This window comes from Gouania willdenowi, chromosome 9, assembly GCF_900634775.1.
Source record: "Gouania willdenowi chromosome 9, fGouWil2.1, whole genome shotgun sequence".
In the NCBI taxonomy this organism is placed as follows: Eukaryota; Metazoa; Chordata; class Actinopteri; order Blenniiformes; family Gobiesocidae; genus Gouania; species Gouania willdenowi.
The window spans coordinates 19,123,559-19,184,527 of record NC_041052.1 but is presented as its reverse complement, the minus strand read 5'-3'; the positions used below and the strand labels follow the sequence as shown (position 1 = coordinate 19,184,527).

At 38.5% G+C, this 60,969-nt stretch overlaps 1 protein-coding gene across 9 annotated transcripts; it reads left to right on the top strand.

The window, feature by feature from the left end:
- Positions 1-5,383: 5,383 nt before the first annotated feature.
- On the top strand, positions 5,384-59,205 carry rhobtb4 (Rho related BTB domain containing 4). Of its 9 annotated transcripts, none has more exons than XM_028456784.1 (12): positions 5,384-5,617; positions 6,190-6,287; positions 38,217-38,418; positions 38,661-38,764; positions 41,587-41,772; positions 45,226-46,045; positions 46,125-46,344; positions 48,605-48,723; positions 53,694-53,844; positions 53,932-54,020; positions 54,580-54,685; positions 55,898-56,076. In XM_028456784.1, exons 3-12 carry the CDS (start codon positions 38,227-38,229, stop codon positions 56,074-56,076), a joined length of 2,166 nt encoding a protein of 721 aa, XP_028312585.1. In that variant the 5' UTR covers positions 5,384-5,617; positions 6,190-6,287; positions 38,217-38,226. The 9 variants fall into 9 exon arrangements, 8 of the variants coding, with proteins under 8 accessions (XP_028312585.1, XP_028312581.1, XP_028312583.1 ...); XM_028456782.1 differs by lacking the exons at positions 5,384-5,617; positions 6,190-6,287 and adding exons at positions 27,277-27,598; positions 37,838-38,079; XM_028456781.1 differs by lacking the exons at positions 5,384-5,617; positions 6,190-6,287 and adding exons at positions 27,277-27,690; positions 37,838-38,079.
- The last annotated feature ends 1,764 nt before the right edge of the window (positions 59,206-60,969 follow it).

Here is a 60,969-nt window from a genome sequence, read left to right as displayed (position 1 = left end):
GCAACTGTGAATATTTAGATATGCCAATAGTGCCCAACAGTGGTATTTGGTGGACAACAAAGCTTAGGTTGGCCTTTCACACCTGAGCTTGTCAGCAGTTTGCCCCATAGTAAAGAAACTGACAGCTAAGAGTGAACACTCTGGGTCATCTATTATGGCACCGATGGGTCCATGTGGTGCTGTCAATAGCCCAACAGCAGAGGCCACCAGCAATGAAAAAGTGCTGCCCAAGACACTTTGAAATAAAGGCAACATACTCGTGTGTAAAGCGTAGAAGAGAGTAGAAACAACTGAAACAAAAACTATAGATAAAACAGCCTGAATACACGCATCAGGTGACCTGAGGTAATGGTGCATGGCAGCATGAACTCAGTTAAACTCTAGGACTCTTTGGTGTTATTTTCCCTAGATTTCACGTTCATTTTTTAATAGAATTCCAACAAATTATCAGACAAATAATAATGATCAAACAAATCCTAAATATATATATATATATATTTTTTTTTTTTTTTTTTTTTTGTTTAATTTCTGTAATATTACTTTTGGAGCATCAAACAAAGTGGTTCATATTTATTTTCGTATGCACAGTTTTTATCCAATTTCCTAAAAAAAAAAAGGGAAAAAATGCATATTTTAATATCAATACTCGCACAATAACAAAAAATACTTCCTTCCTTTTCTTTATGTAGGGTTGTGTCGATTGCTGCCTATTCCAGGTCCAGTATTTATTGCTTTTTGATTATCCTATTTCTACTCCAACTATTGTAAAGCAGAATTCACCATGTGCTAAATAAATCACTTACTAATAAGGATCGTGAACTGGGGTCACACCACTCTGCTGTAAGTTTACATAAAGACACCTACATTGACACACTCTTTCACCCTCATTGGCCATTTTAAGAACTCAAGTCACCGAACATATATTTACATTAGATGTTACAAAAGATCTTGTACTAATTAATTGCAAATATGACCGTAACAATGATAATTAATCACATTTCGTGAACTTGTAAAGGACACACTGAATCATCAAGTTATTTCACAGAAATTGTATGTGTAATTAATAAAAAAAAATACATAAATAATTAAGATGTGTGTGTGAACCAAGCAGATGTCAAAGGTTTTGGCTTTTGTAAAAGCCAGTCTGTTATTACCAAAAATATTGCTTATTAAAAATAATTAACAAAAATAACCAACAGTCCATTTCAAATAAACCTTACACATTCAAATCTGTTCAAACTGTCACTCTTTTACATTCAGCCGGCTGAAATTACAACAAAAATACACAAAACATGAACAGACAAAATCACATAAAATGACTTGAAAAGTAGACATAACACAAAACAACACAAATGAACAACAGAAACTGCACGAAATGACCGGAAAATACACAAAACAACACCTGAAACACAAAAAAGTACAACAAAATCACACTAAACCCTTTTGTTCTTTTCGGTAAAATTGCTCAGATTGGTCATTTTTCTAAATATAAACTAGAAAATTAGTGGAATGGGCCTCAGCTCAGAAAAGCACATTTTTGTGGCCCCCGCTGTAATAAATGTTGAGTCATCTCTGATTGACGTGGACACTGATGGATGCTTTCGGCAGGTATTGGGACGAGGATGTCTCTCCATGAACATTTGGTTTGATTTTCCCCCGCTAACAAAGGCCTTTAGCAGCTTCCCTGATGGCTCTGTATGTCTTAAGGCGAAAGCACACACTTTTAAGTTTTGCAACACAATAAATAAAGCTTTGCAGTGTGGAAACCCTTAAAGTTGACTAATGGAACTCTCTATCTGACCTGAGTCAGCAACATTCAGCCCAAAACTGTCCATAAATTGCCTGCAGCAAATTCACCCTCGGTGGGAAATACAAGCAGTAAAAATGCTGATGTTTTGCTGACATGACAAAAATGTGTTGATTCAGTCAATTGAAAGCATAGAATTAGATGACTGATTTAACTTATATTTACATAAGCTTATATTATTCTCCTGTCATCGGGAGAGATCCACAAATATAGTTTCCCCCACACACTCTGAATAGCTAAATTAATATCATATTTAACTTTTCACTATAATAGTCCCCACTGCCAACTTTGCCTCAAGATAAAAAAAAAAATTAGTTCAGTCTGGATTTAAAAAATAGGAATCAATTTTGTCACAAGCCATTCATGCATATAAGTCTATTTCTATGAGGTAAAAACAATTAAAAACACAACATATATATACATATACAGTATATACACATATATATAATTGTGTTGTGTCCAGGATCATAACAAATAATGGGTTTAACCATAAGAAAACACGAAAGCAATGGAAGATGATTTTCACGTTTATCTAAAGCACAAATAGATTTAGTGTGAATGATAGTCACTTAAATAACTCCTCAATAGAAAGAAGCTTATTTTGTTATTTCCTTTTAAAGCCACAACATTGTACAACCGCTCTGAAAAATAATTAACCGACCTATAAAATCTACAATTTTGACCTTAACCTGGGTCATGGGCTAATTTAGAGTTTAAACTGACATGATGGAGGTAGTGACATTTAATCCTAGACCTGGGGGTTTCATCCCTTTTTCTAATGGCATAGATTTTTGATATTTGAATTATGTCTAAAACATATTGTAGGTTTTTTAGTGACATGAAATCCTTGTTTGTGCATCTGTTTGTATATGCGCGTGTGTTTTCAAGGTTTTCTGTCTTTCTGTGTTAGATCTGCATTGTACGAGTGACCTTTCAACGATCAACCTTTCCTCTTAGACTATAATAAGCTCAAGTAACCTATACAACCCTATTGTGGAAGGAGGAATTCTAAACCATGTGAGAGAATCAAATGTATGAATCAAATTACCGGTACACCACCTCAAGTCTGCTGTTATCCACTATCTACCTTGACTGTGATTATAAACGCCTTAACACCATAAAGACTTTTGAAGATTTAAAAGCCAAAGCTTAAAGATGATGAAGCATTTTTTCTGAACCCAATTCAAGAATGAAATGTGAAATGAGTTCATGTAGTCAATAAAAAAATCATAGAAAATTGTGTCATTTTGAATTAGATAAATGTGTATTTTTAAGAATGTTCATTAGACAAACTTTTAATAAACCTTGTAAAACTCCCAAAATTATTTTTTGGAATAGATGTTTTGAAAGATAACCTATTATTGGTCATAATGTAATGGCTAGACTGCTGGGTTTGAGCGTCTCCAAAGGGTGCTCTATCAAAAGATAATGTACAATACCAGAGATTTAGTCTGGTAACATGCATTATATGTCCTTGTTAGGCAACCATGGGTACTGAGTAAATAATCCACCCACCATATTGCATTCATAAAGGATGGTAATAACGAAACCATATATTGGATCTACCATCGTGGAAGTTCCCCCCCCTTGGAATCACTATAATATCCTCTCCGTCTGGAGTGATCGTCAGTGTGTCCCAAGTGTAAATATTACAGGCTGACTGCAAACTTTGCATGCTGTGATGTTCGTCAGTAGCTGCAACAAAGGGACCTTCAACACGCACGCTAGTGTTGTCCATAGTAATGGATGAAAATAAATTTAAAGAAAATGTGGATAAAAGCATCGCAGGAATGTAAATGAAGTCAAAACTCAAAGAAAGAAGGTGGGATCTAACCCCCAATTTCCACCGGATCCGTAACTGTTCCAAAACTGTTGCGGAACCGCAACGCAGCTGATATGTTTTCATCAAAGTCAATGCGGTATTTTCCACCGCGTGTGTATCTGCTCCTGGCTTGTCATAGGGCTGGGTGATATGGACGAAAAACTCATATCTTGATATTTTTTTCTCAAAAACTCAATATACAACATAAATCTCAATAATTTTAATTCAAATGAAGTCTTTCCAGAAAGTCAATTCAGGGTTAAATTTGCTGATGCCAAAGGCCACACAGGCACATTAATTAACAAACAGTTGCACAATATGTGACACTTTTGGTTTTTTCTCCAATAAGGGACAGCACGCGTGAGTGAGTTCTGTAGTGTCATGCTGTTCTGAGAAATAGCAAAAGCAGGGACTTCTAAAACAAGTATTTTGATGCAAAATAAGCAATATATCCATATAGGCAATATTGTAATTTTCTATATCGTCAATATAGAAAACTTGATATATCTTGAATCTCGATATATTGTCCAAACCAAATACGCAGCCCTTCTATTTTTGCCAGATGCCGGAGCTGTGCTGCATAAATTCAACAAAGACAAGACTGTGCGGGACAGGAAGTAGTGCACAGACACATAATAAGTTATTCGGTTTATTTAAAAGAAATAAAAAATACTTCATGTTCAAGGCGGATTGTATTTCCATCCATGTTCCGACTTGCTTGTTCTTTTTTAGGGTAGAGGGGGTCTGCTGGTACCTATCTCCAACTTCCTTCATGAGGCGGGGGTACACCCTAGACAGTAGATCATATAAATATGGCAGTGGCTATCCGCACCTAGACATATCAATATACCGACATTCTACCCATATGCCCCTCATTGGCCAGTTTAGGTAACGTGATAGGTCACGTGACTAAGACACTCCATACTTGTACTTCTGTTTGCTATTAATACGTAGATTCTTAAAGTACGCTACGGACATGCTACGTATGTATGACTTGTAATCATACGTAGCGCCCCTCATTGGCCAGTACATCTGTTTGCTATTAATAAGTAGATTCCTAAACTACGTTACGGACTAACTAACCCTAACCCTAACCCTAACCCTAACCCTAGACTACGTTACTGCAGTTATGCAGCAGAGTTTAGGAGCAGATATACGTGGATTTCAGGTGTAGTCAAAACCTCTTCGGGTTTTCCACCCAAAAAATGACTTAGCTTCTCATCAGTTGTATTGCAAGGGATAAAATTGTTCAGAAAACTGTTTTTTTTAATCACCTCTCCTGTTTGTTGGAAATGCATGAAAAACAATTGATGTTGTAAACATGACTGGTACATTAAGTCCTGTTATTTCAATTTTTTCTGGGAACATGCAGTGATTTGAAGGCACTTAAGCTGCCCAATCAGGTTTTGAACATTGGCAAAGCTCCGCCCACTAGTATGCTAATTCTCTGCCTGAATCCAAAAACCATAAATAAATAAACCAAGTTTATTTTGGGAAAAAAATCTCATCTGAAAAATCTCATCTGTGGGCCCACATGTAGTAAAGATTATCTGCATAGAGGGAGGGGACAGCTTGCCAACAAGATGAGTGCACATGAGGATTATCAGGGGAGAGAGTGAAAAAAAAATCCACATGAGATTATATAACATGCACAAATCTAACATCAGCCAAGAGTAAAAAAAGAAAAAAAAAAAAAAGAAAAAGAAAAGAAGAAGTAGAGCAGCAGATATAGAGCACAAACAGTGCGTGTAGAGCATTCTGAGTGTGCAGCTATAGCACGGGCTGGCACTGTCTGGGCTTTATGAATGGATGGGTGTGGCAGTGATGACTCGCAGCCAGGCTGTCGTCACACAGGGATAGAGTTGATAGGACGATGCTGAGCAGTCTTTGAAGGATGGACATCATCAGGGAAACATAACCAAGCTCTGCCACAGCGAAGGACACACAGCGAGGGAAGCAGACAGAGCCAGCGGGACCCCCAACTTCTGGTGAGGCTCAGAGGAATAGAAAACAAAGGGATTTATTACTGCGTTATTATGATTATCATTACAAACCAAACACATTAAAAAAAAAAAAAAATAGAATAAAAAAGTTAACGTATAGGAGATTATTGATGAGTTTGTACGCAGTGTGATTTCTCTGCTGCGTAAAAAGGCGCATGAGACAAAAGCTCCTCCGTGCGCGCGCGCGCTCCTTGTAGGTGTGACTGGGAACAAACAAAGGGACGCAGAAAACTCGCATCAGGACCACAGGCGGGACGACTCACTGAGTCCAGAGCACCACAGAGGAGGGCCTGCAAACAACAACAGCATGCCCGCAGCCTTTCCAACATGTCTTTGGTGTAAATCACATTCCTCCTCCTGGCGCCTCTTTGGCTTCTGCACACGGGAATTCTCCGCTGTCCAAACTCCGGCAAAAAACAAAAAACAAAAACCCAAAAATCTTCACCTGACACGAAAACCGAGCCGATAATTGAAGGAGTTGTGAGAAAGCGAGTGTTTTAGAGACGTTGTTCCAGGGGAGTGAGGTGAAGTGATCGGGTTTGTTTGTGAATTTGCAGTTGAATGGAGAGAGAGCAGAGCTGCCCACTGTAAAGTGAATGGGAACGGAGAGAACCGACGAGAGCCCAAGTGATTTCAGCGCTGCACGTCTGTGAAGGTAAGGGGACTGCCACGCACGCACACGCACACGCACGGGCACAAGCGCACGTACGCTCGCTGCAAAAACCGAGTGGATCGTCGACTCCATGTGGACGGTAGAGAGAGGTTGCATAACGACTCCGTTTGGGGTGTTTTTACTGTGCCAGTACACAAAGAAAAAAGTTATGTGACTGACGCAAAAATATTTTTTTTTTTTTTTTTAAAATGTATTTATTTTATTTACATAGTTGTATTTCTAAATTTAATAAAGTGTATAAAGAAGTGTGGGTGTGTCCTTCACAAAGAAGATAGCCTACAGAAAAGATGGGCAACTTTTATCACTTGCAGGGGCCACAAAAATGTGATTGTCTGATCCAAGGGCCACATTATTAACATTTATATAAATGTCAGCATTTAGAATAATGACCATTGTGAGCCTTACTGCAGGGAGGAACAAAGGGGTTTGTGTGTTTACTATTCCTTTTGTGTATTTTTTTCCCTGTAATTTTTGTTTTGTTGTTGTTGTTTTGTGTATTTTTGAAGTCATTTTTTCTATTTTTGAAGTCCTTTAGTATATTTTCCTGTGACTGTGTATTTATTTATTTATTGTCATTTTATGTGTTATTAGAACCTTTTTGGGTATTCTTATGAAAACTATTTTGTGTACCTTTGTTTGTTATATTGTTGTCATTTATTTAAATAATTTTTTTTAGGTTTTACAATTTCTTTATTCTTTTAAACTCTGTCAATATATTATTATTATTATTATTATTATTATTATTATTATTATTAGTGGTAGTAGTAGTAGTAGCAGTAGTATTGTTAGTTTTATTATTACTATTATTATTATTTAGTTTTAGGATTCCTTTTGTCTTGTAGTTTTGTGTGTTTTTGGAGCCATTATGTCTATTTTTGTGCATTTTCCTGTCACATTTGTAATTTTGTTGTTGTCGCTTTGTGTGTTTTAGCTGTTATTTTGTAGGTTTTTCTCCTTTTTTTGTGCATTTACATAGGGGGTCGCACAAAGTTACACAAAGTGCCGCGTGTGGCCCCTGGGCTGTCAGATGACCTAGTCTGATCTACAAACACTCTCAAATATCCAAAACTTATCTAGATTATGTTGCAATTACAGATGGGCGATATTATCGGCCCACTGGTATTATTGGTCCAATATTGGGTATAAAATGTAATATCTGCCAAAACCAGAGTCGGTTTTTAAAAATGAATATGGCACTTTTTCCATAACGAAAGTTAAATTAGCATTCTTAATTTGCACTAATGATGCTATTTGTGAAATACATCCAGTGGAGCATCACATTGAAAGTAGGCTTATGTTATTTCCATAAATGTTTTTATAATGTGACCTAAAACGAGGTCTCAAAGTATATATCAGTATCGGAGATTTAGTGTTCGACAATATTGGCACAACGGATATCGGCAAAAAAAGCTTGCAATCATAAACACATAGTTTTATGTACAATACATGAAAAACAACGTTTTATCTTGCCATCATTTGTATTGTATCTGGTTCATGAGCAAAGGTATGTTATTTAGTTTTTTTGTTGTACAGTATGTTCATTGTAGATGGCTTTTTATCTTAAGTGTAATTACCAGTCGTTGCATTAAAGGTTTAGGTAAAGTTTGACAAAGCCCTGAATTTTAATCTTCGACTAAAATGACCACTTGTGATGGACGTAATAGCTAATTGTCTCTCACCTAATTCTATGACTCAGCCTTTATCCGTATAAAAAGCACACACTCTTGACTTTTCACAGGAATAAAGCTGACTCAACTCATTCACCTCATTCTTGTTGACACAGCCTGTGTCTGTTTACATTACCTAAGGTCATTTTCAGGCAATACCATAATGTGCTTTGAACATTTTTTTCATCAGTTTAACCTGGTTAAACTAACAGTTATGTGTGTCCACCGACCCTAGCCTGAGTTTGTGAGTCTTGAGCTTGGAGACATAGCTGAGGAATGGAGACATTTAGCCATGGGGTCAAACAGCAGTCACAAAGCAGGGAAGGAAACTTGGTATCTCTGACAACAACCCAAACAGTATTCAGTTATCAGCAGCCCTATCACTGAGAGCAGGGGTCAAGCATTTCCTGGTTTTCCCTCTTTTTCTTGTCATACATTCCCTGTGGGCGTTGAAAGGATGATGGATGTGGAAAGTCTAACCACAGTTGATGTCAGTTCCTTCTCTCTACCTCTATTATATGTGTTTTTATTATCAGCTGTGGAATTTCAACCATTCTACCTCTGGGATGAGGTTCAGCTCTGTCTGTCTCTGCTCCGCAAGTAGGTTTCCTTGGCATAGTGTGTGTGTGCGTGTGCGTGTGCGCATGCGTGCGTGTGTGTGTGTGTGTGTGTGTGTGTGTGTGTGTAATAACTGGGGATTTCCAGTAGGGCTACACCCCAAGCATTCCTGGCTGCTGGATGTCCTATTGGTTCTCCAAGTCTTCTCAGCTGGGAATCATATAAGAAGCTAGGTTTTGTGTAAGCTGAGCAGCAGAGGTGGAAAGAGTACTGATATATCGCTGTTACTTGATTGAAATTTTACTCATACATAAAATACTCAAGTACAAGTAAAAAGTAGCTCAATTAAATTGTACTCAAAGTAAAAGTTACGAGTTACTTTCACCCCCCACGTTTATTTTTGGTAATAAATCTTGCCACGGTTGCCTTGCATACAGTGAACATCTCAAATTTTAATTTAAAAAGGAAGAGACCAAATCTTGCACAATTGGAACTTAATTTATTTTCCACAACAGCAGCTGTATAAAATAAAAAGGTTGGTCAAAATGTATGATTGAAACATAAAATAAAAATAATGAAAGAATTCAATTCAAAATTTAAAAAAATTCTCAGGCTCTATGTATAGCTACATTTATGAACTCTAAAATTGAGAAAATAACCTCCATTCAATGCTGTTCTGGCGCTGTGGCGCAGATTAGGTTTAATCTGGTTGGTCGGCTATGATGTGATGCATTTGATTGTTGTCTGGTCATTTGTAGTTTCACAATGTTTGTTGATCATTTTAAAACAAAATGTTGTAATTCAGTCAGTAATGAGAGAACTTGTAATCCGTTACTTTCACCTCTACTGAGCAGCAACTAAAACACACATGCACATACAAAAAGGCACGCAGCGCTTGAGCTAACATCGTGTCATGTTTGCTCTCAGAATAATACATCTGTGGGATTTTTGTATTTGAGTGAGACAGCTTTAATTGTTTGTAAGTAAGTTGTACTTTCCAACTACCAATTCAAATATTTAATGCCAAGTATCACAAGAGATAAAGAGAAAGAAATAATTTAGGACAGACCAGTTGCTTCCTGTCGTACATCTAAACATCTTGATCAATAGTTTCTATCAGCTGGGAGGGCACAGATTAGTTTGTAGTCATTCTACTTCAGGTCAGATTCAGCTCTGTTTACATGCAGTAGACCGTCCCAATGTATTCCTCATTGATCAGTCTTATTTATCCCCCTCATGAATTAATGGTGTGTTTTGTGTGAATCTGAAGTGTAACATATGCTAAACAGCTCAGAAACCAAGTGTCCTCTTTCTTCAGAATGAACGCTGGTTGTTTATGCACGAATGACACACTCATCCTTACACCGGCAGCAAAGACAAAAGGAAAGTATTATAATACGATAGCTGATCAGCTGTGAATTGTGTAAACCTGATTCAGGATGAAGATGTTCTGCTTCTCTTGGTAACTAGACAAGTCAAGGCAAATGTATTTGTATAGATGATGATGATTTCAAATCTCCATCTCAGTCATACATAGTAGAGGAAAAAAAAGTGCCTTTAAATTTGATTTAAAAATGTTCACATTGGATGCTGACTTCAGCTCTGATGCAGTTTGTTCCACTTCTTTGCAGCATAACAACTAAAAGCAGCGTCACCATGTTTACTGTGAACTCTGGGCTCCACTATCTGACCTGTGTCCATAGATCTGAGAGACCTGCTGGGTTCATACCTGACCAACATCTCAGTGATGTATTCTGGACCAAACCCATTCACAGATTTATGCACCAGCAGCAGAACTTTAAAATCTATTCTGAGGCTGACTGGGACCCAGTGTAAAGACTTTAAAACTAGAGTAATGTGCTCTGATCTCTTTGTTCTGGTTAAGACCCGAGCTGCAGCGTTCTGAACCAGAGTTGGCTGTTTGATGCTCTTTTGGGGGATTCCTGTTTAGAAGAACATTGCAATAGTCCAGTCTGCTAGAGATAAAAGCCTGTACCAGCTTCTCTTAATCTTTCAGAGTCATGAAATAATCAACCTTACAGCTCTGTAGAATTTGTCACAAATGAAACATATTGACTAGGCTAAACAGAAGGGGTCCAAGAACAGAGCCCTGAGGAACCCCACAGGACATTGTTAATCTGTCAGATTCAAAGTTTCTAATGCTTACAAAATAACTTCACTCCTCCAAGTAGGACTTAAATCATTACAATACTTTTCTATTTAGTCCGACCCATGTTAGCATTATGTGCCACACTGTCAAATGCAGTGTCCCGAATCAGTGTTCAACCTTATGTCATTTAGCACTTTGATAAGAGTTGTTTGAACTACACAAAGATTAAATGATTCAAACAAGATTGTTTCTTACTTATTTGTGTCCTTGTTTTGAGTGTTGGCCAATTAATTTGAATGGGCTTAAGTGGAAAATGTGTGGAGAATGTTGAGGAGTAAAACTAAATTAATTGTCAATTCACCTCATTCCTTTATTTGGGTGTGAGCCCAGAAATGTATTGTACCTTTCACTATAAATCTCCTGGATTACTCAGCTGACATTCACAAACTATTATATGTTTGTCATCTTGCAGATTGTTGGTGTCAGTGAGATGAAAATATATTCAAAAATACCTTGCTTAAAGTTGCAACACACACATTTCAAACTTTTTGAAACATCAATAACTTTTTTTCCACAAAAACATTTTAAAGGGAGAAAATGAGCTCAATGTTGAGGCTGTAATTATTTTTGACCTTATATTTCCAAGATGAGCAAACCTTAGGTATTCTTTAGTTCTTTCCTAAACATCTCTTTCATCTCCCTCCTGTGTGGCATAAATATATCACTCAACACTCACTATTTTCACTGTATGTGTGAAAGTGAGAGCAATTAGCTTCATGGGCCTCAATGAGTAAAATAAAAAAAAACTGACACAAAACGAAAGACAAATTGAATAAAAACAGGAAGTTTACACAACCAGACTACTCAAGTGTGAGGGAATGAACTTTTTTGGGTGGTGAGAGCCTCGGATAAGGACGTGTTGTGTCATTAGGGGGGACAGGACAGGGCAGTGCCAAACCAACAGCCAGGAGGAGATAAGAGAGCCACTTTCTTTGAGAGAGGGTTGTCTTCGTCCATTTGCAGTCACTCAGATAGCTCCAGGCTGGACAGACGCCAAAGCCTGACAGGGGGTTGTATCCAGGGATCTAGTATTGGCTGCAATGAAAGAAAGGTCTATTACGCAACGTCAGTGTTTACAGACAATGATGAAACTGTTTTGGATAAAGGATTTCAGGCAGCAGTATTTTTTTCTTATATGTATTGATTTTGAATATTAAAATAATTAGAAGACATGATTGTTCCGTTCCTGCCAATTGTCATTTTGTATTTGCCATGTTCAGATAATGTGTACTATCACAGGTAGGAAACCCTTCTTGTTCATGTTAGATAGATTGATTGATCTTATTTCAAACATGTACAAATAGAATATCGATCAATCAAATCAATTCAATCAAAAAACAAGTATTTTCGATCAAAGAAAAAAGTGTTCAACTGCAGAAAAAATATTTGAGACCCAGATAATTGTATTTAACTCCATAGTTAACCCAGGTGATTTCCTGAAGGGATTTAACAGCTCTTGCCACTACACTACATACATATGTCCCAAAGATAACCTTCCTTACATACATCGTGCTACTTTTTATATGATGTCTCCGCGTTTGTCTGCACCTACAAAACATTTGTTAGGCAACTATTTTATATTTATGCCACAGACTCCAAGTTCTATAATATACCATCATGATAGTCAACATTATGGTGCAGATGTACCACTGCAAGCAATGCAATCTTCATCAGTGTGCTCTGTTTGGTTATGTGTGTGTATGTGTGACTGTGTGTAATGCATCATAGTGAGCTATTTGATCCTTGGGTATCTCTTTCATTAGCATCTGCTACTCTCCTTTGTGGCAAGGAGTCTATCCCTTGGGTGAATTCATCGCAGTCATATGACTGAGGAAATGTCAGCAAGGTATGCAAGGGTTGGTGCATTAGCATGTGTTCAGACGGGCACAGATTGCGACCCATGCCACAGGGTGTTGTCTGAGGGATTTATGGTGGAAGCTGTGTGCCGAAAAGCACGTCTGCATTCTCTTCAGAACAGAACAGCCTGACCCACACATTTTATACTTTAGTGTCTCTCCAGTGCATAGCTGCTGGAATATAAAAGTGTCTTCATGCTCCAACACTGGTGATTTCTACTCTCTCTTTGCTTTTCAGTCACTTTTCTTACAGTTCAGTCAGGATCACTTTAGTCAAATTGTTTTATTCAGCATGCAGTTTAGGTTTAGCGGTTAGGCTCTGTTCTGGGATCTCTTTGCTCTTTCAGCTGTTGCTTGGAAAGCCTGAGCTACATGGAGAGGCATCAGCAGAGAGAGCGGTCAGTATGAACCCCTGGAACAGAAGCACAGATGTTAGATGCCAACAGGAGACATTGTTTAGTTGGACAAAAGAGGAGGAGGTGGGGTGGGGATGGGTTGCGGGGCATTTAGGGACAAAGCATGCAGAAGTAGACGCGTTGCTGTGATTTAATGCAGCACTGAGACTAACTCTTACCAATGGGAGGCATTGAACATGATCAGCTGGATGATTGAATTAGGGGATCGATGCTGTCCGTTAACAGCTACTGACAGCCGAAGGGGCTGGACTAGCTTGACTTCCGTGCCTGCTTGAACTAACGTGCTGCTCAGTTCTTTGGTAACTACTGTGTGAAACAAATGTTTATTACTAAATATTGTATATGAGTTAATAAAACAATGAGTTGATGTACTTCATGGCCCTTTTTGGTGATTTTGGTCCATGAACACATTGCTTAGGCCCTGTTTTCACTAGAACGTTTTCTAGAGAAAACATAGAGATTTTGTTGCGTTTTAGCGGTCCGTTTACACGGCAACGGCGTGTTGGGGCTTCAAAGCAGAACTTATAAAAACTGGCTCCAAAGTGGAAGTTTTTGAAAACGCTTCCAGTGTAAACAGTGAACCGACACTTTCTGTGTTGCGCAGTACGGCTGCAGAGCCTCAGAGGCACACTGTGAGTGTGCATCACTCTTTGGAATTTAACTATGCTTCTCCAACAAAGTGCCTCCACCAAATTCTGACCACAATCACAGTGCTACACTCCTACTGGGAGCTATTTGCTTGAACAAGTGGTCGGGCTGAATTTCTATCTTTTTAACGCGGACACGGGTTGGACTCGGCTTGGACGCTGCACGGTGAATGAACGGTCAGTTGATGTGTTTTGATAAGCACGAGAAATAACCAGAGATGTTTGCTGACACATGAATAAATGATGTTATAAAATGCATAAATGACTCGTTCTAGAGCTGTTACATATGTAGAAGCAGGTTACTGAGTTTTGTGTGTTGCAGCAGTAAACCAGTACGTAGCGTCTGGAGCATTATATGAAGCTGCTTGTCATGTTTATTAATGCAGAATGAGTGGCTATTAAGTAAAGATGAGTTATTAAAGAAGCTCGCCTACATGTGAGCGTCGTGCACGCATTTGAATAGTGTCGGCAGCAATGGGTTTAGACTTAAAGAGAGATGGGTCGGGTTGTATTCTTTTGACCTCGGGCCGGGTCGGGTCTAACTTTGTAGGTCCTATTAAAGCTCTACTCTTACTTGTGTTTGGTGGAAGTGTCTCTGCGCATACGCTTATTTTGGTTCATTGCTAAATTACACCACCAACATTGCCAGAAGTTTTAGGAAACAAAAACAGAAACGGAAGTGAAACGTCGTGTAAACAGGGCCTTAGAGTGATGTTAGAAGCAACACTTCCGAAGGTGGCATTCACGCATGATTTCTGTTTGTTCTTATAATTGTGGTCATGTGTATCAAGGTTAAGAAGTGAACTTGTTCTACATCACAGCTGTTGTAGGTTTGTGTGTGCTTGCTATCCTCCATTAGTCAACTGATGAAAGCTGTGTTTTTACTGTTTAAGGGTGCTGATGCAACCTGATTGACACACTGCTGTCTCCGGTCTCTCTGGCTGTTTTTCTCTTCTTTTTTTTTTTCCACATCCAACTGCTCACACCACAATGAATGAATCAGACTTGACTGCTTGTGGTAGCAAGTTTTTAGATGAAAGCTCTGTCATCATCCCGGTCAATGTGCTCGTCTGACTCCAGTCTCTCTGGTTAATTCTCATGTTCAAATCTAAACTCACTTTTATCTGATTTCTGTTAAAAACAATCCTCCATTTTTTTTTGATTGGATACTTTGGGACATTTCCCATTAATTTATTAATGAAAAAAAAAAACCCAAAAAAATACTTTAAACTCTTAATGGGGTATTTTACCAATCTACATGCATACATACACAATAAACAGCCCAATGAAAAATTGCATTTAACAAAAATGTCTTTTTGTATTAGATTTGTAAATTACTTTTTGCTATATAAATTTGATCTGTAAATGGACATGTTTTTGCAAAATCTTCCCTCAGAGAATAGCACTTTCATTGCTGCGTAAATATTTAATGAACATTGTGCGTATCATTGTGTTCAGTGAGTCAAGGCGTAATATAATATAACTCTACTTCTACTACATTTCCCCACATATCTGCTATTCCCACTGTTTAGCATGAGCTGGAATAAACAGAAAAGGACCATCCATAGGTCTCACTTCCATGCCCTTCGCTATGTAGTTGTGCTGAGCTTTGTAAGTGGATGAGATGTGACCACAGGGTGCAGTGATTATTGTACCTTGGTTGTCACCAGGCTACATCCCAGCAGTGCGGAAATAACCAAACAGCAGTATTGATTTTTCCATGACACTATTTTTACACACATCGTATAGTGAGAGTGTGTGTGTGCGTGTGTTCCGCAGCCGAGTGGTTCTTTGGTGAATGAACACCCCCACCTCCCCACCAACTAAATATTTTTTTAAAAATAGGTCAAAATATAACCATTATTAAAAAAAAAGGGTTTCAAAAATTGTGATATTTTAGAGCAGTATAATAATAAATAAAGCCCAAAAAACTAAAAATGTCCTTGTTCTTGCAATTAGTGTTTGATTTATTTTAATGTAATTTTAATGAGTCCAGATACATCTTGCGGATTGCTATTTTCACACGGTTAAATTCTGCATTCCTGATTTTTTTTTTGTGCCATTTTTAACGAGGTGAAGGATTACATGGCTACACCAGTGAAAAGCTTTGACCTGTCAGGATGGATTACCAAACTCTTGTAAATCCCTGATGAACGTACAACGCAATTGAGATAAACACTTTTCTCTGCCTGAGAGATGCGTTGATTTTTTCTCTCCTTTGAATAAGCGCAATACAATTCAAGGAACTTGCCAGAAAAACACAGCCAGATAAGCAGCACGCAGGCTATTTGAAGGAAACACACAAAGGGACTTCCTGTTTTGACAGGGTTGCAGTAGTCTGGCACTTTTGTCTATTTTTTTCCACTCGTGATGTGATTTTTGCCCTTTATAATCACATTCCACTCTTGGATCCTTTCCTTCTTTCTAATTCTGTTTTTTTGACCAACAATTTGTTTTTACACAAAGGCCAATGGATGTTGCAGTAGTTCTAGATCAATAGATCGGACATGTCCCAGTGGTGGAGCAAGATATTTTCCATCGAGATGATACATTTTTCTTTTTCTTAAATCTTTTTAAATCTCAGAACATGGTTGCGTGAATGTTTTGAGCACATATTCATATTTACTTTTAAAGATAAGACAGACTGGCATGACCACTGCAAGATTAAAAGTTTTTTTGAATTAGCTTAGCTAGCATTAGCTAACATCAGCATTGGCCTAATAATAATAATGATAATAATAATGATAATAATAATACATTTTATTTATAATGCACTTTACATTTGACAAACAAATCTCAAAGTGCTACAGTAAAATGGCAATAAAAACAAAGAGTACCAAAAAGAGTTTAAAAGTCAGCAATAACATTGACAAAATATAAATAGATTAAGTTGTTTTTTTAAAGAGTCTAACATTAAATTCTAACATTAGCACTAGCTTAGCATTAGCATTAACATAGCATTAGCACTGACGTAGCAATAGCATTAACCTAGCATTAGCATTAACCTAGCATTAGCACTAACCTAGCATTAGCCTAACAATGGCATTAGCTTAGCATTAACATTAGTCTAGCATTAGCATTAATCTAGCATTAGCACTAACCTAGCATTAGCATCAGCCTAGCATTAGCATTTACCAAGCAATAGCAATTAGCCTAGCATTAGAACTAACCTAGCATTAACTGAGCATGAACCTAGCAATAGCTGAACGTTAGCAATAAGGTTGAAAAAAGTTGAAATGTGTTGAAAAGATGGAAAAGGTTGAAATAGTTTAAATGGTTTGAAGGTAGTAGCTGAAAACGGTTGAGGAATGGCAGGGGATGAAGGGCTTGAAAGTTCAAAAAGCGGAAATTTCCAATAGAAATGAATGGGAAAGAAAAAATGTAATAAGTCAACCAATTAATGCCTCCTGCATCGTCACTAATCATTACTAATAATTCAAATTAAACACAGCCTCTTGAAGCAGTAGGGGCACTGACTGTGAAGACGTTTGTCCACAGAAAACCGTTTAAATCAGCTTGTTTGCGGATTTACAAAATGATGTAACTGTTTGGCATGTCTAACCTTTGGTATGAGGGTCACAAGTAGAGCAGGCTTCATTTTCTCTGCAGAGCGCTCTCTGTCGGTGCACTGACTGTCTACTGTGTGATCTCGGCAAGGCCGGCACACTGTAACAGACTGAGGTCCAGGGATGTTTACCTTGGTCTTGCTCTGTGTTGGTTCAGGCTGTTTTGAGAATACAGACTGAACGTTCTCTGTTCATGAATGTAGCATTTCACCTCTCTCTCAGATAACTACGGTTGGGATGACGATCGAACACTGTTTTAACTATTTCTGGTTGTTGCCTAATCTCCGTTTTTGTACACTTACCAGAAGTTCGCCGCGGTTACAGACGTGTTAAGTCTTGTGTCATCCAGTAATCAAATGTCAAATGTGTCAGCCCCACTTTATCAAGTGTGATGCATCTCAGGAAACACCCCTAGGCTGATGACTATTGACAATGCTTTGCTGTTTTGAATCAAGTATTGATTAGTACTTATTTTCTGGTCTATACAGCTATTAAATGTACTGTGGGCTTATACTATAGACTAGACAGTTCTCTCTTCCCTCTGCTTTATTTTTTTATCAAGTCCTCAGACAGAAATTTACTCCAGGGCCTTGACTTAAGCTGCTAATCAGTCTTAAAGACAATAATGCACTTACCAACTCCTGATCCACTCCCAAAAAGACAATTAAGGGGATTTTTTTTTATTTACTTGTTTTATAAAATATACAGTACATGACAAAAACCACATAGGAGTCACACATCTAACATGTGTAACATAACCGTTTTAAAAAATAAAAAATAAAACCAGATTTTCCAGTTAAGTGCAGTGTTCTTTTAAGAGTTTGGACAAGCAACTGAAGAGAGTCTTATTAAGATTATCCTTGCCACTTGACAGCCACAGCTTAAGAGGTACCTTCACTGACCTGCCTGTCTACATCCTGCTGAAAGTGCTTGTGTGTGTGTGATTTTAGACTTGCACTTGATCACCTCAAAACATGCCAAGGCCAAAGTTAGTTCCCTCTTGTTAGAATGCTGTCTGAATTGTAACCCCAAGGTTGACATGCTGTTCATTTATATCATACAGATTTATGCCAAACAAGAATGTGGAGCATGTCGGCAACCTTTGAGCATCTCAGAGCCTCAGGTAGATAATTTTCAAAAGTAATGCTTATTTTAAAAGGATACAAGTTACAAAGAAAGTTCAGCTGAAAGACTATTATATGTAAACTTAAAGTAATAAAAGGCATTTTAAAAAGCTGCATATGCAATAAAAATTTTTTTTCATTACTTGTTAAATGCACGCTAGTGGAGATCGAAATGTTTATCAAACTCTGACGGAGTGATTACTCAAGGAAGTGAACCGACAACTTGAACTGGTTTTATGAGGTTAAGCACGTCTGATTGTTTCAATGGAAGCATAGACTTACCCTTTTGAAGTGTCTTTCTTGTTTGGCTTGAAAGCATGCTAATAATGGCATTCAAATGCTGTGCAGACCGGTATTTTCCAAAGCCTCATTGCTTTTTTCCTGGTTGGTGCAACATCCAAATCCATCTCTGCAATGTTCCTGGTGTTCTTAGGAATAACGCCATAATGTTTAAGGAACTGGATGACACTTAGTTAAGCACAAAAATGGCAACTTGAAAAGCTATCTCTTGAGAGAGTAACATTGGGGGCCAAATACGTCCTAACACTGATTGGCTGAAAACTCCAAGATGGCTATGCCCACATATAAAGATATTGTGTATAAGCGCTTAAAGAATAAAAGTTAAAAATCAGATTAAACACAACTCTTCTGAAACATACCTTGTGCTTGAGATCACTCATACATGTAAAATACACTTTGGCTTATGTAAAGTAGGACGGGTTGAGTAGTTTCAACCACCTAAGGGCAGCTGTTTAGAAACAAGAATGCTTTGGACAAGCCAGGCGTCACATTGTGAGACACTTAGGTCGACGTTAATACCATAATTAGATGGGCAGCAGGCAGTTAAAACACAGAAAATGTTTCATCGCCTTAACAAATACTCAGTAGTGCTCCACCTTCTTCATTCTATTACAGGTATTCAGTCTTCTTTCAGTTCTCTTTGACCTGTCTTGGCCCCAGGATTCCAAGCCACTTTACATTCCTCTCATGTTCTACCATCATCACCCATCATCACCAGTGCAGACAGTCAGTTAACACCATCCTACAGGCTGCACGGCATGCAACAATGCAAATGACAGGAACATGGAAAGAAAGTGTTCTGTTATACTGTTTAGGAGCTTGAATAGTGCAATGTGTGTGTATCTGGGTTCTATAGGTTTACCAACTCAAACATCACCCTACTTCTTTTTGACTTTTTCCAATTTATGCTGACTTAACTGGCCTATAACACAAAAATAGTGTTAGACAGGAAGCTGGCAAACTCAACTCTAATATCTAAGAGTGAGCTGAGTTGAGTTGTTCATGCTCTTCCTCAAAATGTGTGGGTTCATTTATTATACACTGGTTTTTATTCCACTTTTGAATTCTAAATATCTCTGGCAAGGGTTAGGATAGTGTTTATAGTTCAAACTACTAGGATGACAAAGAAACAAAAGCCGACAATGATCAATCAATTTCAATTATATCACAACAAAATAGATCCTGGACAAGCCCCCTCTATATCAAAAAACCCTTTCGTGAGGTGCGTAACAACTGGAAGACCACACAAATTGAAAAATTCACATACACAGTCAGCTATTGAAAGCTGCAGTTTGTAGAATCTTTGAGGCGGGGTTTGGAAATAACCACCCCCCACCCCTCCTTGTTTCAAATACACTTTTTGTGCACTGTTATCCTCATGATCGCGCACGTCTATCGAGCGATTTGTAGAGGAACTTTAATGTCGGACACTTAGTAAGTGTTACATTTTACATTATTGGCTCTGAAACCAACTTCAGCCTGATGCTGTCGCGAAGCACTCCCCACCTTAGATATGCTTGTCCAAGGTTTACACACGGTGTTATTCTGTATGTTATCATTCTTACAGTTTGGCTTCTTCACACTGCTCTTCCTTTTTTTTTGACTTGGTTTGCTGCATAAGCTGTTGTTTCTAACACAACGATAGGGACTTTTCCTGACAGAACGCCTGCCATTGCACCTTCACTAGTACTATCTACTTTTGTCACGCAGTCAATTGAAAAGCCCAAAAAAGCTTATGGAACACTTTGTAAAAAAAAGATCTCTGGCTAAACAATGCCGTCACGGTGCTCATTTTCTACAGCTTGAATCCTTGGCCAAGAGAAGGTGCATGGGTTCAGTGTCCTCTCGTAACACTTTGATTTACAATATGCTGAAGGGTTATAATAGATTTTTGACCAAATGATGCCATAAATGACTTACATAATGTCGATCTGCAGCCCAGGGAATTTGGTTAGTGGACATGTCTATTATTGACCAGAAGGCCTGTCCACAGTCCAGAACAAAAACCAATCAGATGAACACGCATTCAAATGTTAGCATCTGTCAGTGTTGTACTGCATACTTCCATTTCACTTTTCAGATCATGGGGCAGTAGAGTCCATGCCGGCTTATGTGGACAGTTGCCAAACGTGTTATAAGGCTAACACACAGCAACAGAAATCAGAGTAACACACACACATTCACTCCCACTGCCAGTTTAGGGATACGACTTGTATAAAACCTATGTAATTTTTTTTGCGATGCAATTTGTGGGTAGAGTAGCATACGCAGAATTAAAACACATGACAAAGACGGAAATGCTACGATCATGTGTATATTTGCTGAGAAGAGACTTAACTTCATTAGGATATAATGTGGCAACAAGAGCCGGTCACACACATGGAGTTTTATCATCCCCCTCTTGATAAGACAATCTACTGATAGCGTAGCAAGTAAACAACATCCTTGCTCTTTCTGTCCCTCTGGCTCTCTTTTACATTCCTGTGTGCCAGTCTCTGTCTGAACTTTCTCTCATGTCTTATCTAAAGCTGAATGTTTTACACTTGAACCAACACTCCTAACAGACCCATCAGCCACAACTACATAGGCCTGCCGTTTGAAAATGCACTCCCTGTCACTCCCTGTGTGTGTGTGTGTGTGTGTGTGTGTGTGTGTGGGGGGGGGGGGGATTTGAATTCATTAACATTTCTTTGCATTTATCACTTGAAGAACTTAAGTTTCCCACAGTCTGCGTTTACTTTGGCCCGTTGTGTTTCCATCCCTGTCCATGACCTCTGACCTTTACTTTTTACTCCCAAGGAAAATAATAAGGGTTTGGAATTTGACCATCAATGTGACCCAAAAACTGACCCCAATGTATAGTTTAACCCATTTGTGCTTATACAGTGTGTTGATGTCAGGACTTGAAGTAGAATATAATCTGTGATAGTGGTATCAGTTCCATGGTGATGGAGGACTGTTTGAAAGACCCATGCAGCTCTGACCTACTTGTGTCAGTGAACAGCCTGCATGTAGACTATTTTTGAGTGTGCATAACGAATGTGTGTTTGTTAGAACAAGCTCGGTGTGTTGAAGACAAACTCTCTGTGGCCATGGGGAGTGTGAGAGTGTTTTGACAGCTTTAGAGCAGTTCCAGTACAGTACTGGGGCAGGGTGGTGGTGGTGGTGGTGGTGGGGGGGGGGGGCAGGCCTGTTGGACGTTTGAGGGTGAGAACAGTATCAGTAAAGGATTGACATTGAGAATATTAGTCAACGCATTCAGAAAAAATCTCACCGTCTCACACAAACACACATTGGCCACGGTTACATGATGTTTTTTTAATTCCGAATTAAATAATTCGAAATTAAAATGTTCTGCTTCGTGTTTACATGGAAATGGTCATTCCTGAACGAGGTTTACATGGAAAACAGGTTTATTCTGCTGTAGTTAATTCCGCTTTAGGTCTGGGGGTTGGGAAGGCTCTGATTGGATAGGGAGAGAACGTGACGTATCACGTCGGTGAGGAAAAATACACAACAAACCTTTTATTGTCGGCTATAACACAGAACACCACACATGAAAACTGTTTTCACCTTTGTTTTGATTGTAGTTTTGAAGCAGGAGCTCGACAATAACACACGGTTTCAGTTTGGACCGCGGAGCGGAAGGAGATAGGAACTAATCACCGGTAAATAGAGCCCAGTAAAAGTCTGGAAAACAATCACCAGGAATAAATATTTGCTCCCTGATAAAGACAGTAGCTCTAACAACAGGTAAAATGATAAACTTGGTGATATTACAGCCTGTGAATGCAGTACGGGGACGCATGTTCCACCTCCGGGTCCTTGTGCTAGCCGTCCGGTGAAGCCTGTTCCGTTTAACGTATTTACCGAGGTCCGTGTGTGTTTAATAAGTCTGTGTGTGTCCGTGTTAATGTCCACATGTTTATGCCTCCGTCCATCCACTCTTTTCATTATATCCATGTCTTTTAAGGCTCTTATTAAATAGTCTCGGCTGAAGTCCGGGTCGCCACCATCTTGCATTATGTCGTCACCAGCCCATCATCGCCTCAAGTTGCACATGCGCAAAACTATACGAATTAACTTAAAGCGGCTTTAACCAAGTGAAGTGTTTACAAGAAAGAAGAATTGTCTAAAACGGAATAAACCAGCCACCTAATTCGGAATTACCTTTAATTTGGAATTAAATCAGCATTAGGAATTATGTGTTTACAAGGTCAGGTTAAAGAGGAATTCACTTTTATTCCACTTTAAAGAGGAATTAAAGCTCCCATGTAAACGTGGCCATTTATAGACAATTTAGGGTCAGCAAGTACTAGCAACCAGGGTTGGGGTCAATTAAATGTATCAGTTACAATTACATTTTCATGTACCCATGTTCAATTACAATTACCAGCATTTTTTCCATTTACAATTAATGTAAAATATGTTTTATCCTCAGAAAGTCAATTACAATTACCTTCTCAATTACTGAAGTCCAATTACAGGTTAATCACAATTACTGAGCCTGAAATAAATAACCTAATAAAAAGTTAATCTTCCTCTTGTGTTAGCTTTCTGTTAGCATCTCTTATGGTCATAAATTAGTTGTAAAATACACTAAAAACAAATATCTGTCATCTTTCTTATCTTGTTAGGCTTCCTAATCAATGAAAATATAGGTTTTAATATATTTTTAAGAGTAAAAATGTGGGAAAGCTTGACAAGAAACTTAAAATTCTTAACTACATAGGTGTACAAATGTACATATAACTATAACATGGTTCCCCAGTTTTGCGTTAAAATACAATTGACAGTTTTTAAAGAATTTCCATGGTGATTACAATTACAAAGTCAAATATCTGAACTCAGTTACCATTTAATTACAATTACGACAGCAACACATTCTTTAAAGTCATAATTGTAATTAATTATCAATTACGCATTTACAATTATTGACCCCAGCCTGTTTTTTGTTGCACCAAACCAAGGTATAGTACTTCTTTAATTAAATTATTCCACGTTTACACTTGTTGCAAATAGAGATGATTGTTTTTGACCAAGCACAATGACACTGTTTATTAAAGCAGTCATGCCAACTAATGGTATCAGCTAATTCTCACTGACATGAATCCCACCAAATGCTAAAGCGTTGGGAGTAAAGTTCCCAAAAAACCAGTCTGGGCTGCCTGAGAGAGTTCTCCCACAAGTACAAAAGTGGGGTGACAGCACACCACATTTCTCAGCCCCCTCCCTCTGTGCCAGTGGTGTTCAGCTCCTGCATTCTCCAATGCTGTTCCAGCCCATCTTTCATGCAGATTCTTTCGGACTGTGCCAACCAGGTCAGGGGGCAGCATTTTCTCAGGGCTTCAAGACAACATTGCAAGTGTTTCCCAGACAACCCCAGAAGTTATGCACTCGAGGCTGACATTGTTGGCAAAAACAATCCCAGCTTTGAAAACGTTGCTTTAACCATGAATGCGAACATAAAGGTCACATAACAAAGTGATAATGATTGATTTTATCAGTGCTTTTCCACAGTCATATACAGTATTTAGGTTTAAACAAGGTTGTTTACACCAAGACGTGTATGGAGCAAAGATCCACGCCCTGTGTTGTGTTGACCTTAGATGACTGCATCTGCTTTGTGTTACAGAGAACTAACACTGCCTTTGTTTCAGTGAGATCAGTTCCTATGTCTGCCAGTAGATGTCTGTCTTCAGTCTGACACAGTCCCAAAGGGAAACTTGGTGGATTTGACTCTTTAGGTGTCTCTAATGACACCGATTTTATTCTTTGTAAAACAATCCTAAGTGACTTATCAAAAAGAACATCATTTCGCGTCCATATTTCAGCTTTTATTTGTTTTATGCACTGGATTTTAATTTCATTTCATTTTAATACATTCTACATTTACAAAGGTTTTGATTGCATAATGCTGCATTTCTTTTCCCTTCTGGTGACACTGCTGCGGTGTGTTTTTGCTGATGCAGCTTAACATTCCAGAAAATAATTATATTAAATCTTTAGGGCAATAAAAAGCTGGCTCTTTTCCATGATCCAACGATGACAAATTTAAAAAAAGATAAAATGACGACGAAAACTATATCAATACATATTTTACATCTTCGTGGACTATTAAAAACGAAATTATCATCATGGGGCGAAACCCACCCCTCAAAATGCATAAACTCTTATGCTTTTTATTTTTTTGTCGACTGTACGGGTAACAGATTTAGTCAACTAAAATCTTAATATTAATTTATTCGACAAAAACTGAAATAGTCCGTGATGAATGCATTTGAACTGCTTATAGTTAATGCAAAGTCTAGCAACATTAGTTGAATATACTAACGTAACAATAGGTTTATTTGAATGTTTAGATAACATTCACCTTGTGCTGACTTATAAAGTGAGACAAAGCCTCTACTCTGCAGCCAGCGCAAACAGATAATAAAGAAGTAGGGCTGAGTTTGAATAAAATTTTAAAAAAAAAATGAAATATTGATTTAAAACAATTTTCCTTTTAATGGCCTGATAGAAATTCAAAAAATCCTACATCTAGATTATTCTAATATGTATTTTGTACTAGGGGTGTGATATCGGATATTGGTCCGATATCAGCAAGAAAAGGAATATCAGATTTTATCGGACTGCATCTAAAATCTTCGATATAATATATATCGTTTTTTTTTTTTTTTTTTTTTAAATAAGTAATAAAAGTATGGATGATTCGTTTTGTTATCGTATCGTATCGATATGGGTATCGGCCAATACTCAAGGCTGCAATATTGGTATCGTATCGGAAATGAAAAAGTTGTATCGTGACATCCATGTTTATTGTTTAATGTAAACAATGATATTTTTAAAACTGCACCAAGTTAAGTTACTTTCTACTGTTTACATTGCATTAGTTTTCTGAGAACTATGATTTAAGTAAAACTGGGACTGTGACTGAACGTAATCATTCAATGAATCAAAAAATCAAATGGAATCGGATTCAAATCGCGATCAAATTGAATCTGGTCCTTGTGAATCGAATCGATTGGGGAAATCTAAATAAACACCAAGCTCCAGTAAGAAGCATCAGGGATATTTGATATGGTTGGTCCCTGTGGACCAGTGGTTCTCAAACTTTTTTGGCTCAAGTACCCCCTTTTTCTTATTTCTGAATCCAAGTACCCCCTTTGTCCGACTACAACATTTTGCTCAGAATATTATGAAAAAAAAAAAAAAAAAAAACTATAGCTCATAATGATAGAAAGAATGAGTGAGAACACATTTTAAATTGTCTAACTTTGTAAATAAATGGAATAAAACAGTATTTAGTGTTTTCTGAAGAGATTTATTTCTATAGTTTTTATCATTTGCTGTCATCTCCTGTCTGGTGTGGGATCAAGACTGACTTTTGTATTTTAGGTTCATGTTCTAATCAAGATCATTTTTATCATCATTATTATGATTATCATTTTTAACTAAAAATAAACATTATAAAACCCCATATTCATTTGTTTTTGTCCACATATCGCTCTCAAATACTCCCTGTAGTGGCATCACAGGGTACATGTACCCCCATTTGAGAAGCACTGCTGTGGACTATGTTCAGTTTTAAAATTTCTTCCTCCATGACGTTTTGACGTCTAACGTGACCTTAAGTAAATATTTAACATTTCTGCCAATCAACAGAAGTGTAAAGACGACTATTCTACTCAAGTAGGAGTATTGTTACTTGATTGAAATTGTACTCAAGTACGAGTACAAGTAAGTCATACAAGTTACTAGTGGTTGGGCTTTGATCAGAAATGGTAAGACGAAGAACATATGGATTATGTTCAATGTGCCATGAAACGGAAATGAAAAATAATCACGGAAAAAAAGAAAAGAATTTAGTCGGTAATGGTTGGGTGTAGAAATGTAACAAATTACTGTACTTCTTTTAAAATGTACTTAAAAATACTGAAAAAAGTACAAGTAGGTACCCATGAAAGCAACTCAATTACAGTAACTTCAGTATTTGTAATCTTCGACTTTCACCTCTGCCAATTCATTTCAAATCAATAAACATTCAGTGTTCAGTTGAATATTGTCGTTGAAAGTGTGAAGCGTGTCACGGACTGAGTTTACCTTGTACTGAGATCAATTTTGAGCACGTGCACTACCGGAAAATGAATTTTTGCTAGTTCCGCTGTTATTTTTGCTACTTCCGCTGTGCTGAGTGAGTGACAACCTCAGTCAACAACTTGAAAGCAATCTCAGTATGAATAGGAATAGTTTATTCTCCAAAAAAAAACAACAAAAAAAAAAAACATGATTACAATAAAACTCAGTACGAAAAGGAATCATTTATTTTCCAAAAAAAAAAAAAAAACATGATTATATATACATTGCAATAAATAACAGTTAACCTAATGCAACTTTACAAAAATAAGGTAATATATTCATATAAATTAGCAATCTGATCACGACAATCATATTTTTTCAAATCATTGGGGGTAAACTCAGGTAAACTCAGTCCTCCGTGCTGAGTCCGTGACAAGTGTGTTTGTAAACTGAAGTGTCCCTTATTCGGAGGACCCTGAACGCAGCACTTCGGAGTGGCACGGCTGGTGTGGTGACATCAGGGGTGGGGGCGTGGTTAAGACCAAATCAGCCGGGGAGGCGGGGGGACAACAACAGAGAAGGAGGTGGTTGAGAACAGAGCAGAATAAAGCCTTGTGTCCAGTTCACAATTTACTCTAAAAAGTCTCCTCTCAGACACAGACCTGCATTAATACAGGACTCTGCAGCGGTGACGTTAACACTGTGGGAAGTCAAAGGAAGGGGACTTTAGGAGGGGAGGCAGAGGAGGATGTGACCGGCGGGTAGAGGTCCTGTCTGCTCAGCTGTCTTTATGTTTTCTTTGTCTAACAACGGGAACACCTATCTATTCTGTGCTCCTCTTGGCCCGGGCTGAGTGCTCCAACCAGCGGCATTGTGTGGGCATGTGGGTCAACTCCGGAACCGTCGGAAGGTAGGCAGCAGCAGCAGCAGCAGCAGCGGCAGCGGCGGCGGCAGCAGCCAGCGAACCGAACCGAGCCGAGCCTGCTGCAGGCAGGGATACAGGTCACATGTTACACATGTTACACATGTTACACATGCACACTGTCTGTGTCTTTTACATTCATGCTGTGCATCATCATCATCACGGTCACTGACCCCCCATCACTAGTGTTTAAAAAGCTATAATATCTCCTTCACATCCCTGTAACCACTTATTATACATTCATTACAGGCTATTTACTACCATAGAGATGCATTTGTGTGTGTGTGTGTGTTTTCACTGCATGTGATGCTGCACGTAGCACTAGATCTGCTGTTCTGCAGTGGTGTTTGGGCTTGGCACATTACGCAATACTTTATCAGATGCATTATTATTAGGATGTACTGTAGACTGCTGTGCACCTGTCCTCATACTGCATCTGGGAAATGGAGCTGCTACACCAGGCCCAGAGCAAACAACCGTCCGCCACGTTGGCTTGAGTTGGTTTCAAAATTGTGAATGAGCCCAGGTGCTTATGAATGGGTGCAGGGAGAAGGTGCACATGAGGCTCCTTTCATTGATGACAGTGCAGACCCCACAGCACACACACACACACACGCACACACCACTCGTGCATTGTGTCCAAAAAAAAAAAAAAAAAAAAATCACAATATGCAAAACCGTCCTGAGAGAGGAGCTGGGTTATATATGCATCCATCCAACTGTAACTGTAATCCCAGGGCTATGACGTCACCACACGTATTACATTACGCAGGTAAGGGCATGCGTGTCTGGTGAGGCAGCCTCTCACATCCACCTGAGGGGATTGAATAAATCATGTTCTCCACGAGAAGTTTAGTTTAATCGGATATTAAACATCTTTGGTGCGTATAATTATAGCTGCAGCAAGAAGAAGTTGCATAAATAATTTGGCACTCGCATCTCATTGCGCAATTCTTTGCTTCTTTTGCCAATCTATTTTTAATCTGGAAAAAGTGCTCCAATATTTGCCTGTGTATGTGTGGCTCATCCTTCTGTGAAATGACCACCTACACTTTCACTTCTGTTCTGTGCATCTTGTTTTTTTTTTTCTCAGTAAAAGCCTTCATTTGTCATTTAAGATGTTGGGTAAATACTAAATCTACCATTTTGAATCATAAGGTGATATCTGCCCTTAATCGTGCATTTTTTTGGGGGGAATTTGCAAGTTTTTCCTCAGTATTCTTAATTGGGATTACTTGTCTGTGTGTAAACTTGTGATGCCCAGAGTAAGCTGGGATCAACCCCAGCATCCTGTGATCCTAAATAAAGTATGTAGGTCTAGAGAGTCTGGATGGAGGCCAGGGGTTATGCATGCAATTAGGTAAGATTCTTAATCGTAACACAACCAAACCACTACATTACTGTAGGGCTGGGTGATTTTTCCTAAAAAAAAATAATTGAGTTTTGATTCAATTTTTGATTTTCAATGCACTTAAAAAGGACTGCAGACATCAGATATATTGTCAAAAGTAGGGATGTAACCATTCACTCAACTCCCGATTCGATTCACGATACTGGGTTCACGATACGATTCTCTCATGATTTATTTTACAAAATGGGACTGTAGACAAATGATGATTGAAAAATATTCCTTTATTTTTTTTGCGAAAAAAACTAGAAAATACTGTTCTATTTTCCTTTTATTTTTCATTGTCAAAAGAATCCCTTGATAAACTATTCAAAACAATACAATTTAACTAAAAATAAATCTTGAATGAAATAAATAAAGGAATAATACAAATGAAGAAGCCTATTAATTTAAATTCTCGTTTAAACTACATAATAGTTATTTTTCTTTTTAAAAGTGCTACTGAAAATGTATTTTGTGCCTTAACAATTGGACTTTAAAAAAAAAAAACCGTCATTCACTGATTTACGTCAGATATTTGTTTGGACCAGCAGAGGGCGCTGGTAACCCAGTGGTCAGTTGGCATGCAGAAATTCTTGCAGTGAAGAAGAGATGCTATGCTAGCAGACAGAGCTAATAGAAAAACGTGACTTTTACAGATATTCACATAGTATTACAGATATTATTTCGGTGCTAAAGGGGTAAGGAATCATTTATTAACATGTTTAAGAGTAGAAGGCGGCCAGAAAGAAAGTAGTAGCAGATTCCGCCCTCTGCTGTTTGAAAAAGTACTGCAATTTAATTTTCAAAGTATCGATGTCAATAGTGATACCTATGAATCGATTTTTAACTGCCTTACGATTAATCGTTACATCCCTAGTCAAAAGTGCAACTTTATTGCTGTGATTGTCCTCAACAGTTAAAATACATAGAACAATCCCCAAATAAAAAGTAAATGAGGTTCTGTCTATTCAACAATTTCAAGTTTTAACCCAGGCTTAAGCAAACGTGCAACAGCAACTTCACAGTAGCTTCAATTTTCTGATTAAGAAATCAAATAACTACATATTTTATAACATATGACATTAAAATAAAATAAAATAAAAATAATAAACTCTTCCCTTAGCATCTCAGCATAGTGCGAATAAAAGGGGGGTAAACAAAGAGGGGGCTGGCTCACATCGCGTTACGGTAACCCACAAGGACGTAACGCGAAAAAGTCCGAAAAAACTGTAGTGTTAAAAAATTAATTTAAATTTAAATTTTTTTTTTTTAAACTCGAATTTGCAAAATAAAAATCGTTTTTATCTACAAATTTGATAGATCTATTAAATCATTTTTTTTGTCTACCTTACCTCCCTGAATAGGCCTATTAATGCCTGTAGTTTTTACTGTCATCCAGCCCTGTGAGAACACTGTGATGAAACCAACTTTCTCAAACCTAAGAAGGATCAGATATAATTTTACCCTTATATTTTCTTTCTATTAAATGTTGCAAATGTTTCTATTAGGGCTGCACAATTAATCACATTTTAATCGTGATCACAGTTTTGGTTGCCACGATTAAATTAGCCTGATCGTTGGCAATATTTACGTTTAGATTGTGGGCGACGCTGCATATCAAACCAGGCACTTTCTCAACCATTAGTGAGCGGCAGCTTTGAGTAATTTGGTGGATTGATGAGAGCTGTGATTGTTTCCAATGAGTTGCATTTTGTAAAAGGACTCTGGAATACTGTATTTATTCAGTTAACCCTTGGTACATTTTTAAGTCTTGGGTTATTTTTTTCTTTTTTTTGGTATAATTTTTATTTAAAGCTTTATTTTGCACTGTAAACTGTTCATATATTCTCTTTTTTTATCATTAAAGTTGTGCAAAAGAAATACAGATTTTCCCCTAACATGATAAACAAATATAATCCTGATTACAATATTGATAAGAAATAATCGTGATTATCATTTAGGCCATAATCGTGCAGCCCTAGTTTCTATTGATATGTGAGGAAGTAGTAGTACACTGTTTTTCAGGCTCAGAAATCTAAATGAAAGATAAATGTTCTTTGTCATCACTTCATTCATGCTGTAACATTATTATTCATGATTGAACATGAATCCAAGTCGCTTTTTATTTATTTTAAAGTTACACTGAGCATCGCTGTTACCTTCAAATACAAAAGGCTGTAGTTACAGGACAAACTTAGCTGTTTGTGTCCATTTGTTAGAATTTTTCATTCAAACAAATCTGTTCTGTTACACATCTGCACACGCAGATGTGTGTTCTGTTTAAGCAGCATTAATTAGCATTGGTTGTACTTGATAATCATGTCATTGAATCGTCAAACTCCTCTCTAGAACCTGAGACTGCATAAATTAGCAAATATAATGTCAGATCATCTGTTTGTTTGTTTTTATAAGCATTGTTTCAGTGAGAAAGACACGCAGAAAACATTAACATTAAATATTAGGGGTTTGTCTTGCGGTGATACTGTATGTGTCCATGTTTACAGAGAAGTTGATAATACTAGCACTGAAATGGGTATTTTCTGCATTCATTTTGTTTTATAATGATTTAAAGTTAATTTGCACAAACATCATTAACAATATTTTGGCGAAGCATTATTTTATATCAGTCTTCACTTAAAAACTTAAACATAACACATGTGACTAGTTGTGGTTAGTGTGTGTTAAGAAGAGCCACTGTGCAGTATACTCTTAGTTTTACTGTCCTGTCATGCATGTGAAATTGATTGACAATGTTTTGTAATTCCTGTGAAATGGATTCAGTGCAGCAGATAAATTCTGAATTTCTTCAGTGACACAGATATTGTAATGTATCGTGGATGAAATTTCCCCGCCATATATCGATTACCGCAGAATCGCCGCGTCGTGATGAATTAATATCGTTACTGTGGGCAAAAAAAAAAAAAAAAAAAATACAAAATATCATGATGTATCGTATCGCGAGGTACCTGGCGATACCCAGCCCTATTAAATCTGAATGACAAACGTACTGGGAGATGCTGTGTAAAGAGGAAGTTACTAGTATGGAAATTAGGGATGTCCCGATACAACTTTTTCACTTCCGATACGATACCAATATTGCAGCTTTGAGTATTGGCTGCTGCCAATATCGATCCGATACGATATCAGCAGGAACCGTACATACTTTTATTACTTTTTTTGGAGTGTGGAATGTTAGTCAGCACCAGTAGGTATGAAGAAAACTGACCCATTTTATTATTAACCAATTGGTTATATACATTTTAACCTTCAACATAATATCTACAGTATTCTACAACTGAATAAATATAATGTAATATATATCGGAGATTTTAGATGCAGTCCGATAAAATCCGATATTCGTTTTCTGGCTGATATCGGAGCGATATCCAATATCAATATCGGATTGGAACACCCTAATGGAAATAGAGACATGTTAGGTTGTGGGGAAAAAACAGAGATAGAAAAAAGTAAAATAGAACAGAGATGATGAAAGGAAAAAGGTAGGGGTAGAATATGGGTGGGAATAGATGGAGCGGAGAATGATGGAGGAGGGGAAATGAGGGCATCCAGACGAGCCTTTCCGTGTTTAGTAAACTCTTTTCCTGCAGCGAGAGAAAAGAAAAGAAAAGAAAGAAAGAAGCCATTCTCAGTCAGACTAAAATGTGGCTGTCATTAATTAGCAGAGAGATATAATCTAACATTATCTGCCACCAGAGCGCATTAATACACAGCAACATCTGCGATAGGCGAGGAAAGTGTGTGCAGGCATGTGTCCGTGTGTGTGTTTCGTGGTGTTTGTGTGTGAGACTGAGGTCTACTGTCAGCCAGGCAGGGTACGAGGCAGAGGCTAAGTTATGTAACATGTCTGTGCCAGCTGTGCCTGTAGCAGTCAGTGTCTCAAACTACCACATCGCACACACACACACACACACACTTAAAATGCCACACACCTGAGAAGTGTAAAAACTATAACTGAGCAATGTTTTTCACACAAGAGTAGACTTTTAACCATGGGTTTACAAAGCCAAAAATGCATGAATACACACGGCTGACCTACATTAATGCAGCATGCACAGACACATTTTTAATCAAACCTGGAACTGTATGCACTGCCTTGTTTTTGGGTGAAATTTTAGCACGTTCCACAGGCAGGTGATAATTGTCACAGCTATGCACAGTGATGTCTGCAGTAGATGTTGCAAGGGGAAACCAACGGCCACGAAAAGAACGGATGTTTAATGCTCTAGTTAACAAAATACAGCAAATATGAGCAACTTTCATCACAGCGGGGGCCACAAAAATGTGGTTTGTCTGAGCCGAGGGCCATATTATCAACATTCATGTCATCGTTTAGAATGAGGACCAATCTGAGCATTAATACAGAAAACAACAAAGGGTTTGCTTGTCTTTACTTAATGTTTTTCTCTCATTTGTTGTTGTTTTGTGTTGTCTTTCTCTCGTTTTTGTACATTTTTTGTTGTCGTTTAATGTATTTTTGTCGTTTTGTGTGTTTTTTAGCGTTGTTTTGCGCATTTTTATTGTCATTTTGCATAGTTCTCTGTCATTCTGTATAGTTTTTGTTGTTAGGCGTGTTATGAGTTATTTTGTGTGTTTTGGAGTCATTTTTGTAGTTGTTTTGTATGTTTTTCATTAATTCATTTGTAGTCATGTGTGTCTTTTTGTTGTTCTTTTGGGGTATTTTTCTGTAATTTTTAATGTTTTTTGGAGTCATTTGTGTTTGTTTTATGGCTGTTTTTGGAAATTCTTTTTGTCATGTTGTGTGTTTTTGGAGTAATCTTGCTCATTAACTTTGGGGGCAGCACAAAATTAGACCAAGGGCCTAATGTGACCCCCAGGTCGGCAGTTGCTTAAGTCTGGTCATGATTAAAAGCCGTCCAAGGAAAAAGCAGTGTAAATTGTGTGTGAAATATAATAAAAAATTAAATAGTCGTGTGGCACGACTTATTTTTATTCACATTGAAACCGTTTGTTGTTTTCTGTTCTCTTAGCCTCCCCCTGAACTCTATTCTCCCTCTCTATTTCCTGACTGCACATATGAGATTTTGTGGTTTAGACAGATGTAAATCAATCTAACCAGAGCTATGAAGAAGAGAGGAAGATGTGTGCAGCGATGACGCAAATATCCTTCCCGAGTGCAAAACACAGCCCCACATCAGACACAAACCTGACCTCCTGGATGTCAACCTGTAGCCCATCTTCAAGTGCTGCAGACTGCTTTTTTGTTGCTGCAACAACTCAAGATCAATGTCGTTAATTGGCCAATTTCTGACCTTTGCCAAGGTGCTCTTTTTTTTAGACGTTTTTGAGGTGTGACTGGAGACAGACTGACATTAAAATGCATATAGGCTTAATAAGGACAAATAACTGTGTTTTTAAGTCCATTCCAGTAACAGCACTTTCATGAATGTTTATTTTGTTGCCTACGTATTCGAAGACATTCAATATATTTAAAAAAAGAAACGTGAAGTGTTTGTGCATTTAATTCATTGGCTACCAGCCATTTTCAGAACAGCTACACCCCTCACTGCCAGCCATTTAACAGCATTTTGACTGGTTTTTAAAGAACCACAGAATATTTTGTACTATGACCATGTAAAATCTGAAACCAGATTCCGAAAGATTAGACTGTCTACTTTCATCAGAATTATTATTTTTTGTTTTTAACTTGTTTTGTTCTTTAATAATCAGCAGTTGAATATAGGTAAGTTTCACACAAAAGGCCAGTTTCTGACAAAAAGCTGAGAAAAAAGGCTTTTTCTGAAAAAATCTGGGCTTTGAGGCTATTTTTTGCTTTAGTGATACCTCAACATTGGTTTTCTTCTATAAAACAACAAAAAAAACAATGAGACTGGGCTTTTGATGGCAAAAAAATCTTATTTTACTATCTGGGTGAGAGTTGTATGGTTCCTTTAACGTAGTTTGGCCTTCCTCTAAGTCTCCCCCCCCCAGTCTTCACACACGCAACTTCCTTCTACTCCCCGACATGCTTAGTTGACCAGTTTGGCCAGGGTTATTGATCGTCTTCTCTCACAATTTTAATAGTGGAATGCTCTGCTCGAGTGTGCGCTGCTGGAAGCTTCACCTTCTGCTTTCGTAGCGTCATTTTATCCCTTGTTCGTGGTTTCTCCCTCCCCGCTGATGGTGCACGTCACGGCTAATCTCTCTTCCAAAGGTGCACTGCTGCCACCTACATGGCACCAGTTGGTCACTACATCATAGTACAAGGCTGACATTCATTGGAGAGGTCCGTAACAGTGTCTCCTAGCAACCGAAGTTGAAAAACACAATTGATGTATATTTACATCAATGGCAGCGAGCTTTTGGATTTGAAATGACGTCAGTGGCCGTGAATGAGTATGGCAGTCTCAACCACATCTGCATGCACACTGGTTTTCTTGGCAATCTTTGCAAACCCCCCTGCAGCAGGTAAAAAAAATCTGAACACAAGAGATTTTGCTGCCTTTATTTGAGGTCTAAGTAAGTCCGGCCCAAAGTGTATTGTGTATGTGATTCATGGTGACATTTGTTGTGCATTTCAAAGGAGGATGAGGAGAGGCAGACCGCTTCATCTTGGCAGTTTGTTAAACTCCAGCCCCAAAGATATGAGTGGAAAAAAGAGGCAGATGGGGCCGCAGAGGATTTGGGAAGAGCAGTTTGGATGCCAGTAGATTGCTGAAGTGGTTATGTAACAGAAAAGAAAATACGGGTGGTGTGGGGAGCAAAGCGGGTGTGGGTGGCCTGTCAGATTAATGCTGCTCCTTGATGGCTTTCCAGAACGGAGCTAAGGTCATAGATAGATAGATGATGGCTATTACAACGTACTAATAAGATGATATGTGTTGAATGTGAGCGAGAAACTGGAAAGGTATTAGGCCTGAGTGGTTATTACAGTGAGTGCACTGAAGGATGGAAAGAAGTGGGTTTGACTATTGCATTAGAGGGAATAAAGGAGAGAAGAAGAGTTTATCCCCACATTAGAAAAAAGAAGAATGTAGTGGGGTGAGATAAGACCATAGATGGAATGTAGAATTGATTAATTCATTTTGGAAAGAGCTTGACATAAGTGTGCGATCCTGAAGGTAAAGTTGACACCTACTTTGCATTTTCTTGTAACATCCTGTCTGGCCTTCAACCGAAACTACTGAGACACAACACACATCATGTTTGAGTTTCTTTGTGTGACAAAACTTGGAAGGTCTTGTTTGCACATTGGGTTGAGTCTACTTTTGAATTTCTATCTCTGACATTGCCACAACCGTCAACGTTCAGCCTGAGAGTCAGAAGCATCTCTTTACTAGCGCATTAGGAAGAAGACGCTGTCCAGTCTAGACGCCTGTACACGGTTCAATGTAGGTCATTAGCTAAAAATGAAACCTGATCCTTAAGCTTCACTTTCCGCTCCTGCGAGTTGAGCTGCACCGCTTGGCCCTCGCAGTCCCCAGGTTTCCACTCTTTTCCTCCACTCATGCAGTTAAAAAGGATTGTTGAGGTCAATGGAGGCTCATGAAGTTTAAAAAAAGGCCTGTGATCAGGTGCGAGTCTGTCAAGCGCACTGGTGTATGAATAAGCGATTTTGTTTTTTTTTGTGTTAAGTGATGCTTGACTAGAGCAAGGCGTGCAAGGATCGTCACACAGTGGATTATATTTGGGTCTTGGAAACCTTTTATCCCTTGAGAGAAACTGTCCACACACACTTCTGCTTTTTGGCGACATAATTGCTTGCATTGTCCTGTGCTTCACCAATACCTTTTGGGGTTTTTTTGTTTTGGGTTTTTTTTGTTTTTGTTTCCAAAGACCTCACGTGTGTTTACTCACTTCTAAAACTATTATTGGTCCATTTTGTTTCTAGAATGCTATGTAGTCTGTCTGTCTTCAAATTGGCACTTCTTATCCAAAAACTACGTACACTGAGACAACTGCTCGAACAGTTTATTGGCCAATACCGTTCGTATAGAGCTGTTAGATAACTGTTGGTTGCACTGTGCATTTATTGCATTTTCTATCTCTGTCTTTTCCCTGAGGGACGTGCTTCATGAATGCTGTCACTGCCATAGATGGCATGTGAAAAAGGTATTTATTACCTGTCCGTCTGTCATATGGACAGGTGAGCTGTCTGGGCTTTATATTTGTATGTCTTCTTTTTGACAGGAACCATGATGATGCAGCGCTATTAAATAACATTTGTGTCTCTGAGGTAAATGCAACAGTGGTTGTTAATGAATCATAGAGAGCAGGTCAAGGAATGAATAGCAAGGTATGTGTGGCTCAGCTGTCGGATGAATGGTTGCCATTTTTAGCACAGAGTGTTCGTCACCATTGGGCGGGCTTGTAGCACTGGTATCTTTGTCAATGAAATAACAAGTAATGGCCTTTATGAATGATCCAGATGCTCTTTTTGCATTGCCTAAGGGTTAGTACTTTGAACAAGCTTTCAATGGAACAACTGGGCATCTATAGGTCCCTGCGCGTGCGTGTCAAACTAAGTCTTTATGGTTTTGCAATGGATTGCTGTGGGAATGCTTTAGAATAAAGATTACCATTTGTTTTGACATGGCAGAAATGTTTGTAAGCAGTTTATGGAAAGGAGATTTCTCTAAGCTTTTCACTGCGATGTTAGGTTTTAGATGTCAGTGCAGTTGTTCACAACCACCTGCATTGTGAGCTCTGATTGTGTAAAGAAAAGCATGTAAACCTCTTCATCTGATGCATCAGTTTGAAAAGTAATGTCAAAGATTTGACATAATTACAACTATTCTGCAAAATGGTTTATTGGTTTCTCTTCTTTGTGTTGTTGTTTTTTTTTTCCTGCCTGGAAGATGGACTTGGAGAAATAGACAGTGAATACAACGGAAGGACACCCACTTTTTTGTGTCTTTCCATCTTTGTCTTTCTCTCCCCCATCTGTGGACGCTGCTACAGAAATAGCTCAGCGGTCCTTTTCCCTCTCAGCCTGTGATCCATGTGTTCAGCTGAGGGGATTGCATTGACAGTCAGTACACTGGGCAGTGCAGATGTGAGGGGCTTAGAAACGTATCTGAGTCTGCCCAGCCTGGACAATGTAAGAGCTTGAAGGCTGCTTACATACTGCTAGCATCTTTATTTGACTTAATTTAATGTCGTTTCATTAGAGTGATTCAAATATCAAATTGAATATTGCTTTTTAACCTCCTTTCTCCCCTTTCTCACACTCTGCAGGGCCTTCTCCATGGATATAGACACAGATTATGAGCGGCCCAATGTGGAAACCATTAAATGTGTGGTGGTTGGGGATAATGCAGTCGGCAAGACGAGGCTAATATGTGCCCGGGCCTGCAACGCTACCCTCACACAGTATCAGCTGCTTGCCACCCACGTGCCAACCGTCTGGGCCATTGACCAATACCGTGTATGCCAGGAGGTGGGCACACGCACAAAAGATCTACATATAGACAATTTTAGTTACTTAAGCACAAAGAAATCACTTTTTCTAAACTTCAAAGTGAATTATGTAATCATTATGCAGGAAATATAACTGAAAATTATTCTGCATTTTGCAATATTCAGAGTAATGATATTTTCTACTGTGCAGTGTTTACATAAATCATACAATGATGTTAAAACCCTATTGTTGAGAGTTTTTTTTTTCCTTCATTCTTTTAGGTGTTGGAGAGATCTCGTGATGTAGTGGATGAGGTGAGTGTGTCCCTAAGGCTTTGGGACACATTCGGGGATCATCACAAAGACAGACGATTTGCTTATGGCAGGTGAGCAAGTAGAGCACATGCCCTCACAGAGACTTACACTTACTAGCACACAGTTTTAAGTCAAAGTCTAAAAGCAAGAAATGAGTGACCTAAATAACAATAATTGGCTGCCCATAAGGCTTAATACATTGGAACACATTCCAAGTAAATATTAAGGGCAGTCAAGAGTTGGTGTTGTGCCACATTGCCTCAAACCTATATATGAAGTTTTTTTTAGTTGTTTACAATGAAAAGGATGCAGGACAAATATATGTATCTGTCTTATTGTCAGCAGCTTGAAGGGTTGGGGTCAATGGGTTTTGAGGTTTCAATTACCCACGTTCAATTCAAATTTCAATTAATTTTTTTTATCCTCCGAAAGTTAATTAAAATTAGATTCTCAATTACTAAATTTCAATTACAATGTATCACAATTTTTACAATTCAAACAAATATCTATCATTGAATTTATTTCCTATCTATTGGTTACCTTGTTATATATTTTAATAATTAACTGCATACGTGTAGAACTGTACATAGAACTGTAGCATGGTTATCAAGTTTTCTGTTAAATTATAATTGACAATTTTTATAGAATTTTCATGGCAATTACAATTACAAAGTCAATTATCGGAACTCAATTACAATTTAATTACTACTGCGACAGCAACAGTTTTTTTTAATTACAATTATAATTATAATTAGGCCATAATTGTAATTAATTATCGATTACGCAATTACAATTATAATTGACCCCAACCCTGACAGCTTGTCTTTCGTACCCCTCTGTCGAAGGAAGCTTATTTATTGGTATTGGATCCATCTATCTTCATGCCATTCTGTGCATCATATTAAGATTGCACGTCTATACTGTATTTCCTCACCCTGCCGTGTTGTACCACTGGCTACATGTCTACGTGCCTGTGCAGGGATCTGCGTCTGTTTAGGTGTGTGCGTGTCTGTCAGCACGCTTAAACGCTTTGTCAGGCTGCAGTCAGCTGATAACGACACAGTGCCAGCTCAGCAGGTTTTCCGCCCGCCTGACTGCTCGCCCTCTGAAGCGTCAGCGAGCTCCAGGCATCATCCCACCACCATCCTCGATGTACTCGCTCATTCATCGCTGGCAATGCTTTCTCCTACAACCTGTCCTCAGACCTTTTGTCCTCAACCTCACCTCACGTCAATCTCTGTTATGACCTTGACGCTCCACTGATCGTTCACCCTTTTCCATTCTGTGGCCATTTGTTGATGTCAAAACTCAAAACATCACGTTGTCACACAATGGCCTGAGGGTCACCTGCTTCAAAATATTGGCAAGACTAAAGTCAGCCTGAGCTGACCTCAGCTTGTGCTTCAGTTAACTCAAATGTGTGTTAGTTTCATTTTGGTTTTTCAACTTCTTTTTTTTAATGGCTAACCATTATTACTTAGTCGCATGCAAAATCCAACCCTTGCTTCTTCATTCAGGCGCCAACCTATCATATATTTATTTATTTGCCAATTTGTTCTATATTGACTTTTTTTGTGCGTTTTCCAATCTTTGCTAGCCTCTTCAAACATTATGCAGTGAGAAAAAAATGGCTTAGCATAGCAAACATTACATTAGTCCGATGTTTTCACTTTATTGTGCCATCCATTGTTAAAGTGGCACTTATTATCTCCTCTGAAATATGACACTGGTTATTTTATTTCCACTCATCACAAAGCACGTAACACAACCGCAAACAAACAAAGCGGTGGTAATGATCCTTAGAGTAAGTGCTTATGGGAATTTTGTGTGTGTGTGTGTGTGTGTGTGTGTTGTGATGTAATACTTGAGTATTGTATTTTATATCCCGGTCAGCAGAAGCTTTTCAGAGATTACATTAGTGAAAGAACAGAAGCCTGTGAAACTCGCGTTTTCAGTGCAGAAATGTGCCCAGCATTCTTTGCGCACTCTATTCCTCCCAAGTTAGTTGGTTAGCTACCCAAATCGATGCTTTATACAAAAGATCATGAGATGGCTTTAATAAATTACTTATGCAAATATGAAGTAAACTGATGTACCAATATTCATGTATTTTTTTAAGAGAAGATTTCTGAATTCATTAAAGTTTTCCACCTTTTTATCAATACTTCATGTTTGACATTTTAACCAAAAATATTTGTAATCAGTAATATTATCTCACATTACGTAAATCAGTTTTTTTTTTTTTTTTGCTGCTGTTATGATAACTTAGCAATTATACATTTATGCCCCGTCAGCATTACACAGATGCTAACAGATCCACCTCAGCGTCAGGTTTGATCAAACGTTATCCTCGACACTCTCGTAATCCTACCAGCATCTAAACACGTTGTCTGTGTCGCACACGTACGGTGTGTTTGTGTGCGTGTATTCGATTGCGTGCGTGTGTTTGTATTCTGATCTATATTTAGCCGTCCCTTTGTGGTCTATGTAGACTTGAAGGGCTTAGGGATATTTATGTAAGAGAGAGACAGAGTGAGGGAGAAGAGCCTCACAAATCACCAACTCAGAGGCTCAGACACACACGCGCACGCACTCGTGACCCCGCCTTATGGCTATTTGTTAGCATTGTCTATGCCTCTACAATGCCTTGCAGCAGCTGAACCAGTGTTTTCCTTACACACATGCACATGTAATAACATAAACTGACAGGCTGCTCAGTGACTCAGCACTGACCCTCTGTTTCTTTTCTCTATCCTGTAACCTTCACTTTGTCAAAAACTACATGTCTCTATTTGACTGATTGTCTCATGCTTTTGGTCCTTTCTAGAAGTTTGGGTGTTGTTGTGGAAGTGACACAGAATGAGATAACACTCTTTCCATCTTTTCACTGTAGGTCTGACGTCGTGGTGCTTTGCTTCTCTCTGGCTAATCCCAATTCCCTGCGCCATGTTCGCACTATGTGGTTTCCGGAGATCAAGCACTTCTGTCCCAGAACACCCATTATCCTGGTTGGCTGCCAGCTGGATCTGCGCTACGCTGACCTCGATGCTGTTAACCGTGCACGGAGACCGCTAGCCAAGTAAGGAAAATTCACCATCATTAACAAACTGTAATGTTCCAACAACACCGTAAGAGTGGAAAATCTTCATTTATTGTATAAATGTAAAATAATACAGTACATAGTGAATCAATATAGAGGACAAATTATTATTGCATTATAGTGATACATTATAGTACATAATCATGTCAAAAAATAAAAGAGAGCATTCATTAAAACACAACTCTAACGCAGCGTAAACAAGAACACTCAGATATTCACAGTTATCTGGATCAGTGATCCTGGTCATGGTACCATAATCATTCACACTTATAAGGCTTGCAAGAAATTTCCATCCCCATTAATAACAAATACAGTAGGTAAAATATGTATGGCCAAATCTATTTTTTTGAAACATTGTGATGAAATGCGCAATCCAGATCTGATCTGGATGAAACTGTGGGAAAACTGAGGAAGCATTCCGACATAACTGAGTCAAATTTCATAAAGGACGGTTCATTACGAACATAGATGTGAATTTTTTAAATTTTGCCAATGTTGAGAAATTGGGATTTTTCAAACAGATCCAGAATCAGCATATTAATCTGCACCCCCTCCAAAATCATATGGTATCTTCCATAGCGTAAGGCCTATCTTTGGTTAAAATGATGTTAAAATCCCTTGGAGCATAGGGCAGGATCTAGAAATCAGACTCCATAGTGACACCACGGTGGTTAATGTAACTGTAGCCATCAGCCAAGCCGCCGTGGGAACGCGCATCTAATGTTTGTTTATCACCGGAGCTGATACTGTGGATAGAGGATGGACATTCGACCGAACCCTGACGGGACCCGATGGCACCGGACGAGTCGGAGTCGGACAGTTATTTATAACTGGTGGTTGGGTTTGGCGAGTGTTGTTTGTCATTTGCGCGCAGTCTGAAGTGAGTGCAGTAGCAGCCACAGCTGATGTAGCCCTGAAGAATGCACAGTGAGAGCTGTGATCCGCGGGGCAGGGAGAATGGAGCAGAGGACCATTTAAAAGGAATACACCATTGAAACATTCCTTTTACTGCACAATAACATGGATTATCTTTGATACATGGATTATGTAAATAGATCCGATGGGTCTCTTGCGTGTCTCTTGTTTGTGTTTGACGTTAACAGTTTGTTAATGAAATCGGTGTTTACCACTAAAACAAAGATACTATGTCATTTCTTTGAGATAAAAAACAAGGTTTTCACTGTCGGGTCGGACTCGGACGAGAAAACGCGGCCCGATCCACACTATCTGTGACATGGTCATTTATTTACTCGCCGTTCATGTGACTGTTTACTTTAAGACCTGTGCACATGCCTCTGCATGCACCTGAGGAACCAAACAGTAGTTTAGTCCACTGTGTTTATCTTCTTTCAGTCTCCAAGCAGTCTTCTTCTAATTCTTTTTTATTTCCAGGTTACATCATTTGATGTTACCATCAGAATTGTACTGCTGTTCGTACACGTAACAGCAGTACAAAATGTATCACACGGTCTTTTCAAGGCAATATGTAGAATGTGTGTGGACTCATTCTCTTTGGTTTGGAGTGCTTCATCACCCATTAGCATTAAAAAAACGGGGGCCGGAATAGGGGGCCACATCCCGGCGGGGCGGTCTGGCTTGGCCCTTGGGGGGGCCCTGGCTTTAAAAAAAAAAAAAAAACTGAAGCTCGTGGCGCGGGCGGCATCAGCGAAGGGTGATCTGGGGCGCCATGGGTGGCTAGGTTGGGGTGCCTGGGGGCCGGCGGGGGGACTCCCGGCGGCCCCCTGGTGCCTTATGCGGCTTGGGGTGTGGTCGTCCTCCCTGGGCGGGCTGGTCCTGGTGCTGCATCCGTTCCGGGTCCTTCCGGCCTGGGGTCGGGCCCCTGCTGGCTCTGGGCTCGCCGGCGGGTGCCCGCTGGCTGCCTGTTCGGCGCGGCTCTGGTCGTCTGCTGGGCGTGGGCTTCGGCTCCTCCGCTGGGGCCTCGGGCAGGGAGTTCTCTGGGCCCTCCCCTCGGGGGGTTGGGCGCGGGGGTGGGGGGGTGGGGGGGCCGATGGGGTGGGGGGTCTGGGGGTTGGGGGTGGGATCGGTGGCGTGGTGCGCTGGGTCCTTGGCTCCTTGGGGCTTTCTCGGGTGTGTATGGGGGGGGCGATGGCTGCCTCTCGGCTTGGGATCTTGGGGGCGTTCGGGGGGCTGCTTGGCCGTCGGGTGGTCGCCGGGGGCCCTTAGGCTGCCTGCTCTTGCTGCTGGCCTGACTGCTTCTTCGGGCCCGGGGGTGGCTCTTGGGTTTTGCAGTGGCGGTTCTTGGAAATACATTTGTCATGGATGCACTGGCCTTGGGCTGTGGGATAACACTCATACTGGGCTCAACCTTAGACACGTTGTTCCCTGTTTTATGGAATTTCCACTCACCTCTTCCTCTGTTCACATCCACCACCATTATTCCTAAACCGCACACTGGTCACCAAACTGGCTTGACAACACAACAATAAGCACAATATACACAACCACAATTTCACATCGCATCACTTAAAACCTAACAACTATTCCCCACCCATTCTATATCCTATCTTGTATCCCTCTTCCCTGTTAACTTCCCCACCCCCCTCCAACCCCTCACCTTGGTGTAACACTGCCCTCTCTCTTTTTTACATCCTCCCTTTAATAAAGTTTTTCTTACCCTTCCCTAGGGAGGGCTGGTGACGGTCACAATTATGCAATGAAATAAATAAATTTATTTAATTGCAATAATAAAATATGCATCGCTGTTAAAAGATTGCACTTCTTGTAGTGTTAACCTTCGACAGCATGTGCAGACAAGGTAAAAAAAAAAAAAAAAAAAAAAAAAGCATTAAAAAAACAACTTAAATTGAATGTTTATTTTTTTCTCAAATTCAGGCCTATGCTCCTTTAAGAGGCAATCCTGCTAAAGGACAACATTTCCTATGACATAATCATGTCATTAAAACAGGACTCTACTTTACCTCTGAGTAATAAATAGCACATGGGTCAACTGGTGTTGTATGGTTGTGTGTTAGCTCCCTTATCTGTTATGACATTGTCTTCCTCTTTCATTGCATTTTGGTTGTAGTCCAAAAAGATATGCGTTAGGTCAATGGGATTCTATACATGGATTTAATATTTAATGTATGTCTTGATTATTATCTTTTATTTAACCTTGTGAAATTCATCAAATTTGCACTTTGTTTTTCATCCAGAGGAAGTAGGGATAGCTCCCTGATACCATCAACAGGTATAAGCAAGTAGAGAGGGTTGAGTATTGGACAAGTATTGATTACACATAGTAAAATTACCTGAAGAAATTTGTAAAATCACTTCAAAGAAAGGCTTTGATACAATTTTGTCATGGTGGAAAGGAATTTAGCTTAGAATGACAAAATAATTCGTAGGTGCTTATTATTTATGAAATAGAACAGAGTCATCAGCATGTTTCTTATCTTTCCCTGTGATTCACAGACCCATCAAACCAACAGATATCCTCCCTCCTGAAAGAGGCCACGAGGTTGCAAAGGAACTTGGAATCCCTTACTACGAGACCAGTATTGTTGCTCAGTTTGGGGTCAAAGATGTTTTTGACAATGCTATCCGCGCTGCTCTGATCTCACGCCGACACCTACAGTTCTGGAAGTCACACCTTAAAAAAGTTCAGCGGCCTCTTCTTCAAGCGCCCTTCCTGCCACCTCGTCCGCCGCGTCCCATAGTCGGCATCCCGGACCCCCCTCTCACAGATGGAGAAGGTCCTGACTCACTTTTCTGCCTCCCTCTGTGCGCAGATGTTCTTTTCCTCCTGCAGGGTGGCACCACTCGGGTTTTTGCACACAAAGTCTATTTGGCTACATCATGCTCTAAATTCTATGATCTCTTCACTCTGGATATTGGTGGATTGTTTACCGTGCCCCGACAGGAGGAGCAGGAGAACAAGGAAAACCTGGAGAGCGGGGAGGAAGATGAGCAGAGTAGAAGAGGAGCCAAAGAACAGGCTGGTCGCACCAAGAGCCTGGATATTGATAAAGACGGGGTGGACGGGGGAGTAAGAGGCCTGAATCGACCCCAGCTACTCCAGCAGGGCTCTTTGAGAACTTCCCAAAGTGATAATGCACTCCCCTCTCGAGCCCAGTACTCAATGGGAGCACTGGGGACTGGCCGAGCACTTTCAGGATGGGGCAGAGGGTTCTTGAGTGTGTGCCTGGAGCACGTTGACGACCCGATGACTGGGCGACCACGACTGATGACTGTCGTGGCCATGGATGCACTTATACAGGAACAACCATTTAAGGTGATTCCTCATTGCAGCAGGCACAGGATTTCTCGTTTATTCTCACATCTGTATCCGTGACTCTGTGCTGTGGTTGCAGGCAGTGCTTCAGTACCTGTACACAGGCAGTCTGGATGAGAGCCGAGGGGATCTGATGCAAGTGGCTACCATTGCTGAACTACTGGAGGTTTTTGACCTCAGAATGATGGTGGCCAACATCCTTAATAGAGAGAGTTTCATGAACCAGGAGATCACCAAAGCCTTCCACGTTCGCCGAGCCAACCGCATCAAGGAGTGTCTGAATAAAGGGACTTTTGCTGGTAAACAAAACAACTGCTGTGTCAACCTTTTTAGTGCTTAATTTATTTCATTTTTATTAGCCTGATATTTCACATACAGTTTTCGCGTCATTACATATTGTTGTCTGTAAGTGTGCAGGAATGTGTGTGTGTTGGGAAGAGATATTAAGAAAGAGTCTATTACTCATTGCACTCTTTCAGTTTCTAACAAATGTACATACTGTGTGCATTTTGTTGTGAACTTGCGTGTGTGTTTTCTGAAGTTTTAGTTCGAGTCATTTAGATAAAGCTGCTACCCACGATAATTTATTATTTACCTCCGCCACAAAGTGTGAAGGGGGATCTGGTTTGAGCTCCGTCCGTCCGCGTTAAAGGGGACAGCTTTTCTCAGAAACTGTTTAAGTTTCTGAGAAACTTAAACAGTTTCTCAGTTTTAAACAGTTTCTCAGTTTTCTCAGCCACACACCAAATTCGGTGTGTGGCTTCAGGGTATCAAAACCATGATGGAGTTCGAAAATGAGAAGTGCGCAATTATTTTTTCCGGAGTTATTGCTCTTGTTTTCGTTTTTTTTTTATTCTGTTCGAGGTATTTTAAATGGGGTATCAATACCTTGATGTTCTTAGATTTAGGACATTTAGGAAAAGGTTGTGAGTTATAATGACAACCAATCTGGCGGGGGATGTTGATGACTATGTCTTCTTGTTATTGATTTTTATTATTGTGTGATCATTTATATTCTGATATCACAAGGAATACTGGGAAGGAACTACAAAAATGGAGTCAAACTAATAACCGTCTCTTGACTCCTGCTAAAAATTAAGTAAAAACACTTTTGCAAAACTCCACATCCCATAATGCCATGCATGAAAATGTCAGCAAGCAGAGTGTTTTAGGTAGAGATTAAAACAAACTTGGAGTAAATAATATCCGATTAATTGATCTATGAGGCATACACTAAAAAAATGTCGGGGGCAGCAGCTTTAAAGTTGTAAATGTATATTTTGTTTTTGTCTGTTGGGTTGTGCTCATTGGGCCTGTACTACGAAGCTGGATTTCACCTTATTGCGCTAACTTCTGCGACTTATTCCGTGCGTCCTTTACTACGACGTTGGTTAATTACTGGGGTAAATCACCACGGTAATCGATGCTGAACAGCTAACCTGCTAGGTTAAGTTCTTCTTAAGATATCAGTGAGTATAAAAGCAACGCCTCCTGACCAATCAGTTCTCTTGGAAAATGACCCGGTGAAGAATGGGCGGGTCATTCTCTGTAGACGTTGTTGGATCTGATTTTCATTGGATGGACTGACCTACATTTGTCAGCTGATGCAGCCATATTCATTCATTCATTCATTCATTCATTCATTCATTCATTCATTCATTCATTCATATATTCACACTGTTGGTGATGCTGAGAGACTCAGTCCTGTAAGACAACACATGCTCTATAAAATACAAATAATTTCCACATCATGATGTAAGCTGAGCTGTATGAACGCAGCATCAGACCCACAGACTGCACCCAAAATGAGGTGGATATGTGAATAGAAAAGTGTCTGTGCTGTAATAAAGGTAACATCACTGAGTCCAGTAGTTATTGTACAATGAATTAATATTGTATAATCTCACGATTTTACGCTCTTGCTGCAGCAACAGTGTTGCTTTTGACCAAAATGATGGATTTTAATTTTTCATATTTTTAAGAATTGTTCGTCATAGTGATGTAAATTGCTCTCCACCCCTTTCATGTGAGCATTTACGCATTCATCTTGTAAACCACTTTAAGTTATCGTGTTGATAACCAGCTTCATAGTACAGCTGATTGAGAATGGTTGGTTAGGTGAAGCCCACTAACGAAGAGATAACCAGCTACTGTCTTGTGTTTTTTGTGCCGTTGTTTGTTCCTTGGAGTTATTACGTTTGCACGCTTTTGGCCCACTCTTTCATCTTTTTGTTGTGTTCACATTTACATGGACTATTTAAAGCTTTTAGAAATTGTACATTTAGATTCCTCAAAATGTCTCTTTGCTTTATAAAGTTTTTAGTTCACGCAGACTTTGATACCTCTCCCCCCCATTATTCTTTGTCAAACACAGTTCTGTCTTTCTGTCAATTTATCTCTCTGTTTGTCTACCTGTGTCTATGTTTCACTGTGTGTCTGTCTGGCCTTCTGTTTGCTTGTGCGGCCGCCTGGATGTCTGCCTTCTGTCTTTCCCCTTCTGTAGCTTGGGCTTCTTTGGCATTCCTCGAGATGAACGCTCTTTTCCCACCCCGGTTACAGATGTGGTGTTCTGCCTTGATGACGGCTCCCTCCCGGCCCACAAGCCGCTGCTCATTTCCAGCTGTGACTGGATGGCCGCCATGTTTCGTGGCTCATTCATGGAAAGTTACATCGAAGAGGTGAGTTCAGATTGAACAACATTCATTTTTGTTGTTGTTGGACTTTGTAATAATACTTAATCATACTCCAGCATGTGATAAAAGGAGGAAATACAGTGGTTGTATCAGTCTCTTGCTAAAATTATGTTTGCTTTATGGTTTGCTGGTGACGCTTTGTAGAATTATGAAGTGCGTACACGCTCTGTGGGCTACTGTCTGGAAAGGTTTGCATTGTTATAAATCTTAGTTTTTGACTCAATGCAGACTACTAATGTTGTACCCTCATTGACAGTTAAAATAGAGAAATCAAACAGCAGTGCGTAGATTAATTTTCTTTTGATTATTATTTAAGCTACTACTCCCTGATTATTTTTTATGAGATAAAATCATAGTGTATGCCACATAATGTTTTCTGAAAATATAATTTTCATGTTTAACATTTTTGCGTATTGCATACAGAGGTGACAATAACAAAGTACAAATTAGTTACATTAGATACGTCGGCCGGCCGACGATTTTTGCGTTTTTCACGTGTATCGGCATCGGCCGATGCGGGCTGCTGCGTTCGCTGATCCGTATTATTTACAGAGAGCAGAAATATTTTTTACTTGTTTTTGTTCTACATCACCTGTTTTTAATACTTGTTAAATATTTTTTACTTGTCATTCTACCTCACCTTTGTTCATTTCAATACATTTTTGTTATCATCATTGTGTAATTTTTATGATGTAAATTGAGGGAGCAAAAGTCGTATCGGCTCCACATATCGGCTCAAGAAAATCGTCAGTCGTTATCGGTCATCGGCTAAGGCTGATGGGAAAAAAAATCGTTATCGGCATCGGCCCTAAAAAAAAAAAAACCATATCGGTCCATCCCTAGTGTAAAATACTTTGTTATTGTACTTAAGTGGTTTTTCTGTTTTCTGTACTTTACTTAAGTATTTATTTTTTGACATCTTTTTACTTTTCCGCCTTAATTTTTTAATAAAATATCTGTATTTTTTTCTATTCCTTACATTTTAATGCAAACCAACCACCGCAAAGCCAGAGGAGACCAAAAAGGGAACGTCTCCATTCTAGAAACCTGGAGAACATGATTCTCTTGAACTAAATGAAAAATGTTGGTAGTTTGAGCTTTTTTTTCTGTTTGGCAGGTCTCTTAGTTTTGTTGGTTAACATTTTCAAGTTTGTGAGTTTCTTGACACCATATTTGTTGTAGTTTGTTCCCGGTATTCTTTGTGATTGCAGAATGAAGTAAAAACACTTTTTTTGTATGCGTCTCTGCAACTCCATATCCCACAATGCAATGAGCAAAAATATCAACAAACGGCACGTTCATGGCGAAGATGAAAACAATTTGCACCTTATTTCCTTTTTCATTGGAGTAGATCATGCTTAATTCATTGCTCTGAGGCCTGAACTATTGATTTTATCTAATATTAAAATAAAATTAGAAGGTAGCAGCTTTAAGCCTTCAGCGTGATTTATTCACGAGTTCAGATTTAATCTCCACTTAGCACTTTTATTCCTTTGCATCAAAAAGAAATGCGTTTAGTCATCGTGAGCGACGAGGCGCGTGCATTCTGTCACGTACTTGTTTTAAGCTTCATGACTTGAGCTTCCTGTCGTCTGCTGCCTTGTGGTGTGCTGCCTCGGGTTGTTGTGAGCTAAACTGTCTGTGTGTATGTGTGTGTGTGTGTTTTTAGGTGTCAACACTGAACGCAATTGTTTATTATTGATGGTTTATTACCTCTGTAATCTCAGAGGAAGCTATTTATTACACTGAAATACAAACCTGTTGGGTGTTTAAAGGCAGAGGCAAGTTTTGATTTTGGGGGAGGGGAGGGGGCAGTGTTTGCTGGTTGTGTTGGTGTCTATGGTTACTCTAACAGTCTAACATGTTTATCACAGTGTTGACTTTGTTTTATAGCATGAAGCTGGCAGAGCATTGGAGGCAGGTGGTCGGGAGACAAAGCCTCAAAGTCTTATTGCACACTGAGGCTGTAAGCCTCAAGCTTTTTTTTTTGTTTTGTATTCTGTTGCAAAGACTTTTTTTACTGAAAAGAATATATCAGAGTTGTTTTTGTCATAAAGTAGACTTTAAAGATTAGTTATTTTCTAGGGCATGGCTTTGCACGTCTGCTTTTATTTTAAGGAGGATTTCATAAATAAATTACATGGAAACTGAAACCCGACAACTGTGAGATCAGCATGTGATCAGCCTATTTTGGTGCTCATGTCACACTTTCTTCCCGGTATTTTTAAACTCTCACATTTCAGTGTTAATGCTCTAATGTGATAACGTGGGAATTCTAATTTTGCCGCAGCGTTAACTTGAGTCTTTCACATTCACCACGATAGTTCTTTAGGTTTTTCTTATTTTATGAGGAGCAGATGAGCCTCTGTCAAACTGAAGGACAAATATGCCTTTTAGGGCATTTAAATTCTCTTTTTTTTAAATTTAAGATATTAATCTTAGAATATAATTCCCACATACATGTGATCATGGTATTGTGACTTTCCAAACTGGGACTTTGCTTACACCTACAGTCTTCGCAGCTTTGAGGGCTCACAACATTTGCACCTTTACATTTTTCCCTTTTAAACACATTATATCACTTTGAGCTTCAGCTTCATGCTTTCAACCTAATCATCCAAACCCAACCCAATATTTACCTGCTGATCAGTCGATTACAATTATCTTTTCAATTACCCATGTTCAATTATAATTACAGTGACCAGCATTTTTTTCTCCAATTGCAATTAAATTCTAATAATTCTTTGTCCTCAGTAAGTCAGTTACAATTACGTTCTCAATTACAAAAGTTCAATTACAATTAATCCTAATCACTGAGCCTTTAATAAATACCCTAATAAAAGTCAAGCTTCCTCTTGTGTTAGCTTTCTGTTAGATGATAACAGCTCCTAAATCAGCTGTAAAATACACTAAAAACAAATATCCATTATCTTATTTCTTTACTATCTATTGATTACCTTGTTGGGGCTTCCTAATCAATGAAAATATAGGTTTTGATATTTTTGGTGAGGGCGTCTGAGCCTTTTTTGCGTCAGTATACCACCTTGATTTAATTGTTTTTTAAATGGTAAAATGTGGGAAAGCTTATAAAACATATTTTAATAATTGTTAACTACATATTTGTAGAACTGTACATAGAACTGTAACATGGTTCCCCAGTTTGGCGTTAAATTTTCATTGCAATTACAGTTGCAAAGTCAATGATCTAAACTCAATTACAACGACAGCAACAGATTTTTTTAAATTACAATTGCAGTTTTAAGTACGCCATCATTGTCATTAATGATCAATTACGCAATTACAATTGACCTCAACCCTGCTGCTGATACTCTACCAGGTTACCTGTTCTAACCAAGCAGCTATAACTGTAGCTGATTGGTCCTCTGTAAAGGTTCTGTTGCTATGCATCCAGGCGTTTGATTTACCCTGACCACAGCTGGGTGTCTTAGACCACCCTGGTTTCAGTGGTGGGACTGTGTCATCATAATGAGAGGCCACTCAGGACTGACATTCTCCTAATTGGTTATAGAAGAGAGGGTTAAAGGTTGAAGAGACTGAGACTGTGAATGGGTAGAGTCAGTGATGTCCTGGTGAAGTCACATACATCAGATTTTCCTTTACTTAAATGTAAATGACTAATCAACAGACCCGGGTCTCGGTGTTTGTTTTGTCGTAGGATTTTACGTTCAGAAAAGGGTATAAAACTATTAGTGGATATTTGATGAATAAATAACGATTGAAATCCAGGGTTGAGAAGGGATGAACACTTTGATTTTTATGTTTTTTTTTTTCTAAAAAAAAAAATAAAAGAAATGTTAGACGACTTTTGCTTAAAACCACCGCCTTTTCTTATGGTGCGGCTGGAAGTTGTTCTTTTCAAAGTAAAAGTGTGTTTGAGGAAGATGATGTGTTTCTGGTTAGGGGCAAAAATATGACTTGTACCAGGATAAAATGTCTTTAGAACCGTACTCTGATGGGATTATGCATATGGAAAAACAAGGCTTGTCATTTACAGAAATCTCTTCATGCTTGACACAATAACGTGTGGGTGGATGTTTTTCTACAATTATATCCTCACATTCATTTTATTTCAGAATACAACGTACTGATCCATGTCCATCAACCTCTGTTACACAGCAGCGCAGGAGTTCTTTCACTTTTCTACACAAGACTGTCTTCTAACATGCTCTTATTTTGAAAATGGAAACATCCAGTTGCATAATATTAAAAAAAAATGGCTTTTTTTGTTTTTGTTTTCCAATGTTTGATAAATTACTTTGTAATTGCAATTGCAATGGAAATTCTATTAAAAAAACTGTCAATTACAATGTAATTTAACACAAACCAGGCAAACCATGTTACAGTTCTATGGTTTACAGAATCAGAAGTACTGTATTTATCCCAGTGGGAAATTACTTTTGTTACAGAGGCTCAAGAAATATTACCAATAAAAAAAAAATAAAGACTAAACAAAGAAAGAGAAAGAAAAATGTACATAATTAAGTAAAAGACTGTTAATTAAATACAAGTGCACACATAACAGTACAAAAATAAAATAAGATAACTCATAATAATAATAATACAAATGTACAAATAATACAGATATATAGATCTATAAGTTTTTAGAAACAAAACCTAAAAATAAACCAGTTTTTAAAGTTTTGTTTATCCCTTCTTGACCCTGAATATCAATTTGATTTATTTTTGATTTTTTAGATGAAAATAAACAATTACTATTTTTTTTTATTTTTATTTAATGTCTTTTGTTAAAGATAAAATCCAATGACCAAAACATACACTGACTAGTCTGTGTTATTTGTCTGCTTCTCGCGCCCATACCAGCTCTGCCAGACTTCGGCTTATGTAGCGCTAATAGAGTGGTTGGATTAACACTTTTTTTTTTTTTTTTAACATTTTTTTCTAATCTTTTGTAAATGCTATCTGTTCTATTTCAGGTATCCATTCCTAACACCAGTGCTGCCTGTATGCGTGGAGTGCTAGAGTTCCTGTACTGTGGACTCCTGACACCTTCTCCTGGTTTGGAGCCAATGGAGCTAATCGTTCTGGCCAACCGCCTCTGCTTACCGCGCCTCGTTGCCCTCACTGGTAAAACATCTGTGTTTATGATACATAATAATAATATTTAATAATGACTGATTCATTCTGAAACATACTCGTTTTGTGTATCTTCAGAACAGCAAGCTGTCGACGAGCTTCTCCAGCTGGCAGTAAAGGGAGTTGACATTGATGGGCAGGTGTTGGCTTACCTTGAGCTTGCACAGGTTTGTTGTCAAATTCTTTTTTTTTTTCCATTTATAAATATTGATTAATTTATATTTAACATATAAACATGCCCACACATTTTTTCCATTCATTTTACAAGCTAGGTCTATGCAATATATCAAGATTTTAAATATATTGAGATTTATTATTACTATTTTGGTGATATAGAAAATTACATTATTGCCTATATCAGTATATTTTTTATAGCTTTTTTTGTATTAAAAGATGAGTTTTAGGAGAACTCTCTCGCACAGCTGTCCCTTATAAGAAAAAAAAAGCCAAAAGTGACACATATTGTAAATGTATATAATGTATAATGTAATGTATATATTGTGCAGCTATTGGTTAATTAATATCTCTGTGTGGCATTTTACATCAACAAATTTAATCCAAAATTATCTTTTTGGTAAGACTTTATGAATTAAAAAATATGGAGATGTATATCGCCATTCTGAGAAAAATATTGAGATTGCGATATGATGTTTGGTTCATATTGCCCAGCCCTACTGTCAGTCAGAGCTGACATCATTTCTGTTTGGTCTCTGCTCTCCTTTTCAGTTTCATAATGCCAAGCAGCTGTCAGTCTGGTGTCTCCATCACATCTGCACTAATTATAACAGCATCTGTCGCAAGTTTCCCAAAGACATGAAGGCAATGTCTCCAGGTACTGAAACATCACCCTGATATCTCAAGTTCAGTACACCGCTGACAATCTGCAGCACGCTGTAGTTTGTTCTTTGCAAACATTTGGTCAGAGTGGGAGGATTGGGTTTTTTTTTCTCCATAAAAGCACTAATGCAAAGTTGTTAAAAGAGAAACAATAAAGGATTGTGTCAGCTTTTTCATTTCCAAGACAAAAGATAAAAAAAATAAGGTTAAGTACTAGGGCTGCACGATTTTGACAAAAAATCTAATTGGGATTTTTCTGACAGATATTGCGATCAGATTTACGATATTTAAAAACATTTAAATGCATATGCATTTTTTTTTTCCCCCAAATTCTCTTTTATTTTTTTTTTCCATATTCTGTTTTCCACATAAATTTTTTTTAAATTCGGTTTTTTTTTTTTTTTTAGAAATATTAATCATTTTTTTCTGAAAATATCTTTTAGGAAACTAAATAAATACTAATAGATTAAAAAAAAAAAACATAATTAAACAAAAAATTATGTCAAAAATAAAGTAAGATACAATTAAAGGCAAGGCAAGGCAAATTTATGAATATGTGTTTATTTCAAGCCAAATTGCAACACCTAGTGATCCTAGTGGACATAAGACTAATAATGATTGGAATCAATTTGTCTGACATATCACAGTTACACGCTTGTTCCCAAACTTGTGGAAAACTTTGGCACAGTTGTGGCCAAGTGGGCTTCCGCCTGAACTTTTTTGTAGAAAAAATGTGTGTCTTTGGCCTAATATTTATTGTTCTCACCAAACTTGAGTCAGTTGACGTCCATACATTAGTTCAGTTATTTCAGCTTTTTTAGCCTTCGCTACTGAGAATTGGCTGATGTAAATCTCTATTTTTTTTTGGAGCGAACTACAGATTTGTGTATTTAGAACATTATTTACTGTCACTCAGTATCATATATTTCCAAAATGTCACATCACCTGTAATCAATTAGGGCTTCAATCTGAACAAAATATAGCCATGTAGGTCATGTAGAAGCTTAGAAAAACACTAATTGTTATGGGTATGTTATATTCGGAGAAAAGTGGCTGGGGCTTAAGAAGTACCTGCAATTTACACCATTTTAAAAATGTAAACAAATCAAAGAAGTCCAGAATAGAACTTTTCAAATCAGTTTAATTGTATTCAGGAATTGAGATGTATAATCTTTAGTTATTTTATTGTTTACCTCTGTGACTGTAGAAAACCAGAAGCACTTTGAGAAGCAGCGTTGGCCCCCAGTTTGGTTCCTGAAGGAGGAGGACCGCTATCTGCGTTCCCAGAAGGAGCGCGAACGGGAGGAGGAGATCCTGCGCAAGCAACACACCAAACGTGGCTGGTGTTTCTGGAGGCATCCGTCTTCCTCGCCGCACGTCTCCTGAATCTTTCCTTCCTCTGACTCCTTCATCAAACCCTGGCTTTTTCTGCCTGATGACGCGAAACGCGCCCACCAAGATGATGGCTCCGTGGGCTTGCATGTGTTGGTGGAGTGGGGGATGTTTGTGCCTCTTTTTAGGTGTGCTTGATCACGGGTGCATTTTTGGTCCAAGGTCCGTGCAGGAATGTGTGAGTGAGTGAGTGTATGCATGTGCTGACATCGATGCGGTGATGCTTCCAAGTTTGAGTGCTTCCGAGTTACCCTCACCTAGAAATCCTTGCACAGTCACAGCGAGGCCACTTTGTCCCTTCATCAAGAGCTCAGCAGCTTCACCAGCTTTCCCAGTGTCTCAGTGTCCAAACAAGGGCTTTCTATCTCTCTCAGTCGTTCCCCATCCGTCACACTGACCCTTAAAGGACTCTCCAACCAACCTCTGCAACTCCTTTTCTGGGGGACTACGACTACTTCTGCCTCTTTTCTCTGTAGACTGTAGACAATGGATTTCCAAGAAATGACAACGTAATTAAAATGTAATCTTTGAGATGAGATGCAAGGTGACTGCAGATCTGCCTGATGGGAAATAAGCAGGTTTAGTCTGACTTAATGCTTCTGCCATTGGGTAAAGAATACAAAGTCAACAAAAGAGCTTGTCATGGTAACCACCACTGGGCTAGTTCCAACGATATTCATTTTGTCTTCTTTTAGAATAGTATGTTAAATTGAGATTTTGTTTATTCATTCAGACAAGGTTTGTTCAGGATTTAAAAAAACAAATCTTGAAAAAACCTTGTCTGAATAAACAAAACCTCAACTTAATACCAATGGGCTCTTTTTGAAGCCCCCTCCACGAGTCTGCCTTTACACCTCTAAAACACTAGGGGCCCCAGCACAAACCTTCCACCAGTGGGTGGGTGTGTTATTTCACTCAAGATTAAATCATCAAGGTCAGTAACTCCAACCTTTTCAGAAGTATTAATATTATTAAAAGCACAGGATAAAAAAAACCCCCGCTTTTCAAAGCTACGTACTTTCACTTTGAATACCAAAGCTGTGATTCTTCTTCCTCACTCCTTTGTCTTCATTTCTACTTTCCCTGCTTTCTTTTGAGTAAGAAGAGGAGGAAAAATGAAGGTGAACTGTAGGAGATAAAGGCAGTATGAAAAGGTTTTTAATCACTCCCTGGGTGACATTTCACAATCCTCAGTGTGGGGATGAAAACATGCCATGGATGGACGTTGCCTTCACTTCCTGTTGCTGGAATCGTAAATGGTGCTTCAGACAAAATAGGATAGCGTCCACAGTTTTGTGCGCGTGTGATCCTATGTTCAGAGTTCAAGCGTCTTTCCGTTTGTTTAATGTTTACGTACAGAAACTTAATGGTGTTCCGATTTGACACTTTAGCATTCTCAACAAGTTTTTTTTTTTCTTAATTTACTAACTGCTTATGATAACTTAGCAGTTTAGGAATATGTTGGAATCCTACTTTGCATACGGTGATTCAATCTTGTGTCCTTTCTCCTGCAGCTTTTTTTTTTTTTTTTTTTATTTAAAAGCAATGTGATCCTTTTTCTTCACCTTTTTGTATTTAAAGTTTGATTGAATGTGGTTAAAAGTGTTGAAAGGCAGTTTAAAACCGCTAAAGAGCTAATCTGGCGTTCCTGGTCAGGGTGCTAATTTCTTTAGGCTTTTATGTTGAATGTGAGGGAGTGGAGTTGGTGATTATTTTTTTTTCCTATTTGTGGATTTGCACCCTTCAACTTTACCTAGACAAGGTTAGAAGATAGATGGGTATGTAGTATAACACAAGATTGAAAAAAAAAAAAAACAAAAAGAAAAAAATAGAAGTCAAAGAGTTTCCCATGAGACCAAAGTGAAAATTGCTGCAATTCGTCTGTTGAAGAGAAGTTGAGAAGAAAATGTACCGCAGATGAAATGCAATTAGCATATTGTTTATTCCTTGCGATAATATTGGGTTTTGCGTAGCTTTTTGAAGTTGATCCAATGTGATTCTTTGGGATTTTTGGTACCCAACATGAAGTTAAAAAAAAATGAATAGGATTGGTATTAGAGGCTTCCTGTTTTGAGTAGTTCCTTACAGTCAACAATAATCAGGTCAGCCTCTTCTCTTTTTGTCCATGTGCCTTAAAGTCGCACAGAACTAACGTGGATTGATAGTTTATTGTAACCTGCAGACAGGCACTGCAAACGCTGAGACGAACGAAACCAGCAAACCCAAGGACATGGTTGTGTGAATCATGTTGTTGATTTATGCACACTAATGAACTATCAGTCCAAGACACTTTGAGCCTGCCTGCAATCATGTATGTATGCAGTTAAAATATTGCTGCAGGGTGTAGTTAGTAGCTACCGCAGCTGGTCCTGGCCTTATGCATTTGGATGTTGGTCTCAGATTTTGGAGGTAGTGATGATGAGCGACGGGTTGATTCCTGTTGTGTAACTTCAAAACCACTGACCTTTTGAAAAAAGAACGAAAAAAAAAAAGCAAAGCTTCCCAGTGAGCACTGGCTGGCCTGCACGCTTTGATGATGCAACCACATTAAGATTGTGGTTTTGTTGTCATTGAAATGACATTTTTTGTTAAAAGCACTTTTTTTTTTAATGTCCATGGCTGTACATTTTGTACGTAAGCATGAATTTAAGTGTTGGCTATGTGAGATTGTTTCTGAAACTTTGACGATTGTAGCACAGTGTTTCCATTTTTTTTTTTTTTTGTATGGAAATCTTCCAATGAAAAATTTCTCCCAGCTTTGCTCAGTGGGTGCTGCTGAGCTACTGGGATTCTTTGACGATGAATGCAACAGCTCTATTTCTGCTTCAGAGCTTAACACACAAGTCTGTTTAGCTGAATTAGCTTAGCACAGCTAAAGGTAGCATTACTTAAAATCATGGGGGAGACCTCGACAAATATTTCTAACCAGTGGTATGTTAGCGTTTGTGTTTTACTGTTACTGTAGAAAACAACACAATCAATCGCAGTCTCCCAATTGTTGTATCCAGGGTTAGGGTCAATTGGTGTAATTATTATTATAATTCTAAAAATCTGTTGCTGTCGTAATTGAATTGTAATTGAAAGTTTAGATAATTGACTTTAATTATAATTTAACGCAAAACTGGGGATATTATCATAATACAATTACAATTAATATACAGTTATTAAAATATGTTCCAGATCAAGGTTTCCCACATTTTGCCATTTAAAAAAAAATTGAAATCGAGGAGTCTATTGACGCCCTCACCAAAAATATTAAAACCTATATTTTCATTGATTAGGGAAGCCAAAAGAAATTAGATGATAGATTTGTTTTTTTTTGTGTGTTTTACAGCTGATTTAGGACACGTTATCTTAATAGATGGTTAACTTTTATTAGGTTATTTCAGGCTCAGTAATTGTAATTTAACTTTAGAAACTGAGAACGTAATTGTAATTGACTTTCTGAGGATATAAAAAAAAGGAATTTAACTGTAATCGGAAAAAATGCTGGTCACTGTAATCGTAATTGAATTGTAATTGAACATGGATAATTGAAAATGTAATTGTAACTGAAAAATGTCGGCCTAATTGACCCCAACCCTGGTTCTATCACTGATTGTTGAGGAATACTGAAAAGCACCGCAAGCTTCTTTAACGGAAACCAAGTGTTTTCATTCCAACAGTATGGGAGGAGTATTATGATGATGATGATGATGATGATGATGATGATGCACAGAGGACGTGTGTGACGCATGATGCTGCATGTTGCTCACTTGTAAATACAACAGAGTTTCTCACCCTGTGGTGTAGTCGTGCCCATATTTGGGGTCTCACTCTTTACCTGGATGACATGGTATAACGTAACGGTAACGACACATGCAATGCATAGATGTAGGTGTGAAAAGGTTGTGAAACTCTGCTGTACAGAAAAAGGAGGGATGGATTATCAAACATTTAAGATTCATTTCTTCTTTTTTACGCACCAAAAATATTGTCTTCTTGTTTTTTTTCCAGTATTGTGTCTTCTCTTCTACAACGACCCGTGTGGTTTTTTCTCAGTTATTCTCTGTTGTTCCCCCTTCTGAAGGCCTGAATTCTCACTTTTAGAGAGAGGTAAAGCTGAGAGACGGCACCTTGTTTTTAGTCTTCTTGTCTCTCTCTCCCCCCCTCCCCGTGCCTTCAGTGAAACCTCAGCTCTGTAGTAGCTGACGGCCCTGCACCTGAAGCCTTCTGGGCTCAGTTTAAAGTCAGTCAAGCCAAGAAAAGCACACAACACACACACACACACATGCAGAAAACTTATTAAAATGCAAATTTGCTTGAGTATCTTTTTACATTCTAAACAATGACACATTGAGGATACGTTAACAAAGAGACCATTGGATAACCTTCAATGATATTGTGATTCATACCTGGATCATGGTATGCGATGTCATCTTGAGCTGCGTATTAGATGACTTTAGATAAGGAAAGACCAAGAAAACCCAGCGAAACCAGCAATGTTACAGCGAATAACATCTTTCAGGTGCCTGCACTTTCTATTATGTAGCCTAAAAACTCCTCTGACGAGAAGTATGCTGTTTTTATATTTACTGTACACCTTTTTTTTTTCCCCCCGATTTGTAAATTAAATATCTTCAGTTTTCCACTTTGTCAAACTTAGTGTGTTTTGCTGCTTCTGCTGTTGATCTGCAGTTTCCTGTGTTTGTATTCACACATATACAGTGAGAGAACATAGAAAAGTCTCACTGGTTGGATTAAAAGCAGATACAATCTTTGACATGTATATATAATATTTTTTTTTTTGCTTTAAAAAAGGCAATTTTCATCCAAAGTGCAGTGCAGTGTTATGATATGGAATTAATTCTCAGCCAGAAGTAACCTCTCACCTCCTTTCCACACTGT

Bases quoted from the DNA above. Each gene is read 5' to 3' on its own strand.
- rhobtb4 (XM_028456779.1), top strand. From the start codon at position 27,570: ATGTGGGTCAACTCCGGAACCGTCGGAAG. The intron at 38,419-38,660 runs GTGGGCACACGC...TCATTCTTTTAG, and splicing joins AATACCGTGTATGCCAGGAG to GTGTTGGAGAGATCTCGTGA. The intron at 54,021-54,579 runs GTTTGTTGTCAA...TCTCCTTTTCAG, and splicing joins CTTACCTTGAGCTTGCACAG to TTTCATAATGCCAAGCAGCT.